Source organism: Coregonus lavaretus (genome assembly GCF_964263955.1).
Source record: "Coregonus lavaretus genome assembly, chromosome: 38".
Lineage (NCBI taxonomy): Eukaryota > Metazoa > Chordata > Actinopteri > Salmoniformes > Salmonidae > Coregonus > Coregonus lavaretus.
The window spans coordinates 27,795,822-27,867,910 of NC_140025.1; the positions used below are offsets into that span (position 1 = coordinate 27,795,822).

The window sequence follows — 72,089 nt, forward strand, 5'->3', positions numbered from 1 at the left end:
GTGTGCTGTCAGGTCGAGAGCATACGCTCATTCCTACAGTTCCTATGTGATAAGCAGCGCTCACCCGCCACCATGTAGGTGCTTGCGGCGCCGATTTAGGCTTGTCATGAGGGTTTGGCAGAGACACTGTTTTCAGCCACCCTCTTGTGAAACGTTTTCTATTGGGAACGCGGCGGCTTAGGCCAATGCCTAGAGCCACGCTTCCTCAGTGGGATTTGATTTTGGTACTCGAAGCGCTCTGCGAGCCACCGTTCGAGCCATTGAATCAAATCCCCCTTAAGATGTTATCTTTGAAGATGACACTGTTGCTCGCTTTGACCACTGCTTAACGTGTCAGTGATTTGTACGCTCTTTCGACGAGACCCGAGTGCCTTGCCATTTATGACGATTGAGCAGGACGGTGTTAAGTCTTAACCCGGCATTTATGCCTGAGGTTATTAAGAGCTCATATAGATTACAGATCGTAGAGCTGTGGGCCTTCTCTCCCTTTCACCATGTTGAGAGGAGAGAGGAACGGCTCCATCGCCTGTGCCCAGTGCGCGCCTTGGCGCGCTACGTGGAGCGCAACGCGGCGATTAGGTCATCGCCTCAGCTGTTTTGTGTGTCACGGTGCGGCTGCACTCGGTAGACCACTTTCTAAACAGCGTCTGTCTCATTGGCTTTGTAAGGCATTGAGACGGCTTATGAGGCTGCAGGGCGGCCATTGCCTCTGGGTAGAAGAGCCCAATCCACTCGTGGAGTAGCGGCTTCTATTACCTTTTTCAGAGGAACAGATGTAGAGGATAATTGCGCAGCGGTGTCTTGATCGTCACCGTCTCCTTTTATCTATTTCTACCTGTTAGATATGTCTTCTAACTCTCTGGTTCAGTCTGTACTCAGTGTAGCTGATGGAAGGACTTGAACTAAGAGAAAAAATATGCAGGACCAGGGGGCAGGGTTCCCATTAGGTCGGCTTTTTTTCTATGAGAGAGCCATGACTCCTGACTGAGGTTATCAGTACAGTAGAGGTAATGTATTGTGACCTGCTCACCAGTGCATAACTGGGTTGGGGCGGAATGATGAGGGAAATAGTGTTTGTAACTTTGTTTACATTACTATTAGACCGGTCATATATATTGACGGAATTGTGACGTCATCTATCTGCTTGTTCAGATTAGTATGACTCATGTTCTGGAGTCTACCCACTAATCTTTGGGTTTCCATAGATTGAGTGTGGCGGATTACCGAAAACACAGTGTAGAGTGACACTTTGTGTCATTCCATTAGTGGTCGGTTTTGTTTTAACAGGATATTGAGGTACCATCTATCTGCTGGTTCAGATTAGTATGGCTCATATTCTGGTTATCTGCCCACTAGACATTGGCAATGCCATTGGACTAGGTGGGGCGGATTTGTACAGAGGACACAGTATTTTGTGACACAGTGTGTCACAGTACTGTGGGACTTGGTCGCAGCCATTGCTAGGCCCGACCTTTTCAAGTGGGAAGTGTTGGGCTCGGCAGGGAGTACATTTTGGAGCGTTGCGCTCCGCCTTAAACCAATAGGAGCAGAGCTCCCCTATGGGGCGGAGCTCCACGATATAGAATGATAGTTACCGGAGTTGTAATTCCAGTTCTATGAGTGGAGCGGAGCCCCATAGGACTTAAGGCCCTTCCGACCCTCCAGTCTGAAGATAATTTCTCGGGAGTCTTATTGAGGGGAAGCGTCACCTCTTATAGTGACACCTGTACTCCTATTGGCTGCAGGTGTGTGCATAATTGTGTCTCAGGCTGTTCGCTGCCTAGGCAGCGGGGTAAACCAATAGGAGCAGAGCTCCCCTATGGGGCTCCGCTCCACTCATAGAACTGGAGTTACAAATCCGGTAACTATAGTTTCTTCTGGCCCATAGACTACTTTCAGAGTGAGGAACCATCTAACACTAAATTGTAAAATACATATCTTGTATTCTTCCAATTTTTTCTGTCATTCTATCTGTGTCTTAATAGTTGTTGCTTGTCCCCCCTTATCTGTCCATCAGTGACAGGTAGTGAACCAGTTCTCTCTGTAGCTGAAGGACGAGGAGGAGGAGGTCAGGTGAACGTTACCTGTTCATCAGTGGGCTGGTCACCACAACCTAAACTCACCTGGAGAAACAAAGATGGGACAGAGATCAGAAATGGACAAGAAGTACTCAACACTTCTGGTAATTACATTTTGGTACTTCCTCACACTGTCTCTGTTCTGCTGACACAAATGTTCTAGTACCTGTGTTTTGGGTAAAAAATGTGACCTGGGTTGTGGTGTACTTTCAGTTGACTACTTTGTGTAAGTCAATGTGAATATTTTGATTCCCCCCCCCCCCCATCTTTCTGTATCAGATCCTCAGGGCTTGGTGAGTGTCAGTAGTTGGCTGCTGTATGCTCCCTCATACTCCAATTGGCTCTCCTGTACAGTCTCTTCGTCTGAGGAGGCGAAGAGAGAGGGAAGAATTCTGCCACATATATACACAGCTCCTACAGCTGTACCTGGTGAGTTAGTCTCCTACACAAACAGCCTACCCACAATCAGATCCCTCTCTCCCCATCCCACACATACACTACTTTAGAGGAGGAGAATGAACATGTTGAAGAGGTGTCTACAGATTGCTTTTGCTAATTAATTTCACTGTGATGGTGTTCTGATGATGTCATGTCTTGAGAGCTTTAGAGGCATTTTATCCATGTTGGGTCTCTGTGCAGGAGTCTCCAAAGAAGCCTTCATTGTGACTCTGGTCCTGTTGGTCCTGTTTCTGTTCATCGGTGCTCTGTGCTCTGTCATTCTGTGCAAACAAAGAGGTATCTGGTATTCAGTCATACTAGTGTTTGTGATGTAATTATAAGAGCAAGATATAACAGTAATAATGACCCTATAGAGAAATGTGTCATAAAATATTTTGTCCATAAAATATATAAACAATAATATTTTTTTATCTTTTAGGGTCCATGTGGTCTTCATCCCAAAAGTCCAGAAACAGTTCAGGTAGTGTATTTCATCTGATAAATAAACTAAGAGTGAAATTTGAGTTAAGACAACATAAACAATGATTGATTTTATTTTGACAATTGTGTCTCTATATTTCAGATCAAACTGAGTGAAAGGCTATCATAAGATGCATGCAACTAACTTATTTTCTAGAAAACATTCCATTGACACGAAGCATGATATGCACATATCTCAATAGGATTTGATTCTCCTTGTTCCACAATTTACCTTTTTACAATAACTTTTACCTACTCCGTTCAACAGAGCCCAAAAAAACAATTGAAGGTTGTTAACTATCATGATGAAATAATATTATAACTTTGATCATCATTTAGATGTCTAGTTTAGTATACATTTAAATATGTAAGGTAATGAATTGCGGGTAATGACCTAAATGTGCTCTGCTAGGGGCAGAAATCACAGAACAGATACCAACTACTGAAGAGATAGCAGCTGGTATAGAAATTAATCTGGAAGGTATTAAGTAATAGGGGGAATACATTTCTTTACCCTCTAAAATGTGTCATGCCAAAAGTGCAGAAACAGTATCTCATCTGATCTGTGTGATAAATAAACTAAGTGTGAGATGAGTTATGACAACATAAACCATGATTGATTTTATGTTGACATGATTGTGTCTATATTTCGAATCAAACTGAGCTAGCACAGGGGCCGGCAGGTAACTGTTTCATTCTGATCTCTGGGTGAAATGCTAATACATGCTAATACATTAACTTATTTTTGAGGAAACATTCCATTGACACCAAGCACATATCTCAATAGGATTTGACTGTACCAGTTCCACATTCACCTTTTTACAATAACTTTAACCTTTTCCATTCAACAGAGACAAAAAACCTAATTGAAGGTAATGTTCACTCATGATATACTGTATATGATATAATATAACTTTGATAATGTAGTAACCTGATTAATTTCAATATGACCTAAATGTTCTCCGTTAGGGGCAGAAAACACAGTGCCGAAACCTACCGAACAGATGGTCACTGGAAAAGAAGATAATCTGGCAGGTAAAGTAATAGGAAAAAAAAAATATTACCCTTTTAATTGTATAATGGATGATAATTTGACATAATCTCAATAGGATTTGACTTTCCCAGTTCCACATTCACCTTTTAACAATATCTTTAACATTTTCCATTCAGCAGAGTCAAAAAACCTAGTTGAAGGTAATGTTCACTCATGATATGCTGTATATGATATAATATATCTTTGATAATGTAGTAACCTGATGAATTTCAATATGACCCAAATGTTCTCTGTTAGGGGCAGAAAACACAGTGCCGAAACATACCGAACAGATGGTCACTGGAAAATAAGTTAATCTGGCAGGTAAAGTAATAGGATAAAAAATATATTACCCTTTTAATTGTATAATGGATGATAATTTGACATAATCTCAATAGGATTTGACTTTCCCAGTTCCACATTCACCTTTTAACAATAACTTTCACCTTTTCCATTCAACAGAGATAAAAAACCTAATTGAAGGTAATGTTCACTCATGATATGCTGTATATGATATAATATATCTTTGATAATGTAGTAACCTGATGAATTTCAATATGACCCAAATGTTCTCCGTTAGGGGCAGAAAACATAGTGCCGAAACCTACCGAACAGATGGTCACTGGAAAAGAAGTTAATCTGGCAGGTAAAGTAATAGGATTACAAATATATTACCCTTTTAATTGTATAATTGGATGATAATTTGACATAATCTCAATAGGATTTGACTGTACCAGTTCCACATTCACCTTTTTACAATAACTTTCACATTTTCCATTCAGCAGAGTCAAAAAACCTAGTTGAAGGTAATGTTCACTCATGATATGCTGTATATGATATAATATAACTTTTATAATGTAGTAACCTGATGAATTTCAATATGACCCAAATGTTCTCCGTTAGGGGCAGAAAACACAGTGCTGAAACCTGCCGAACAGATGGTCACTGGAAAAGAAGTTAATCTGGCAGGTAAAGTAATAGGATTAAAAATATATTACCCTTTTAATTGTATAATTGGATGATAATTTGACATAATCTCAATAGGATTTGACTGTCCCAGTTCCACATTCACCTTTTAACAATAACTTTAACATTTTCCACTCAGCAGAGACAAAAAACCTAGTTGAAGGTAATGTTCACTCATGATATACTGTATATGATATAATATAACTTTGATAATGTAGTAAACTGAATAATTTCAATATTACCTACAGTGGGGGGGAAAAGTATTTAGTCAGCCACCAATTGTGCAAGTTCTCCCACTTAAAAAGATGAGAGAGGCCTGTAATTTTCATCAAAGGTACACGTCAACTATGACAGACAGATTGAGAATTTTTTTCTCCAGAAAATCACATTGTAGGATTTTTAATGAATTTATTTGCAAATTATGGTGGAAAATAAGTATTTGGTCACCTACAAACAAGCCATATTTCTGGCTCTCACAGACCTGTAACTTCTTCTTTAAGAGGCTCCTCTGTCCTCCACTCGTTACCTGTATTAATGGCACCTGTTTGAACTTGTTATCAGTATAAAAGACACCTGTCCACAACCTCAAACAGTCACACTCCAAACTCCACTATGGCCAAGACCAAAGAGCTGTCAAAGGACACCAGAAACAAAATTGTAGACCTACACCAGGCTGGGAAGACTGAATCTGCAATAGGTAAGCAGCTTGGTTTGAAGAAATCAACTGTGGGAGCAATTATTAGGAAATGGAAGACATACAATACCACTGATAATCTCCCTCGATCTGGGGCTCCACGCAAAATCTCACCCCGTGGGGTCAAAATGATCACAAGAACGGTGAGCAAAAATCCTAGAACCACACGGGGGGACCTAGTGAATGACCTGAAGAGAGCTGGGACCAAAGTAACAAAGCCTACCATCAGTAACACACTACGCCGCCAGAGACTCAAATCCTGCAGTGCCAGACGTGTCCCCCTGCTTAAGCCAGTACATGTCCAGGCCTGTCTGAAGTTTGCTAGAGTGCATTTGGATGATCCAGAAGAGGATTGGGAGAACGTCATATGGTCATATGAAACCAAAATAGAACTTTTTGGTAAAAACTCAACTCGTCGTGTTTGGAGGACAAAGAATGCTGAGTTGCATCCAAAGAACACCATACCTACTGTGAAGCATGGGGGTGGAAACATCATGCTTTGGGGCTGTTTTTCTGCAAAGGAACCAGGACGACTGATCCGTGTAAAGGAAAGAATGAATGGGGCCATGTATCGTGAGATTTTGAGTGAAAACCTCCTTCCATCAGCAAGGGCATTGAAGATGAAACGTGGCTGGGTCTTTCAGCATGACAATGATCCCAAACACACCGCCCGGGCAACGAAGGAGTGGCTTCGTAAGAAGCATTTCAAGGTCCTGGAGTGGCCTAGCCAGTCTCCAGATCTCAACCCCATAGAACATCTTTGGAGGGAGTTGAAAGTCTGTGTTGCCCAGCGACAGCCCAAAAACATCACTGCTCTAGAGGAGATCTGCATGGAGGAATGGGCCAAAATACCAGCAACAGTGTGTGAAAACCTTGTGAAGACTTACAGAAAACGTTTGACCTGTGTCATTGCCAACAAAGTGTATATAACAAAGTATTGAGAAACTTTTGTTATTGACCAAATACTTATTTTCCACCATAATTTGCAAATAAATTCATTAAAAATCCTACAATGTGATTTTCTGGATTTTTTTTCCTCATTTTGTCTGTCATAGTTGACATGTACCTATGATGAAAATTACAGGCCTCTCTCATCTTTTTAAGTGGGAGAACTTGCACAATTGGTGGCTGACTAAATACTTTTTTTCCCCACTGTAAATGGTCTCCGTTAGGGGCAGAAAAACAGTGCCCAAACATACCGAACAGATGGTCACTGGAAAAGAAGTTAATCTGGCAGGTAAAGTAATAGGATAAAAAATATATTACCCTTTTAATTGTATAATGGATGATAATTTGACATAATCTCAATAGGATTTGACTGTACCAGTTCCACATTCACCTTTTTACAATAACTTTCACCTTTTCCATTCAACAGAGATAAAAAACCTAATTGAAGGTAATGTTCACTCATGATATGCTGTATATGATATAATATAACTTTTATAATGTAGTAACCTGATGAATTTCAATATGACCCAAATGTTCTCCGTTAGGGGCAGAAAACACAGTGCCGAAACCTACCGAACAGATGGTCACTGGAAAAGAAGTTAATCTGGCAGGTAAAGTAATAGGATTAAAAATATATTACCCTTTTAATTGTATAATGGATGATAATTTGACATAATCTCAATAGGATTTGACTTTCCCAGTTCCACATTCACCTTTTAACAATATCTTTAACATTTTCCATTCAGCAGAGACAAAAAACCTAGTTGAAGTTAATGTTCACTCATGATATACTGTATATGATATAATATATCTTTGATAATGTAGTAACCTGATGAATTTCAATATGACCCAAATGTTCTCCGTTAGGGGCAGAAAACATAGTGCCGAAACCTACCGAACAGATGGTCACTGGAAAAGAAGTTAATCTGGCAGGTAAAGTAATAGGATTACAAATATATTACCCTTTTAATTGTATAATTGGATGATAATTTGACATAATCTCAATAGGATTTGACTGTACCAGTTCCACATTCACCTTTTTACAATAACTTTCACATTTTCCATTCAGCAGAGTCAAAAAACCTAGTTGAAGGTAATGTTCACTCATGATATGCTGTATATGATATAATATAACTTTTATAATGTAGTAACCTGATGAATTTCAATATGACCCAAATGTTCTCCGTTAGGGGCAGAAAACACAGTGCTGAAACCTACCGAACAGATGGTCACTGGAAAAGAAGTTAATCTGGCAGGTAAAGTAATAGGATTAAAAATATATTACCCTTTTAATTGTATAATGGATGATAATTTGACATAATCTCAATAGGATTTGACTTTCCCAGTTCCACATTCACCTTTTTACAATATATTTAACATTTTCCATTCAGCAGAGACAAAAAACCTAGTTGAAGTTAATGTTCACTCATGATATGCTGTATATGATATAATATAACTTTGATAATGTAGTAACCTGATGAATTTCAATATGACCTAAATGTTCTCCGTTAGGGGCAGAAAAACAGTGCCCAAACATACCGAACAGATGGTCACTGGAAAAGAAGTTAATCTGGCAGGTAAAGTAATAGGATAAAAAATATATTACCCTTTTAATTGTATAATGGATGATAATTTGACATAATCTCAATAGGATTTGACTGTACCAGTTCCACATTCACCTTTTTACAATAACTTTCACCTTTTCCATTCAACAGAGATAAAAAACCTAATTGAAGGTAATGTTCACTCATGATATGCTGTATATGATATAATATAACTTTTATAATGTAGTAACCTGATGAATTTCAATATGACCCAAATGTTCTCCGTTAGGGGCAGAAAACACAGTGCCGAAACCTACCGAACAGATGGTCACTGGAAAAGAAGTTAATCTGGCAGGTAAAGTAATAGGATTAAAAATATATTACCCTTTTAATTGTATAATGGATGATAATTTGACATAATCTCAATAGGATTTGACTTTCCCAGTTCCACATTCACCTTTTAACAATATCTTTAACATTTTCCATTCAGCAGAGACAAAAAACCTAGTTGAAGTTAATGTTCACTCATGATATACTGTATATGATATAATATATCTTTGATAATGTAGTAACCTGATGAATTTCAATATGACCCAAATGTTCTCCGTTAGGGGCAGAAAACATAGTGCCGAAACCTACCGAACAGATGGTCACTGGAAAAGAAGTTAATCTGGCAGGTAAAGTAATAGGATTACAAATATATTACCCTTTTAATTGTATAATTGGATGATAATTTGACATAATCTCAATAGGATTTGACTGTACCAGTTCCACATTCACCTTTTTACAATAACTTTCACATTTTCCATTCAGCAGAGTCAAAAAACCTAGTTGAAGGTAATGTTCACTCATGATATGCTGTATATGATATAATATAACTTTTATAATGTAGTAACCTGATGAATTTCAATATGACCCAAATGTTCTCCGTTAGGGGCAGAAAACACAGTGCTGAAACCTACCGAACAGATGGTCACTGGAAAAGAAGTTAATCTGGCAGGTAAAGTAATAGGATTAAAAATATATTACCCTTTTAATTGTATAATGGATGATAATTTGACATAATCTCAATAGGATTTGACTTTCCCAGTTCCACATTCACCTTTTTACAATATATTTAACATTTTCCATTCAGCAGAGACAAAAAACCTAGTTGAAGTTAATGTTCACTCATGATATGCTGTATATGATATAATATAACTTTGATAATGTAGTAACCTGATGAATTTCAATATGACCTAAATGTTCTCCGTTAGGGGCAGAAAACACAGTGCCGAAACCTACCGAACAGATGGTCACTGGAAAAGAAGTTAATCTGGCAGGTAAAGTAATAGGATTAAAAATATATTACCCTTTTAATTGTATAATTGGATGATAATTTGACATAATCTCAATAGGATTTGACTGTACCAGTTCCACATTCACCTTTTAACAATAACGTTCACCTTTTCCATTCAGCAGAGACAAAAAACCTAGTTGAAGGTAATGTTCACTCATGATATGCTGTATATGATATAATATAACTTTGATAATGTAGTAACCTGATGAATTTCAATATGACCTAAATGTTCTCCGTTAGCGGCAGAAAACTCAGTGCCGAAACCTACCGAACAGATGGTCACTGGAAAAGAAGTTAATCTGGCAGGTAAAGTAATAGGATTAAAAATATATTACCCTTTTAATTGTATAATTGGATGATAATTTGACATAATCTCAATAGGATTTGACTGTCCCAGTTCCACATTCACCTTTTAACAATAACTTTAACATTTTCCACTCAGCAGAGACAAAAAACCTAGTTGAAGGTAATGTTCACTCATGATATACTGTATATGATATAATATAACTTTGATAATGTAGTAAACTGAATAATTTCAATATTACCTACAGTGGGGGGGAAAAGTATTTAGTCAGCCACCAATTGTGCAAGTTCTCCCACTTAAAAAGATGAGAGAGGCCTGTAATTTTCATCAAAGGTACACGTCAACTATGACAGACAGATTGAGAATTTTTTTCTCCAGAAAATCACATTGTAGGATTTTTAATGAATTTATTTGCAAATTATGGTGGAAAATAAGTATTTGGTCACCTACAAACAAGCCATATTTCTGGCTCTCACAGACCTGTAACTTCTTCTTTAAGAGGCTCCTCTGTCCTCCACTCGTTACCTGTATTAATGGCACCTGTTTGAACTTGTTATCAGTATAAAAGACACCTGTCCACAACCTCAAACAGTCACACTCCAAACTCCACTATGGCCAAGACCAAAGAGCTGTCAAAGGACACCAGAAACAAAATTGTAGACCTACACCAGGCTGGGAAGACTGAATCTGCAATAGGTAAGCAGCTTGGTTTGAAGAAATCAACTGTGGGAGCAATTATTAGGAAATGGAAGACATACAATACCACTGATAATCTCCCTCGATCTGGGGCTCCACGCAAAATCTCACCCCGTGGGGTCAAAATGATCACAAGAACGGTGAGCAAAAATCCTAGAACCACACGGGGGGACCTAGTGAATGACCTGAAGAGAGCTGGGACCAAAGTAACAAAGCCTACCATCAGTAACACACTACGCCGCCAGAGAGTCAAATCCTGCAGTGCCAGACGTGTCCCCCTGCTTAAGCCAGTACATGTCCAGGCCTGTCTGAAGTTTGCTAGAGTGCATTTGGATGATCCAGAAGAGGATTGGGAGAACGTCATATGGTCATATGAAACCAAAATAGAACTTTTTGGTAAAAACTCAACTCGTCGTGTTTGGAGGACAAAGAATGCTGAGTTGCATCCAAAGAACACCATACCTACTGTGAAGCATGGGGGTGGAAACATCATGCTTTGGGGCTGTTTTTCTGCAAAGGAACCAGGACGACTGATCCGTGTAAAGGAAAGAATGAATGGGGCCATGTATCGTGAGATTTTGAGTGAAAACCTCCTTCCATCAGCAAGGGCATTGAAGATGAAACGTGGCTGGGTCTTTCAGCATGACAATGATCCCAAACACACCGCCCGGGCAACGAAGGAGTGGCTTCGTAAGAAGCATTTCAAGGTCCTGGAGTGGCCTAGCCAGTCTCCAGATCTCAACCCCATAGAACATCTTTGGAGGGAGTTGAAAGTCTGTGTTGCCCAGCGACAGCCCAAAAACATCACTGCTCTAGAGGAGATCTGCATGGAGGAATGGGCCAAAATACCAGCAACAGTGTGTGAAAACCTTGTGAAGACTTACAGAAAACGTTTGACCTGTGTCATTGCCAACAAAGGGTATATAACAAAGTATTGAGAAACTTTTGTTATTGACCAAATACTTATTTTCCACCATAATTTGCAAATAAATTCATTAAAAATCCTACAATGTGATTTTCTGGATTTTTTTTCCTCATTTTGTCTGTCATAGTTGACATGTACCTATGATGAAAATTACAGGCCTCTCTCATCTTTTTAAGTGGGAGAACTTGCACAATTGGTGGCTGACTAAATACTTTTTTTCCCCACTGTAAATGGTCTCCGTTAGGGGCAGAAAAACAGTGCCCAAACATACCGAACAGATGGTCACTGGAAAAGAAGTTAATCTGGCAGGTAAAGTAATAGGATAAAAAATATATTACCCTTTTAATTGTATAATGGATGATAATTTGACATAATCTCAATAGGATTTGACTGTACCAGTTCCACATTCACCTTTTTACAATAACTTTCACCTTTTCCATTCAACAGAGATAAAAAACCTAATTGAAGGTAATGTTCACTCATGATATGCTGTATATGATATAATATATCTTTGATAATGTAGTAACCTGATTAATTTCAATATGACCTAAATGTTCTCCGTTAGGGGCAGAAAACTCAGTGCCGAAACCTACCGAACAGATGGCCGCTGGAAAAGAAGTTAATCTGGCAGGTAAAGTAATAGGATAAAAAATATATTACCCTTTTAATTGTATAATGGATGATAATTTGAAATAATCTCAATCGGATTTGACTGTCCCAGTTCCACAACTCCATTGAAGGTCATGTTCACTATCATGATATACAGTATATTGTGTAATATTATAACTTTGATAATTATGTATTAGCTTAGTTTTGTATCAATAAAATATTTACGATAATGAATTGCAATATAATTACCAAAATTTGCTCTGTTAGGGGCAGAAAACTCAGTTAACACTCCTACCAAACACATAGCATCTGGTAAAGAAGTTAATCTGAAAGGTCAAATTATATAGGTGGAAAAAATGCGTTACCCTCTGAATTGTATAATTTACAGTGAATGCATTGTTTATAAAACTAATTCTGCTGACGTGTTGGAGTGCATTTAACCATTTATAATTTATACATTTATACAACTTTTGGAGCAATTGAAATACAAGACACTCACAATTTACTTTTTTCAATGCAGATTGGCACCAGGTGAAAGGATTCAAAGGTAAAACAAAATCACAATAGGACAGGAAAATTGTATGTTCATTAAATTAATACGATACAGCCAAAATTAAGGAAACCAACAAAGTGTCTTAATAGGGCATTTGGCCACCAAGAGCTGCCAGGACAGCATTGGCATAGATTCTACAAGTGTCTGGAGCTCTTTTGTTGATGGTGGTGGAAAATGCTGTCTAAGGCGCCGCTCCAGAATCACCCATACGTGTTAAATTGAGTTAAGATCTGGTCACTGAGATGTCCATGGCATATAGTTTACATTGTTTTCATGATCATCAAACCATTGTGACCACTCGTACCCTATGGGGGCATTATCATTCTGTAAGAGAACACTCCCATCAGAATAGAAATGATTGATCATAGGTTGAAGGTGATCTCTCAGAATGGCTGTGTATTTATTGGCGTTTACCTTGCCATCTAAGGGGTTGAGTGGACCTAAACCATGCTAGGAAAAGCACCCCACACCATAACAGAGCCGCCAGAAACTTCATTTACTCGAATGTTTCCTTTATTTTGGCAGTTACCTGTAGGTCCACATTATCTGAAATCCTTACCAATCCATCCCAATTTATTGTGTAAATGAAATAAATCTTGTCTTTCCAGTTCCATCAGAGAACATCATTCTGGATATAAAGACTGTGCACCCTGCTATTAGAGTCATTAGAGGAAAGCGGGCTACTTACGTAAAAGAAAAAGATACAGAAAACCCCTCTATGAGAATGCATCTCCATGTATTTTGTGTAGAGAGTTTTAGTTCAGGACAACACTATTGGGAAGTGAAGGTAAAGGTACAAATAGACAAACTGTCATGGTATGTTGGTGTGGCCAGAGAAAATGTTAAGAGAATATCTATTGTTCCTTTAACTCCACAGAATGGATTTTGGATTCTTTCTTATGATAAAGAAGAGGGTTTCCATGTCAATACTGACCCTCAAACACCGATAACTGTGGCAGAGATCACTATAGTGGGAGTGTTTCTAGACTGTGACAGACACACTCTGTCTTTTTATAATGTTGATACAGAGTCACTTCTCTACACATTTACTGATGTGAAGACATCAAACTACTTTCCTGTGTTCAGCCCAGGACAACGTGACAAAATCCCATTGAAAATATTGGAATGACTACCAAAACCCTTAAGCTGTACTGCGTTGGCCGGGTTAAGCATCCACTGTAGTTGCTGGAACCGTGCTGGAAAGGACAATATCAGAGCCAGCACAGTATAGGTTGGGTTAGCACTATAGTGTGAAATGGGTCCGAGATGCAGGTGAAATTCATGTCAAATGAGACATGCGTTATACACATTTTGTGTTATTCAGTGATGCCCAGTTGTAAATGTGTGTGTCTTTTTCCCGAAAAGTTTTCAGACGCCACAAGAAAAAGAGAGCAATATTAATGCCGTCTTTTTGTTGGCAGTAACCCGCCATGGTTCATTGAACAAACCCTATGGGAAAATTAAAGGAGTTTTTGTAGGGTTTTTGGATAAATATAGAAAATAAGGTCTGTGGTAAATGCAGGCTTAGGAGATCATCTTTATCAGCTAACGTCACTTTTTATGTAATCAGAAAAAGCACATAAAGGCTTAATTCATAACGTTCATATTAACTGACTGATATTATCTCCCATCAAAATCTCCTAAGCCTGTGTTAACCTCAGATGCTATTTTCTGCGTTTATCCCAAAACCTAATTATTTCCCCAAAAAAATGGCTGAACGAACCAGAACTAACTTTAGGACTACAAGCTGGCGAGTTCTATAAAATCAACCACAAATCTTTAACTTTTTTTTCTACCTGTAGCTAGATTGTGAATGTATACTGTGAAGCTACTGTAGTACAAATTAGCAATATCCTTTGCATTCTTGAATTCTGTTAAAATGTTGTCCCAATTCATAAATTACTGTAATCTGTTGATAAGGTTTCACTGGTGTTGTTGAATGTTTCAATATACTGAACAAAAATCTAAACGCAACATGCAACAATTTCAAAGATTTTACTGAGTTACAGGTCATATGAGGAAATCAGTCAATTGAAATACATTCATTAGGCCCTAATCTAGGTATTTTACATGACAGGGAATACAGATATGCATCTGTTGGTCACAGATACCTTAAAGAAAAGGTAGGGGCGTGGTCAGAAAACCAGTCAGTATCTGGGGTGACCACCATTTGCCTTATGCAGCGCGACACATCTCCTTCGCATAGAGTTGATCAGGCTGTTGTTTGTGGCCTGTGGAATGTTGTCCCACTCCTCTTCAATGGCAGTGCGAAGTTGCTGGATATTGGCGGGAACTGGAACGCTGTTGTACAAATCAATCCAGAGCATCCCAAACATGCTCAATGGGTGACATGTCTGAGTATGTAGGCCATGGAAGAACTGGGAGAAGATCCTGAGGCGCATTGTCGTGCCATTCATCCGCCGCCATCACCTCATGTTTCAGCATGATAATGCACAGCCCCACGTCGCTAGGATCTGTACACAATTCCTGGAAGCTGAAAATGTCCCAGTTCTTCCATGTCGCTTTGGATAAAAGTGTCTACTAAATGACATATACAGTGCATTTGAAAAGTATTCTGTCCCCTTGACTTTTTCCACATTTTGTTACGTTACAGCCTTATTCTAAAATGGCTTAAATAGTTTTTCCCCCTCATCAATCTACACACAATACCCCATAAGGACAAAGCAAAAACAGTTTTTTTGCAAATGTATAATAAAAGAACCAGGAAATATCACATTTACATAAGTATTCAGACCCTTTACTCAGTACTTTGTTGAAGCACCTTTGGTAGCGATTACAGCATCGAGTCTTCTTGGGTATGACTCTACAAGCTTGGCACACCTGTATTTTGGGAGTTTCTCCCATTCTTCTCTACAGATCCTCTCAAGCGCTGTCAGGTTGGATGGGGAGCGTCGCTGCACAACTATTTTCAGGTCTCTCCAGAGATGTTAGATCGGGTTCAGGTCCGGGCTGTGGCTGGTCCACTCAAGGACATTCAGAGACTTGTCCCGAAGCACTCCCTCGCCCCAGTCTGAGGTCCTGAGCGCTCTGGAGCAGGATTTCATCAAGGATCTCTCTGTACTTTGCTCCGTTCATCTTTCCCTCAATCCTGACCAGTCTCCCAGTCCCTGCCGCTGAAAAACATCCCCACAGCATGATGCTGCCACAACCATGCTTCACCGTAGGGATGGTGCCAGGTTGCCTCCAGACGTGACACTTGGCATTCAGGCCAAATAGTTCAATCTTGGTTTCATCAGACCAGAGAATCTTGTTTCTCATGGCCTGAGAGTCCTTCAGGTGCCTTTTGGCAAACTCCAAGATGGCTGTCATGTGCCTTTTACTGAGGCTTCCATCTGGCCACTCTACCATAAAGGCCTGATTGGTGGAGTGCTGCAGAGATTGTTGTCCTTCTGGAAGGTTCTCCCATCTCCACAGAGGAACTCTGGAGCTCTGTCAGAGTGACCATTGGGTTCTTGGTCACCTCCCTGACCAAGGCCCTTCTCCCCCGATTGCTCAGTTTGGCCGGTCGGCCAGCTCTAGGAAGAGTCTTGGTAGTTCCAAACTTCTTCCATTTAAGAATGATGCAGGCCACTGTGTTCTTGGGGACCTTCAATGCTACAGAAATGTTTTGGTACCCTTCCCCAGATCTCTGCCTCAACACAATCCTGTCTCGGAGCACTATGGATAATTCCTTCGACCTCATGGCTTGGTTTTTGCTCTGACATGCACTGTCAACTGTGGGACCTTATATAGACAGGTGTGTGCCTTTCCAAATCATGTCCAATCAATTGAATTTACCACAGGTGGACTCCAATCAAGTTGTAGAAACATCTCAAGGATGATCAATGGAAACAGGATACACCTGAGCTCATTTTCGAGTCTCATAGCAACGCGTCTGAATACTGAATACTGTAAATAAGTTATTTCTGTTTTCCATTTTTAATACATTTTCAAACATTTCTAAAAACCTGTTTTTGCTTTGTCATTATGGGGTATTGTGTGTAATTTGCTGAGGATTTGTATTTATTTAATTCATTTTAGAATAAGTCTGTAACGTAACAAAATGTGGAAAAAGTCAAGGGGTTTGAATACTTTCCGAAGGCACTGTAGCTAACTATACAAATACGAAATGTAGCTAGATATCAGGCTCAACTAAATAAAAATCCCCCTTGATACAGCCCGGTCTCAGTCATGTCATCAGATTTGTAAATGAAAGAGGAATATAATAACACGAATCGAAAGGAGTTTCCCATCTCTCCATTTAGAGTATTTCTGGTGCAGCACAGGAATGTCCTTACCCAGACGGTGTGACAAAGGCATTTCCTAACTGACCTGCTAGCTTTCTTTTTTTTTTTTTTTTTTGGGGGGGGGGGGGGGGGGGGGTGGATCAGCTTAATATTGCAGATAGATTGTATCTTCTATCAATGTAATTGTCTGCATCACTTCCAATCCCCAATGTTTTTTTATTTTATATATATATATATACTCCCCTTTATTACTTTTCAACCCCACCATCCTTTCCCTACTTGGAGTAAATTAGTGAACAACAATGCCCAGGCCTCTACTTCCGGTCTATACTTACTATCGACACCTTATGGGCAGAGTTAATTTTACAATAATTATATTATATATATTTTTATTTTTATTTTATTTTTATTTTTATTTTATTATAATTTTTTTGCTCCTGAACTTCTTCTACTTTCAACCTCTCCGATCATTTTCATGATGTCCATCCGGTTTGCTTCTATATGCCATATCTTTCTAACTGTGCTCTTTCCCAAAAGCTCCCAACATACAACCCATATACTTATTATGGACACAGTATGCTTACATTATTAGCTATCTTTGTTATTATTTGTTGTTATTTGTTATTAGTCCCATCCTTCAACTCTATTCAATACCTCCCATCTATCTCTTAACACCATCCATATAGGATTTCTATTTGCCATATATATTTCATATATATTTGTGATGTTTTACAAAAGTTCTGAACCTTTCTATTCTCATTGCTTCTACAGATTGTGAATTTAAAATAAACATTTTTGCTAAAAGTATTATTATATTATTGATTGATTGACTATGACTTTTCAGATCACCCAGTAATGCTATCTGCAAGGTTAGTTCTAGGTAAATATTGCAATCCTTTAGCCATTCCTGGACCTGTGTCCAAAAACAAGCTACAAATGGACAGAACCAAAACAAATGATCGAATGATTCTGTCTCTTCACAGCAAAATCTGCAGAGCTGGGAAGATTGTATCCCCCATATAAATAACATTCTATTGGTAGCAAGAATTTTATATAATAATTTAAATTGAAAGATTCAAATTTTTGAATCCGGTGTCGTTTTGCGTGTCAGTTCATAAACACTTTTTTCATAGCTTTCTTTGTTACTTTTAAGGTTGGAACTAACTTGCAGTACCTCCAGTAGGTAGAGAGGCAACCATTTGTTGACCAGCTCAGGGACAAGCTACACTATTCGCAGCCCTCATCAATAATGAAACTGCTGAACATACAATATAAAATGATAGGTGTTGGGCGTAGTGTTATAGTGCACCATGGAGAATGTGAAAGTAAAGAGAACACCTTAAAGCAGTGCTTCTCAATTATTTTCTGTTACGCCCCCCCCCCCTAGGAAGAAGTAAACATTTCGCGCCCCCCAACTCTCCGCCGCGACTGTAAATAGTATCATTTGTCTATAAAATTGTTATACGTACACCTCTGCATAACATTGTATCCTTATTAACATTAAAGAAAATAAAAAAGAAAGAAATATAGATCAACTTACAACAAAGAATAACTTTATTAACATTGTAACAGAAAATACTTAAAGTGCATCAATTTGCCTGACATTTTTTAAAAATGCAACCCTTATTTAAACTGTAATTTTTTTTGACCATTTGATACTGAAAAATAAAATAAAATTTAATTAATAAATAAATAATAATAAATTCTAATTGATCAGCAACATTAACTCAGGAGCACAATATATGAAACACTTTGACCTATAAAACAAAAATGAATAAAACATGTGTGCTGATTCCTCGTCTCCCACCGTAGTCACAGTGAAGCCAAGCGCTACATACGCTTCGTCATATTTCCTCGTCTTAGCTTTCGGGAGACTTTGTCTCATTATCTCCGTCTCTCTCCGCCTTTCTTTTCATCCCTGTTAAATATTTTTCCATGGTGTCTCTTAAGGGTTTGTTATCTGCACCTCATATATCCTGCTCTGTGCTGTGTGCTCTTGTTCGGTGCAAAAAAAACCTACTCCCTGCGGCAAAAAAAAGCATGTTCCCCGGGGTCACACGCGCCCCCCCCGGCATCGCTCCGAGCCCCCCCAGGGGGGCGCGCCCCACTATTTGAGAGGGATAACTTGTTTTATCTCTTCTATTACGATTTTGGGCTCCAAAGCAGAACTTTAATACACTGTGATATGTCAGATGGTCATAAGTTTTACCAGAGCATTCCAATTACCCACAGAAGGTTTTGATGTTACGACAGCTGGAAAAGCAAAGGAGAGGGACCATGCACTCAGGTACAAATAAACTTCACTCTATGATTAACAACTGCCCTCTTCAAAGAATGGGATTCTCACTTTTTACGTCTTCTCTCTCCTCCTGTGTCTATCTTTTTTAAAACTTTTTTTTTACATTTACATTTTAGCAGACGCTTTTATCCAGAGCGACTTACAGTTAGTGAGTGCATACATTATTATTAATTTTTTTCATACTGGCCCCCCGTGGGAATCGAACCCAGAACCCTGGCGTTGCAAACGCCATGCTCTACCAACTGAGCTACGTCCCTGCCGTCCATTCCCTCCCCTACCCTGGACGACGCTTGGCCGATTGTGCGCCGCCCCATGGGTCTCCCGGTCGCAGCCAGCTACGACAGAGCCTGGATTCGAACCAGGATCTCTAGTGGCACAGCTGCTTTAGACCACTGCGCCACTCGGGAGACGGAGACGTAGGCGTAGTGTTATAGTGCACCATAGAGAATGTGAAATGCATATTTTTCTGGATTGTCTCCTTATTACAGATGGGGTGTTGATCAAGATATAGAGCAGGTAATTTATGTTTTATTTATTCACAAAATAAGCATTATACTGTTTGTTATATATGGAGGGTATCAAACAAGCAGGATCAGTCAAGACAAGGTCTAGTTCTCTACAATGGGTCCCCCTTCATGATCAGCAGAAACTGTGGGCAGCTAACTTGTGAATCAGTAACCCTTGATTCCCTTGTATGTGTGCCATGTCAGCAGCGAACATTGGTATGAAAAGGCCAAAGTGTCCCTCACACTGATTGGTAAGGAGCAGAGGACTATGTTTCTTCAATTGATGAACCTGTAAACAAACATAACATGTGATGTAAACTTGTTTAGGGAGAGATACTGTGCTTTTGGGTTGAATCTAGTTCCGAATCTAACTAGTATTACTCATCTTGTTGAATTTATGAACAATTCTTGAAAATAGAACAAACTTTTCTAACAGTGCTATCTAGTTTTGGGGTTGAACTCCCTATATTTCCAATAGTACTAGGTGGTATCCCAGTTGTCTCTATTGCTGAAGCAAGAGGAAGTGGAGGTCAGGTGAACGTTACCTGTTCATCAGTGGGCTGGTCACCACAACCTACAGTCACCTGGAGAAACAAAGAGGGGAAAGAGATCAGAAATGGACAAGAAGTTCTCTACACATCTGGTAAAAACATTACTTGCAATGATAACATACAAATGTATGTAAAATGTTCATTGTGATGATGGGTTCTGACTTCTAAACTTGAAATATGAAATATCCTTATTCATGTTACTGAGGGAGAGAGGGGAAGGCAGAACGTTTACATTCTGTCAGAACATGTTATTGCTAGACATCAGGTATCCTATGGAGAAGAGAAGGGCCACAGTCTGGTTTCAGTTGTTGGGTTGTAATTTGAAATACTTGCTACACCAGAAATTAATGGTTATATGTAGGAGGAATGTGTATGGTGGGGTCAATGGAGGTTGGATATGAGCCAGGGGCTTGGAATGTTACTAAGTAAGGGAAAAGGCAATCACATGGTTGCGGTCACTGATAAGGGTGGATAGCTGTGGATTAGTGAGGAATGGGGGCCGAGGTCAGGTCACATGAAAGGAGAAGGAACAGTTTATTACCCATATCACTTAACTTCCTGTGTAGCAACAGAGATGTATTGGCTGTCCAGATGTGTAAGGAGGATACTCAGCATAGGAGGAAGGTTTAAATACCTGTGATTGTGTAAATATGTCTTTGTCTGATGCAGCTGTGTGACCCTGTGGGTGAATAAACTTGGTTTGAGCTTTACTAGTCGTCAGTGAGTTTCACTCTGTTTATTTAGAACCTAACAGTGAAAATCAAAACCATCCTCTCTCTCTCTTTCTATCTATCTCTGTCTCTCTCTCTCTCTCTTTCTCTGTCTATCTCTCTCTCTCTCTTTCTGTCTCTCTTTGCTGAATCAGATTCTCAGGGCTTGGTGAGTGTAAGTAGTTGGCTGCTGTATTCTCTCTCAGACTCAGATTGGCTCTCCTGTACAGTCTCTCTGTCTGAGGAGAAGAAGAGCGAGAGCAGAATCCTGCCACAGATATGCCAGCCTGGTGAGTGAGTGTCCTACAAACAGCATTCACCCATTCAGATCCCACTTACTTCCCATCCCACATACTCTGCTGTAAGAGGAATGTGAACATGCTGAAGATGTGTCTCTATCTTTCTATCTTATGAGTGCTTGGGTGAATTTGTGAATTTGATTTTCTGTGTGCAGGACCCTGGAGAGAAGCATTTATTGCATATTTGGTCCTGTCTCTGCTCCTCCTCTCGGCTCTTGCATCTGTGGTCATCATGCTGGGCAAACAAAGAAGTATATACTGTAACTTGTTACTATCACTATTTATTACTAACCTTTTATCTAAGAAAGCATTTCAACAATCATTATTTTTTATTTTAGATTCCCTGGCACGGTTGTCATGACAAAAAAGCAAAGGCAGTCCAGGTAATGTACATTGTTATATGATCTGTGTGACATTCAATAAATAGAAATATGATCTGTATCTAATGAGATATCAGATATGTTGTATCATAAAATATGATGCGTGGTCTTTCTCTGCATTTCAGCAGAAACTGAGCTTGAGCAGAGGCCAGGTAACGTTTTCATTCTCAATCCATCTTATTTGGGTGATATAACAGATACTGTACATTTGACTAAGTCAAATGTTTGTGCAAATACACACATATCGCAAGTAAATATCACCTTTTTACACTGCCTTCCACCTTCCCCATTCAACAGAGACAAGACACCTTATTGAAGGTAATCAATGAATAGTCATGATTATGATGTATAACATTCCTAAGTTTGATAACCATGCTTCATATCCAAAAGTCTGTCTTGAGTCACTAATATTTGTATACATTTCAATAAAATTATTTTATGGTATTTTATGTTTATGGTATTTGTGCTCATAGAGCCAGGACACATTCATGAGAAACAAGCTGTTGAAGAAGGAATTAATCTAAAAGGTAAAGTTAATAACCTAAAGTTTAGTAAATTTAACTTGAGTCTAATATTCATAGTAATGTGAATCTAAATTATATAATCTCAGTGTTTTCCATTGACTTCATATTTGCTTTTCTGCAGATTGGCTCCAGGTGAAAGGATTCAAAAGTAGGATATTCTTTGTGGACAAAATTACTAGATGTTTATTAGATGATAACTATTATTGTATGGGCCTAAATTGTAAGACTTATCCATGTCAACATTGTGTCTGAATTAATGAAATCATATTCTCTTCCCTCAGAGAACGTCACTATGGATGCCCAGACTGCTCACCTTGCTTTTAATGCGAATGATGAAGGAAAAAAGGCTCAGTACAGCACAGGAGAAGCTAACAATTCCTCAAACAAGCATCCCCATGTGTTGGGTAAAGAGTGTTTAATCTCTGGACAGCACTACTGGGAAGTGAAGATGGGGGATAATTGTACAGAAAAGCTGTCATGGTATATCGGTGTGGCCAGAGAAAATGCTCCGAGAAAATCTACCATTCCTTTAAATCCTCAGTATGGTTTCTGGATTTTATTTTATGAAAAAGGAAGAGGTTTCCATGTAAAAACAACTAACCCGCCAAAACAAATAACTGTGGCAGAATATCTTTCTATAGTAGGAGTGTTTCTAGACAGTGACAGACAAACTTTGTCTTTTTATAATGTTGAGACAAAGTCACATCTCTACACGTTTAGTGATGTGGTATCAAACTGCTTTCTCCCTGTGTTCAGCCCTGGAAAAAGTGATAAACATGTTATGATAATATGTTGAATAAATACTAAGACATGAAGGTTAAAACACGACAAAGGAGGCATACTGTAGACAATGTATTTTAAATTAGGCCAACACTACAACTACGGTATGTTTAATATGAGGCAGCTGTAGGAACACATGGCTAGGGTATCATTTTGACTGAAATGTTATTCAGGGATGCTCAGTTCAACACACACACACACACACACACACATACATACAGTGTCTTCGGAAAGTATTCAGACCCCTTGACTTTTTCCACATTTTTTTACTTTACAGCCTTATTCTAAAATGGATTTAAAAAAAAATAATCCTCAGCAATCTACACACAATACCCCATAATGACAAAGCGAAAACAGGTTTTTAGAAATGTTTGCAAATGTATTAAAAACTAAAAACAGAAATACCTTATTTACATAAGTAATCAGACCACTTGCTATGAGATTCGAAATGGAGCTCAGCTGTATTGAGTGGAGTCCACCTCTGGTAAATTCAATTGATTGGACATGATTTAGAAAAGGCACACACCTGTCTATATAAGGTCCCACAGTTGACAGTGCATGTCAGAGCATAAACAAAGCAATAAGGTCGAAGGAATTGTATGTAGAGCGCCGAGTCAGGATTGTGTTGAGGCACAGATCAGGGGAAGGGTACTAAAACATTTCTGCAGCATTGAAGGTCCCCAAGAACACAGTGGCATCCATCATTCTTAAATGGAAGAAGTTTGGAACCACCTAGACACTTCCTAGAGCTGGTCCCCCCGTTAAAACCGAGCAATCAGGGGAGAAGGGCCTTCGTCAGGGAGGTGACCAAGAACCCAATGGTTACTCTGACAGAGCTCTAGAGTTCCTCTGTGGAGATTGGAGAACCTTCCAGAAGGACAACCATCTCTGCAGCACTTCACCAATCAGGCCTTTATGGCAGAGTGGCCAGATGGAAGCCACTCCTCATTAAATGGCACATGACAGCCCGCTTGGAGTTTGCCAAAAGGCACCTAAAGACTCTCAGACCATGAGAAACAAGATTCCCTGGTCTGATGAAACCAAGATTTAGCTCTTAGGCCTAAATGGGGTATCATTTTGACTTAAATGTTATTCAGGGATGCTCAGTTCAACACACACACACACACACACACACACACACACACATACACTACCAGTCAAACGTTTGGACACACTGTCAAGGGGTGCTGAAGGTGGGTGTGGTGCATGAATCAAGCGCAGGACGCAGAAGCTCAGTCCAAAAGACTTTAGTGCAATATTCACGTAGAAAATAAGCACAATAAGCCCGAAGGCGAAATAACGGCGCACACAGGCGTCAAACAAACGGCGCACTAACATGTGCGAAAAACTTCTCCAAAACACTGGAGGGAAGTACGTAGCTCCAACACAAAACAGAAGAGCAATCACACACAAAGACAAACACACACAACGAGAACTAAATAGGACACTAACGAGGACTAACAAGACACAGGTGTACAACATCAAGACAAAACCAAACGAACATGAAACATCGATCGGTGGCAGCTAGTACTCCGGGGACGACGACCGCCGAAGCCTGCCCGAACCAGGAGGAGGAGCAGCCTCGGCCGAAACCGTGACAGTACCCCCCCCCTTGACGCGCGGCTCCAGCCGTGCGCCGACCCCGGCCTCGGGGACGACCAGGAGGACGCGGAGCAGGGCGCGCGGGATGGTCCCGGTGGAACTCCGACAGGAGAGATGGGTCTATGATGTCCCTCCGCGGCACCCAGCACCGCTCCTCCGGGCCGTACCCCTCCCACTCCACGAGATACTGGAGACCCCCCATCCGGCGTCTTGAGTCCAAGATGGACCGAACGGTGTACGCCGGAGCCCCCTCGATGTCCAGTGGGGGCGGAGGAGTCTCCCCTATCTCATTGTCCTGGAGTGGACCAGCTACCACCGGCCTGAGAAGAGACACATGGAACGAGGGGTTAATATTCTTATACTCAACAGGTAGATGTAACCTATAACACACCTCGTTCAATCTTCTCAGGACTTTAAAGGGCCCCACAAACCGCCGACCTAGCTTCCGGCAGGGCAGGCGGAGGGGTAGGTTTCTGGTAGAGAGCCAGACTCGATCTCCGGGTGCGTACACCGGCCCCTCACTGCGGTGGAGATCGGCGCTCGCCTTGTGACGAAGGACGGCCCGCTGCAGGTGGACGTGGGCAGCGTTCCACGTCTCTTCCGAGCGCCTCATCCAATCATCCACCGCAGGGGCCTCGATCTGGCTCTGCTGCCAAGGTGCCAGAACCGGCTGGTAACCTAACACACATTGGAAGGGGGTTAGGTTGGTAGAGGAGTGGCGGAGAGAGTTCTGGGCCATCTCGGCCCAGGGAATGTACCGTGCCCACTCCTCCGGCCGGCCCTGGCAATACGACCTCAGAAACATACCCACATCCTGGTTGACACGTTCTACCTGCCCGTTACTTTCCGGGTGGTACCCTGAGGTAAGGCTACCCGAGACCCCCAACCGCTCCATGAACGCTCTCCAAACACGGGAGGTAAACTGGGGGCCTCGATCAGACACTATATCCTCGGGTACCCCGTAATGCCGGAAGACGTGGGTAAATAGGGCCTCAGCGGTCTGTAGGGCAGTAGGAAGACCCGACATTGGGAGAAGACGACAGGCCTTAGAGAACCGGTCCACAACGACCAGGATGGTGGTATTCCCCTGAGAGAGGGGAAGGTCTGTCACAAAATCCACCGAGAGGTGGGACCATGGTCGTTGTGGAACGGGCAGGGGTTGTAACTTACCCCTGGGCAGATGTCGGGGTGCCTTACACTGGGCGCACACCGAGCAGGAGGAGACATAAACCCTCACATCCCTAGCCAAAGTGGGCCACCAGTATTTAGTGCTAAGGCAATGCACTGTCCGGCCAATACCCGGATGTCCAGAGGAGGGTGACGTGTGAGCCCAGTAAATGAGTCGATCCCGAATCTCGAGCGGAACGTACTTCCGACCCTCAGGACACTGTGGAGGGCTGACGTCGGTACGCAACGCTCGCTCGATTTCGGCATCGACCTCCCACACCACCGGTGCCACAAGGCAAGACTCCGGTAGTATGGGAGTAGGCTCAACGGACCTCTCCTCCGTGTCATACCGCCGGGACAGCGCATCTGCCTTACCATTCTGGGACCCAGGAATGTACGTGATTTTAAATACGAACCTGGTGAGAAACATACTCCATCGAGCCTGGCGAGGGTTCAGTCTCCTCGCTGCCCGGATGTACTCCAGGTTCCGATGGTCAGTCAAAATGAGGAAAGGGTGTTGAGCCCCCTCAAGCCAATGCCTCCACACCTTAAGGGCTTGAACTACAGCTAACAGCTCCCTGTCCCCAACGTCATAGTTACGCTCCGCCGGGCTGAGCTTTTTTGAGTAAAAAGCACAGGGGCGGAGTTTAGGTGGCGTGCCGGACCGTTGAGAGAGAACGGCCCCTATACCAGCCTCAGACGCGTCTACCTCAACCTGAAAGGGTAATGCGGGATCCGGATGCGCCAGCACCGGAGCCGACGTAAACAGGTCATTCCGTCTCCTAACGGCCCTGTCCGCATCAGCTGACCACTGCAGGCGCACCGGACCCCCTTTCAGAAGGGACGTGATGGGAGCTGCCACCTGTCCAAAACCCCGGATAAACCTCCGGTAGTAATTCGCAAAGCCCAAGAACTGCTGCACCTCTTTTACAGTGGTTGGAGTTTGCCAATTACGCACAGCGGACACACGATCCACCTCCATTCTCACCCCTGACGCGGACAACCGATAACCCAAAAAGGAGACCGACATCTGGAAAAACAGACATTTCTCTGCCTTGACATATAGGTCGTGCTCCAACAGCCTCCTCAATACACGACGCACCAGGGTTATATGCTCGGCTCGGGTAGACGAGTACACCAGAATGTCATCAATGTACACGACCACCCCTTGTCCCTGCATATCCCGGAAAATGTCATCTACGAAGGATTGGAAGACTGATGGAGCATTCATCAACCCATATGGCATGACGAGATATTCGAAATGACCTGACGTGGTACTAAACGCTGTCTTCCATTCGTCGCCCTCCCTAATGCGCACCAAGTTATACGCGCTCCTGAGATCCAATTTTGTGAAAAAGCGCGCTCCATGCAATGACTCTGTCATGGTCGCAATCAGAGGGAGTGGATAACTGTATTTCACAGTAATCTGATTGAGACCACGGTAATCAATGCACGGGCGCAACCCTCCATCTTTCTTCTTCACAAAAAAGAAGCTCGAGGAGGCGGGAGAAGTGGAGGGCCGAATGTATCCCTGTCTCAAAGATTCGGCTATGTAAGTCTCCATAGCTTTTCTCTCCTCTTGAGACAAAGGATACACGTGGCTCCGTGGGAGCGCTGCTCCTGCCTGGAGATCAATCGCACAATCCCCCTGTCTATGAGGAGGCAACTGCGTCGCCCTAGTTTTACTAAACACGAGAGCTAAATCCCCATATTCAGGCGGAATGTGCAGTGCGGGCACTTGGTTTGGACTTTCCACCGAAGTCGCCCCCACGGAAACACCCAGACATCGCCCCTCGCACTGAGCAGACCACCCATCGAGAGCCCTCTGTTGCCACGAAATAGCAGGGTTATGGGTGCTTAACCAGGGAATTCCCAGCACCACTGGGTACGCAGGAGAGTCGATCAGATACAGCTGTATAGTCTCTTCATGACCCCCCTGCGCACACATCCTAAGTGGTGCTGTGATCTCCCTAATCAACCCCGACCCCAACGGGCGGCTATCTAAGGCATGAACGGGAAAAGGTTTGTCAACAGGTAGGAGAGGGATCCCTAAATCTAAACAAAACTTCCGATCAACAAAATTCCCAGCTGCGCCTGAATCTACTAGCGCCTTATGCTGGGAATGAGGTGCAACCTGTGGAAAATACACAGGTATACAAAAGTGCGCAACAGAAAGCTCTGGGTAAGTGGGACGTCTACTCACCTGGGAGGCCCCCCCAGTGCGTGGCCTGTTGTCTTCTCCCCCGGAGAACCCTCCCCAGCACCTGGCCGCAGTGTGCCCTCCACGACCGCACTTGGTGCAGGAGACAGGCCCCCTCGGGCTCCTCCTCCTCCTTTCTCTAGCGCCGGCACCCCCGAGCTCCATAGGGCTCGGCTCGGAGGTGCCGGAGGGCGGAATGGACGGACCCCCCTCGGGACGTCCACGGGTGGCCAGCAGGGTGTCCAGACGGATGGACATATCGACCAACTGGTCGAAGGTGAGATGGGTATCCCTGCAGGCCAACTCACGTTGAACGTCCTCCCGTAGGCTACATCGAAAATGGTCGATGAGGGCCCGTACATTCCACCCTGCGTCCGCCGCTAGAGTCCGGAACTCTAGAGCAAACGCCTGTGCGCTCCTCCTCCCCTGTCTCAGGTGGACTAGACGCTCCCCCGCCGCTTTGCCCTCAGGTGGATGGTCGAACACGGCCTTGAAGCGGCGGGAGAACTCGGCGTAGGAGATGGTGTTGGCGTCCATCTTCCTCCACTCGGCGTTAGCCCACTCCAACGCCTTGCCCGTGAGACAGGAGATGAGGGCGGAAACGCTCTCGTGTCCCGAGGGCACCGGGTGTACAGTAGCCAGGTAGAGCTCCACCTGCAGGAGGAACCCCTGACACCCGGCAGCTGTTCCGTCATACGCCCTCGGGAGCGAGAGCCGAATCCCCCTGGGTTCCGGACCTGGGACTGGTGGACCGGCCGATGGGGTTGGCAGGGTAGGTGGAGGTGTGGGTACCCCGCTGGCCTCCCATCGGTGCAGGGTGTTGATGACGTCCTGTAGAGCGGTCCCCAGTTGTCGTATCTGGTCATCTTGGCCGCGAACATGCTCCTCGAGCGACTCAGGCGTAACTGCAGATCCTGCTGATTCCATTTTGGTTGTGTGATTCTGTCAAGGGGTGCTGAAGGTGGGTGTGGTGCATGAATCAAGCGCAGGACGCAGAAGCTCAGTCCAAAAGACTTTAGTGCAATATTCACGTAGAAAATAAGCACAATAAGCCCGAAGGCGAAATAACGGCGCACACAGGCGTCAAACAAACGGCGCACTAACATGTGCGAAAAACTTCTCCAAAACACTGGAGGGAAGTACGTAGCTCCAACACAAAACAGAAGAGCAATCACACACAAAGACAAACACACACAACGAGAACTAAATAGGACACTAACGAGGACTAACAAGACACAGGTGTACAACATCAAGACAAAACCAAACGAACATGAAACATAGATCGGTGGCAGCTAGTACTCCGGGGATGACGACCGCCGAAGCCTGCCCGAACCAGGAGGAGGAGCAGCCTCGGCCGAAACCGTGACACACACCTACTCATTCAAGGGTTTTTCTTTATTTTCACAAATTTTTACATTGTACAATAATAGTGAAGGCATCAACACTATGAAATAACACATATGGAATCATGTAGTATCCAAAAAAGTGTTAAACAAATCAAAATATATTTTATATTCGAGATTCTTCAAATAGGCACCCTTTGCCTTGATGACAGCTTTGCACACTCTTGGCATTCTCTCAAGCAACTTCATGAGATTGTCACCTGGAATGCATATAAGTTAAAAGGTTTGCCTTGTTAAAAGTTAATTTGTGGAAATTCTTTCCTTCTTTATGCGTTTGAGCCAATCAGTTGTGTTGTGACAAGGTATTGGGGGTATACAGAAGATAGCCCTATTTGGTAAAATACCAAGTCAATATTATGGCAAGAACAGCTCAAATAAGCAAAGAGAAACAACAGTCGATCATTACTTGAAGACATGAAGGTCAGTCAATACGGAACATTTCAAGAACTTTGAAAGTTTCTTCAAATGCAGTCGCAAAAACCATCAAGCGCTATGATGGAACTGGCTCTCATGAGGACCGCCACAGGAATGGAAGACCCAGAGTTACCTCTGCTGCAGAGGATACGTTCATTAGAGTTACCAGCCTCAGAAATTGCAGCACAAATAAATGCTTCACAGAGTTCAAGTAACAGACACATCTCAACATCAACTGTTCAGAGGAGACTGTGTGAATCAGGCCTTCACGGTCAAATTGCTGCAAAGAAACCACTGTGTTATTTCATAGTTTTGATGTCTTCACTATTGTTCTACAATGTAAAAAATAATAAAAATTAAGAAAAACCCTTGAATGAGTAGGTGTGTCCAAACTTTTGACTGGTACTGTACATACAGTGCCTTCGGAAAGTAGTCAGACCCCTTGTCTTTTTCCACATTTTGTTACGATAATATCCTTATTCTAAAATTGATTAAATTGTTTTTTTTTCCTTCATCGATTTACGCACAATAAACATGCCTAATGACAAAGCAAAAACAGGTTTTTATAAATTTGAGGAAATGTACAGTGGGGAAAAAAATGTATTTAGTCAGCCACCAATTGTGCAAGTTCTCCCACTTAAAAAGATGAGAGAGGCCTGTAATTTTCATCATAGGTACATGTCAACTATGATAGACAAAATGAGAAAAAAAAATCCAGAAAATCACATTGTAGGATTTTTTATGAATTTATTTGCAAATTATGGTGGAAAATAAGTATTTGGTCAATAACAAAAGTTTCTCAATACTTAGTTATGTACCCTTTGTTGGCAATGACACAGGTCAAACGTTTTCTGTAAGTCTTCACAAGGTTTTCACACACTGTTGCTGGTATTTTGGCCCATTCCTCCATGCAGATCTCCTCTAGAGCAGTGATGTTTTGGGGCTGTCGCTGGGCAACACAGACTTTCAACACCCTCCAAAGATTTTCTATGGGGTTGAGATCTGGAGACTGGCTAGGCCACTCCAGGACCTTGAAATGCTTCTTACGAAGCCACTCCTTCGTTGCCCGGGCGGTGTGTTTGGGATCATTGTCATGCTGAAAGACCCAGCCACGTTTAATCTTCAATGCCCTTGATGATGGAAGGAGGTTTTCACTCAAAATCTCACGATACATGGCCCCATTCATTCTTTCCTTTACACGGATCAGTCATCCTGGTCCCTTTGCAGAAAAACAGCCCCAAAGCATGATGTTTCCACACCCATGCTTCACAGTAGGTATGGTGTTCTTTGGATGCAACTCAGCATTCTTTGTCCTCCAAACACGACGAGTTGAGTTTTTACCAAAAAGTTATATTTTGGTTTCATCTGACCATATGACATTCTCCCAATCCTCTTCTGGATCATCCAAATGCACTCTAGCAAAATTCAGACGGGCCTGGACATGTACTGGCTTAAGCAGGGGGACACGTCTGCCACTGCAGGATTTGAGTCCCTGGCGGCGTAATGTGTTACTGATGGTAGGCTTTGTTACTTTGGTCCCAGCTCTCTGCAGGTCATTCACTAGGTCCCCCTGTGTGGTTCTGGGATTTTTGCTCACCGTTCTTGTGATCATTTTGACCCCACGGGGTGAGATCTTGCGTGGAGCCCCAGATCGAGGGAGATTATCAGTGGTCTTGTATGTCTTCCATTTCCTAATAATTGCTCCCACAGTTGATTTCTTCAAACCAAGCTGCTTACCTATTGCAGATTCAGCCTTCCCAGCCTGGTGCAGGTCTACAATTTTGTTTCTGGTGTCCTTTGACAGCTCTTTGGTCTTGGCCATAGTGGAGTTTGGAGTGTGACTGTTTGAGGTTGTGGATAGGTGTCTTTTATACTGATAACAAGTTCAAACAGGTGCCATTAATAAAGGCAACGAGTGGAAGACAGAGGAGCCTCTTAAAGAAGAAGTTACAGGTCTGTGAGAGCCAGAAATCTTGCTAGTTTGTAGGTGACCAAATACTTATTTTCCACTATTATTTGCAAATAAATTCATAAAAAATCCTACAATGTGATTTTCTGGATTTTTTTTCCTCAATTTGTCTGTCATAGTTGACGTGTACCTATGATGAAAATTACAGGCCTCTCATCTTTTTAAGTGGGAGAACTTGCACAATTGGTGGCTGACTAAATACTTTTTCCCCCACTGTATAATAAAAAATAACTGAAATATAACATTTACATAAGTATTCAGACCCTTTACTCAGTACTTTGTTGAAGCACCTTTGGAAGCGATTACAGCATCGAGTCGTCTTGGGTATGACGCTACAAGCTTGGCACACCTGTATTTTGGGACTTTCTCCCATTCTTCTCTACAGATCCTCTCAAGCTCTGTCAGGTTGGATGGGGAGCGTCGCTCCCGATCCTGACTATTCTCCCAGTCAGTCCCTGCCACTGAAAAACATCCCCACAGTATGATGCTGCCACCACCATGCTTCACCGTAGGGATGGTGCCAGGTTTCCTCCAGACGTGACGCTTTGCATTCACGCCAAATAGTTCAATCTTGGTTTCATCAGAATAGAGAGTCATGTTTCTCATGGTCAGAGTCCTTTATCGCGCTGTCATGTGCCTTTTAATGAGGAGTGGCTTCCGTCTGGCCACTCTACCATAAAGGCCTGATTGTTGGAGTGCTACAGAGACTGTTGTCCTTCTGGAAGATTTTCCCATCTCCACAGAGGAACTTTGGAGCTCTGTCAGAGTGACCATCGGGTTCTTGGTCACCTCCCCGACCAAGGCCCTTCTCCCCCGATTGCTCAGTTTGTCTGGGTGGCCAGCTCTAGGAAGAGTCTTGGTGGTTCCAAACTTCTTCCATTTAAGAATGATGGATGCCACTGTGTTCTTGTGGACCTTCAATGCTGCAGAAATGTTTTAGTACCCTTCCCCTGATCTGTGCCTCGACACAATCCTGTCTCGGAGCTCTACGGACAATTCCTTCGACCTCATGGCTTTGTTTATGCTCTGACATGCACTGTCAACTGTGGGACCTTATATAGACAGGTGTGTGCCTTTTCTAAATCATGTCCAATCAATTTAATTTACCACAGGTGGACTCCAATCAAGTTGAAGAAACATCTAAAAGATGATCAATGGAAACAGGATGCACCTGAGCTCATTTTCAAGTCTCATAGCAAAGGGTCTGAATACTTAAGTAAATAAGGTATTTCTGTTTTCCATTTGCAAAAATGTCTAAAAACCTGTTTTTGCTTCGTCTTTATGGGGTATTGTGTGTAGATTGATGAGGAAAAAATATTATTGAATCCATTTTAGAATAAGGCTGTAACATAACAAAATGTGGAAAAAGGGAAGCGGCCTGAATGCTTCCCGAATGCACTGTATGTTGCACTTGAATGGGAAATGATCACTACCTATTATGGATTATATCTTCACATCCCACTCACATAATGTATACCAGCAATGGAGGAAGACACCAATGTAAGATCTGAACATGACAATGTACCTCTAGTCACATTTACCCCGACCATCATTTATACAAACTAGTCCCCTCCACTCCATAAAATCTTCAACAACTAAACCATTGACATCTGTGGTATTGCTGCCCCACAAGCTGTTATGCACATTGAAATCTCCACACCATATCTTCTTATCACCTTTACTGGATTTCGCAACTATATCTAATTCAGATACAGAGATGGGTTTACAAGGATTATAGTAATTAACCAATGTGATATTACCCCCTTCTCTACAAATCTCCACTGCCACACGTTCATGTTCTTTGAAACCATTAATCGCTCTATGTGCTACACCTTCTTTGATAAATGTAGCACACACACCACCCGAACCCTCTATCCTATCACTTCTCACAGAGATAAAACCAGGAATAATATAATCCAATTGAGGTTCAAGCCATGTTTCTTGTATACACACCACGTCTGGTAAAACATCTAAATCATGTATACACTTCTTAAATTCTTGCCCATTGGCTATCAAACTCCTAGCATTCCATTGAACAATAAGGAACACCATAATACTATTTATTATCCTGAAAATCATTAGAATTTTGGTTCAGCATTCAATGTATAATTTCTACCGTAACTTCAGAAATCCCTAGAATGTCTTTGGCTGCCTTCACTGCTTATTTTATTTGTGCAGTCCTGCTCTTATGTGGAGCAATCATATTGATTGCCCTACACATGAAGCCCAATAAGTCTACACGACCTACTACCATGGTTTTCTCTGTAATCGAGCATTTATGCTCGCATATCACATTAACAATCGGCTGAGGTTCCGCTGGCATCCTCGAAGAGGCCACTATCTGCCAATATGTTGTATCATGAGTATTTTGAACACTAGGTTTGTTATTCACTTTCTGAACAGCCTCAGCATAGGATACATTGTTTGTAGTTTTGTACCTCTCCGCTTGGCTTTCTGTTGTACTTCACATCCTCCATATGCTGCACTATGTTCTCCGTCACAGTTACAACATTTAACTTTAGCATCAGGCCCACATTTCCCATACTCGTGATCCCCACCACACTTTGCACATCTCATTTTACATAGCAACATGCCCCATCCGCTGGCAATTAAAGCACCGAAGTGGAGGCGGCACATACTCTCTAACCGGATAACTGAGTGATCCTAGTTGCACCCTATTGGGCAGATTCCACTCAAATCGTAACAATACAGTTGTAGTGTAACAATACAGTTGTAGTGTCCACTCCACTGTCACTCTTCTTGCTTTTCATCCTTTTCGAGTCAATAACTTTTCCTCCTTTAAGGGAAGCCTTCACTTCTTCCATTGTAATTTCCAATGGCATCCCAGCAATTACTCCTCTCAGTTTAAACATAGCACCGGGAATGTGACATTTCACCCGACCCCCATTTAGTGAGTTCAATTTCAATACTTTTTCCTGCTGAATTGTACTATTTGCAAAGATCAGGACCTTCCCATAACCCATCGGTTTGGCATCTTTAATCACCCCAATCTCTTCCCTAATTGCTTTTGTCAAACGCAAAGGATGGAAGTACTTACTTGCTGGTTCTGGAAACACTAACATAACTTTAGAACTTTCTACTCCAACCTCTTTGTCTAGAGGTCCTGCACTTTACAGGTCTACTCTCAACACTACACATTGTTTCTCCAGCAGTATTCATCCCTCCATCACCCTCATTGCGATTTCTCTTACTCCTGTTCCTCCTATTTGCAACAGGTGTAAATAGCTGATCATCACTGTTTTTATCATCATTATCAATATCAATATCAATTACCCTAATGCTACCATCTGAACTATCCGCCATGCCGACCCTAGTCACAGTGCAGTTGTGCCAAATCCGCCAAAAAACAAAGATACAGCTTGTTCGCACTTTCCATTGATCAAAGTCGCTTAACCCTAGGCGCTCATCGGTCGATGTTGTCGCAACCCTCTTTTGCTCAGCTGATGCTGGCTATGTAATAGGGAATTAAATGGGAAGCGCAACATCGGCAGGAGAAGCACTGAGACGGTTCATACAAATTCAGGGCCGTCACAATTTGCCCAATTCCAAATCAACCCCTAGGCTAGCCCCTATCCCTATGTACACTTGGAGATTTGAGCGGTTTCTAGGTCCCCCTTGCTCTCTGGTAGGTGAGCGCTCCGCAAGTTGATAGACTGTACAGGTGCTTGGGTTACATTTGTGATTGGGTATCAATGAGTGAGCTCTTCCATGTGGAATTCCTCAGGTACACTCTTAGAAAAAAGGGTTCCAAAAGGGTTCTTCAGCTGTCCCCATAGGAGAATCCTTTCTGGTTCCAGGTAGACCCCTTTTTGGTTCCAGGTAGAACTATTTTGGGTTCCATGTAAAACCATCTGTGTAAAGGGTTCTACCTGGAACCAAAAGGGTTCTACTTGGGAGCAAAACAGGTTATTCAAAGTGTTCTCCTATGGGCACAGCGGAAGAACCCTTGTAGGTTCTAGATGGCACCTTTTTTTCTAAGAGTGTAGTTCACTATTCCTCATATAAGTACACTTGAAGAACAACCTAAGAAGTAGGTGTTACTTTTTGTTTTTAAAAACAACATAGTGTTTCTATGATCAATTCAAAGTCATAGCCCTGTCACATGACTCTATGTTAAGACAATACAATAAAGAGAGGGAGTGGATAGATGGGAGTGGATAAACTGTTCTATCTTCATTATCTCCTACAAAGTAGAATTCAAATACAGTGTGATATGTCAGCTGGTCATGAATCTATAGGAGTATCAGAGAATTCCAAAGCCGCAGAGGTTTGATGTTGCGACACCTGGAAATGTATGTTACAACAACTTGAAATTGAAGAAGAAGGATGCATTCAGGTAGAAATGAATTTCACCACTACTACCTTTCTCTGAAGCATGTATCTCTGTACTTCACTATCCCTATCCTCCTCTCCTCCCCTTGGTTTAATCTTATTTACAAAGACATGTTTTGATATTCTATTGCTTGACTTATTTTTATTTTTACAAAAAAAGGCTCAACTTCCTACTGTAGTATTAGAATAATTCTTAAGGAGGGTTAATCAGCATTTACTCGAGCATTCATCCAAGCAGGATCAGTCAAGGCTCTATTTATTTCTCTACAATATCTTCCATTGTGTATATCTTTTTTTAATTTCCCTTTACAAGATACAGTAGCAGTAGTACAATTTATTGACACTGTCACAAGGTCTGAACTGAAGGTCTAAAGTTCAGCATCACATGATCTATACTGTATGTTAATTGGTGTCTTTGCTGCACAATGGCTGGATGAATATGATTGTTTGGCTGAACCAACAGTTTTAGCTTTCAGGGTGCAACATGCTAAACATTGCAGATAGAAATTCCATAAATAGAGATGACATGATTCCTTACTCCACTCCTTACTTCAGCATACCCTGTTATGATGATAATGTCATCACACTGATCTCAACACAGGTGTGTCTCTGAGGGTGATGATACTGGCAGCTCTCACCGTTCACATCACAGCCCAAAGTCCTGGTGAGCATATGCTATTAGTTATCTGCAAAAAATCATATTTTCTCTACATAACTGTCTCAAATGTATAAATAAATAATATTATCCTTCAATTTCTTTGAGTAAGAAAACATGTATTAGTCTCTCTCTCTCTCTCTCTCTCTCTCTCGCTCTCCCCCAGCGGTCTTCATCTTGTCGGTCCCACATGGTCCAATCTTGACCTGGTTGAACTCCTCCGTTTCTTTACCTTGTGAACTTTCACCTCTCTTCAATGCGGAGCCATTGGAGGTGCGCTGGTACCGGTCCGGTGATTTCAACAAACCTGCCTTGTTGTACAAAGATCACAAGATCCAGGAGACGTCTGTGGACCCCCGGTACAGGGGCAGGGTGTCTCTAACTGGGGGGCTGGAGAGAGGGAATGTGTCCTTGAGACTGGAGAGGGTCACTCTAGAAGACAGACATGTGTGCTATGTTAGCAGTGAACAGTGGTACAACAAGGCCATTGTACTCCTCACAGTGAATGGTAAGGGACTGGGGACAGTGCTTACTTAATAGATAGTTCACCCAAATTACAAAATTACAGATTGGTTTCCTTCACTTGCATTGGTTAATAGGCCATACTTGCTAAAGAGTTTGCATTTGGTGACAGTGGCCAGGTAAACAAAACCGAAGCATGGATTTCTGTCTTAACTTGTCAATAGACAGATTTCAGGGTAAGGAAACCAATGTATAATTTTGTAATTTGGGTGAACTATCCCTTCAACATGGGATGACATTTTAGGTCCACAAAACTACAACTTCCCCAAAAATACCATAATACCAGGGTTTGGGTCAGTTCCGTTTCAATTCCAGTAAATTCAGATAGTAAACCAAATTCCAATTCCAAATGTTCCTAATTGAAGAGAATTGGAAGTTCAGTGTACTTCCTGAATTGACTGAAATTTTTATGAAATTGACCCCAACCCTGCGTAATACTCACAATATTGTAGCAGAAATACTCTTGTATCTCTTGTTTTATGATGTCCGTATGATAATGAAAATGTGATTTCTTCCAATTTTTGTCTACATAGTCATAGCCTGCCCCCACCCTCTCCCATTTTCTATTTCCATTAGTATTAGGTAGTGACCCAGTGGTTGGGGACAGGTTCACAGAACATATGCCTTGTATAATCTTTTCATGGTTGTAACATGCCCTCAAACTCACCCTTTATATTTTCACTAGTATTAGGTGGTATCCCAGTTCTCTCTGTAGCTGAAGCAAGAGGAGGAGGAAGTCAGGTGAACGTTACCTGTTCATCAGAGGGCTGTTCACCGCAACCTACACTCACGTGGAAAAACAAAGAGGGGACAGAGATCAGAAATGGACAAGAAGTACTCAACACTCCAGGTTATTGCAGACACTAGTCTGGATCATTACTGCAACTATGTACGGCTGTTAGTGTCTGTCTGTGAATAAGTGTGTATATCCCCCCCTTGCTCTCTGTTTCAGATCCTCAGGGCTTGGTGAGTGTGAGTAGTTGGCTGCTGTATTCTCCCTCAGACTCCGATTGGCTCTCCTGTACAGTCTCTCTGTCTGAGGAGGTGAAGAAGGAGAGTAGAATCCTGCCCAGAGCTCCAACGGAGAGTGAGAATCTCAGAAATCTTAATCAGTATCTCATCATTTCGGGTAATTACTTGTAGAATCACTACAAAATCACTACAAAAAAAAAACTACAGGCAAAATCCATCTGAAGAAGGCTATCTACGACTGTATGTTTGTGTTTGTGCACATGTATCTATGAATGTGTATTTCATTCTGTAACAGATCCTCAGGGCTTAGTGAGTGTCAGTGGTTGGCTGCTGTATTCTCCCTCAGACTCCGATTGGCTCTCCTGTACAGTCTCTCTGTCTGAGGAAGAGAAGAGGGAGGGAAGAATAATACCCAGAGCTCCAATGGAGGGTGAGCATTTCAGAAATGGTTATCAATACCTTTAACATTTAATATCTCAATATTGAACTATTTCAGTCAGTTCACTCAGTTACACATGATGTAAGTTCAAGTTCAAGTTTACTTATACCCATAGCAGTATACAAATCAAAACCCATTGGTATGACATATCTAAATACTGTATTTTAATTGATGAAGGGTACGATAGACAAGGGACCTATAATCAGAGAAAATAAGCCGGTCCGGTATGTAATACATTTAAAAAGAAAAAAGAAAAATCTTTACCAATTAGGCCCATAAAAGATGTTGGTGGTCCTGTTCCGGCAAGAAATGACATCTACTTTCACCCCTGCCTAAAATGAAAAGCAAGGTACAGTATCACACATTCAATTTGTCATATGTGTGGTACATCTGTTGTTTGACTTGAGAGTGTACAGGGCACGTATTATTCTATTTAGTGGCAAAAAATATATATGGGGCACCAAAAATGTAGGAGGTGACAGGTTAATATGATGTTATCCCAAGTTTTCAGCATCAGAAATCCCTCTTATTATTACTATGAATTAGGCACTAACTAAGGACTCAATTTATCAGGATTTGAGTGCCTTATTGGTTAAAAAAATATAGTTTACTAAATATCATGGCAATTCATGAACTGATAATCAATGGTAAATGGCTGCTACTCTCAACTACAGAGTAATGTTCTATTAAAGCTTAAGTGGTTTTTCTTCCTTCTACAGGACATTGGAGTCTTGGGGGCTTCATCACATTACTGGTCATCAATATTTTAGTCATCTCTACCCTAATTGGGCTCTTCTTCTGGAACAAAAAAACAGGTATATTAACAAGATTATATTATTAAATTCCATGGCCAAGTCATCACAAACCAACTTCAAATCAAGTCAGACTGATTACTTGGATGATTTGGGCATGAAATTGAAAACATGTTAATGTTGGGTACATTGACCTACATTGGTTTTCTTTGGAGAATGTGTCAGTAAGCAGTGAAAGTGGAAAAATCAAAGCATGGATTTCACTCTGTCCTTGTTCACATGAAACAATATGTAATGTTGTAATTTGGGTGAACTACCTCTTTAACCAACACTATTATCAAATACAGTGAGCTCCAAAGGTATTGGGACAGTGACATATTTTTGTGTGTTTTGGCTCTGTACTCCAGCACTTTGGATTTGAAATGATACAAAGACCATGAGTTTAAAGTGCAGACTGTCAGCTTTAATCTGCCTAGAAAGTGCTATGCAAACTGATATGGAATCAGTTCCAAAAGGTAAAATGAAATTCTATCAATTATCTATTATTATATTATATATGAATATTATTATCTTTAGAAAATGCACTTTTTCACCTCATATGCACAATCATTCAGCATTGCTTATTAGCATATTGAACACCACTCGCAGGAAAACAAGATGGTACATGCCAATTCATTTTTTTATCTGTCGATAAAATCTCAAATCAAATCTGTACTCCAGTACTTTGAATTTGAAATTGCAGACTGTCAGCTTTGATTTGAGGGTATTTTCATCCACATCGGGTAAACCATTTAGAAGTTACAGCACTTCTTGTACATAGTCCCCCCCTTTTAGTGGACCAACAGAATTGGGACAAATTCTCTTATACTGTCTGTGTATTAAAGTAGTAAAAATGTAAGTATTTGGTCCCATATTCATAGCATACAATGACTACATCAAGCTTGTGACTTTACACATTTGCTGGATGCATTTGCTGTTTGTTTTGGTTGTGTTTCAGATTATTTTGTGCACAATTGAAATAAATGGTAAATAATGTTTGTGTCATTTTGGAGTCACTTTTATTGTAAATAAGAATATAATATGTTTCTAAACACTTCTACATTCATGTGGATAATACCATGATTAGGGATAATCCTGAATTAATCATGAATAATAATGAGTGAGAAAGTTACAGACACACACATATCATACCCCCATAAAATGCATGTCTTGGGGGTATGTTATTTGTATCTTTTGTTTTATGATGTCAGAGCCAAAACACCCCAAAAAGTGTCACTGTCCCAATACTTTACATCAGTCTACGCATGTGAGGAAACATTTTGTACTCCCAAGATTTAAAGGTGTGCACATTTGAGATGTGCACATTTGTGTAAATGAACTCCAGCCATGATACAAATTTGTGACATGAGAACTCAGATACTTGGGTGACATTTTATTTGTTGTATGTTTGCTCTTCGCATATAGGCTCTGCTCTTCGGGGTGCTCCTCGCTCCTCGCTCATTTCCCTGATCATAGCCAAGCTATGAGTACAGAGCAGAGTAACTGCCATTATCCAGAAGTACCTGCTGCTTCCTGAGATCACTCAGGATGACCATTCCACTAATAGTATACTGTACATGTTTTCACATTTTCACATCTTGATATTAGTGTCATTGCATTTCAGATAAAACAGAGCCTAATGAAAGGCCAGCAGGTAAGAATTACATTTTTCCCGCAAGTCTATTTGTTGTATTTTTACACATCATATTGACTTGTAATTTTCTTTCATTTTGGTTTCTTTGACCAACTTCATTAAATAGAAGAAGCAGCTCTTCTTGAAGGTAAATAGTGTTGAAACTAATTTCTATTAAACCTTGCAAAGGTAACCCTTTAATAATCAATTATTTAAATGTTTTTATATAATCAATCATATTAATAATCATATGTGTCATTGTACACTGATGATTCATGTTTTATTTTAAATCCACAACTTGAATCCCTCCACAGCCTCATAGAGGATCTAGATAAATTTTCTAACCTCTGGATTACAACCAAATAATGATAAATGTACTGTATTACGTATTGGATCACAAAAAAATGAAAAATTTACATTACCATGTAGTTTACCAATAAAATGGTCTGATGGTGATGTGGATATACTCGGAATACATATCCCAAATTAAATAAATGATCTCACTCCAATAAATTTTAATAGAAAGTGAGCAAAAATAGATAAGATCTTGCTACCATGGAAAGGTAAATATCTGTCTATTTGTGGAAAAATCACCCTGATTAACTCTTTAGTATTATCCCAGTTGACCTATTTGCTTGTGGTCTTGCTTAAGCCTAGAGAACAGTTTTTTTTTATTATATGAGAAAATAATATTCCATTTTATTTGGAACGGCAAGCCAGACAAAATTAAACGGCCCTATTTATATAATGAATATGAATTCGGAGGACATCAATTATTAAATATTAAAGCATTAGACCTATCAGTAAAAGCTTCAGTCATACAAAAGTTACACTTAAATCCAAACTGGTTCTCTAGCAAATTAGTAACATTGTCTCACCCCATGTTCAAGAATGGCCTTTTCCCTTTATTCAGATTACAACCTCTCACTTTAAGTTATTTGAAAAGGAAATAATCTCCCAAATATCACTATTTCTAAAACAAGCTATAGAAAGTTGGTTGCAATTTCAATTTAATCCTCCAGAAATGACAGAACAAATAATGCAACAAATATTGTGGTTAAACTCAAATATACTAATTGATAAAAAAACATTATTATACAAAAAAAAAGGTATAATCTTCGTAAATTATATCGTAGGTAGGACTGGTGGAGTTATGTCGCACATGCAGCTAACAAAAACATATGGAAATATCTGCTCTACCCAAAATTACAACCAAATAATTGCAGCATTACCACAAAAATGGAAGAGGAAAGTGGAAGGGGGAAAAAGTAAGGAACTTGTCTGTCAGCCCTGCATTAAAGAACATAATTGGTTAAATACATTTTTGATAAATAAAAAAGTATACCAGTTTCATTTAAGGACGAAAGGATTGTCAGCCGTCCCACATAGATTGCAAAATAGTTCAGAAGAGATTTTTGACGTACCGATTCCATGGCATAGTGTTTATGAACTGATATGCAAAACGATGCCGGATTCAAAACGTAGAATATTTCAATTTAAATGATTATACAAAATTCTTGCTACCAATAGAATGTTATTTATATGGGGGATACAATCTTCCCAGCTCTGCAGATTTAGCTGCGAAGAGACAGAATCATTAGATCATTTGTTTTGGTACTGTCCATTTTTAGCTTGTTTTTGGTCACAGGTCCAGGAATGGCTGAAGGATTGCAATATTTACCTGGGGCTAACCCTGCAATAGCACTACTGGTTGATCTGAAAAGTCATAGTCAATCGATCAATAATATAATAATACTTTTAGAAAAAATGTTTTTTTCAATTTACAATCTGTAGAAACAATGAGAATAGAAGGGTTCTGAACTTTTGTGAAACATCACAGTACAGTTGAAAAATATATGGCAAATTGAAGAGTTAAGAGATAGATGGGAGGTGTTGAATGGAGCTGAAGGATGGGACTAATAACAACTAACAACAACTAATAACAACAAGATAACTAATGTAAAGCATACTGTATCCATAATAAGTATATAGGTCATAGGTTGAGAGCTTTTGTGAAAGAGCACAGTTAGAAAGATATGGCATATACAAGCAAACCGGATGGACATCATGAAAATGATCGGAGAGGTTGAGGGTAGAGGAAGTTCAGGAGTAAAAACAAACAAAATAGAATCATTGTAAAATTGACTGTGTCCATAAAATGTATATAGTATGTATCAGCTGGAAGTAGAGGCCTAAGCATTGTTGTTCACTAGTTTACTCCAATTAGGGAAAGGGTTGTTGGGGTTGGAAAGTAGTAAATGGAAATATATATATTTTTTAAATGTAAAATAAAAAAGTTCTAACAAAAAATTAATATGTTTCACTCTTGGCAGAAGGTGTCATGCAAACTGACACAGAAAAAGCTACAAAGACAGAATGTGTCCTAAAAGGTAAATTTATTTTTACAAACAATTTTATTTCTCTAGTCTTTTGAAAATGTACTAATTCAACATGCATGCACAATCATTCATATAATTGTTTATGAGCATTAACTGAACACTCCTAGGAAAAACAACTTTGTACATCCTAAAAAAATCAATCATATGTTTCACTCTGTCTAGAAAGTGCTACACAAACTGATATGGAATCAGTCCCAAAAGTTAAAATGAGATTCTATCTATTATTATATTATATATTAATATTATTATCTTTAGAAAATGCACTTTTTCACCTCATATGCACAATCATTCAGAATTGCTTATTTGTATATTGAACAACACTCGCAGGAAAACAAGATTGTGCATGCCAATTCATTTTTTAATCTGTCAATAAAATCTCAAACCATTCAATTGCAGCATGGGGTGAAGTGAAAAGATTGAAAGGTAGGACACAAACACGTATCAAACACAATATCACTACACAACAGTTATAATGCACTGAGTATACAAAACATTGAGAACGCCTGCTCTTTCCATGACATAGACTGACCAGGTGAATCCAGGTGAAAGCTATGATCCCTTATTGATGTCACTTGTTAAATACACTTCAATCAGGGTGGATGAAAGGGAGGAGACAGTTAAATAAGTATTTTTAAGCCTTTAGACAATTGATACATGGATTGTGTATGTGTGCCATTCAGAGGGTGAATGGGCAAGACACAAGATTTATGTGCCTTTGAACGGGGTATGGTAGTAGGTGCACTGGTTTGTGTCAAGAACGGCAACGTTTCTGGGGGTGTGTAACTCAATATTAGAAAGGTGTTCCTAATGTTTGGTAAGCTCAATGTAGCATAACATGAGCAATACATAGAATTTAAGGACAACAATTAAATCCTCTTATTTTCTCTTAGTGGACATCACTCTGGAGCCAAAACCTTCTGACCCGGATCTGCTTGTGTCTCTAGATAGGAAGAAGATCCGTTGTAAGAAACCAAAAGTAGCTGATGTGTCCACAGCTCCTTATGTCATTAGTGAGGACAAATTCAACTGTGGACAGATATACTGGGAATTGATGGTGAGGGATAAAGCGAAAAAAAATAAACTGTCATGGTATGTTGGAGTAGCCACAGACACAGCAGTCAACAAAACTGTAGTTGTCCCCTTAACCCCTGAGAATGGTTTCTGGGTTGTTACATATGAAAAAGGAAAAGGTTATTATGTCCCTGGTGACCCTCAAATGCCAGTATCTGGAAATGAAAGTCCTTTAATATTTTTTCACCTACCAGAATCTGGAAAAGCAATTCTTACAACACTGGGAGTGTTCTTAGATTGTGAAAGACAGATGCTTTCCTTTTATAATGCTGAATCAAAGGCACATCTGTACAGTTTCTTTAACGTTGTGTCATCTAGCACATTCTTAGCTGTATTCAGCCCTGGGTTACGTGACAAATTCCCCTTAACAGTTAAATGACTAGATGAGAAAGGTTAAGACATGCCACAATAATGGATTTTGTTTTAGACGCACAGAGTTGATATAAAAGCCTATTATAACACTCTTAGACACTCTCAGATAATACAAAGACATACATTTTATACTTGAAATGTAGGTTGAACTTGAAATGTTATTCAGTTTCAAAATGGCATGAATATTGAATGTTTTTCTTTCCCTTCTTTAAAAAAAAAATCATTTGAAGTACAAATTTTTTGAAAATGATTTATAGTTCTCTACCTGTAGTGAGATCTCCTGTAATAAATATCCAAAACATTCTGAATTCTGTATTCAATGTTGACATAATATATCCTGATATTAAATAAATGTAATCAGTTTATGGAAACCAGAACTAACTTAATTCACATTGAGGGTAAAAGGCTATAAAATATTGACCATCATGGACTCAAACAGGTCAGCTGTCATATCAGGCTATTTTGTATTCCAGTACACTACCTCTACTCAGTGGTCTTTTAATGCACCGTACAGTGTGGACCATGATGACACACAATATGAAAAGGCTTCCATAGGAGACTGCATCTCTTGGTATTTTTCCACTATTGGAATGCAGGGTTTAAGAATCTCCACCTTCTAGTCTTCACTTTATAAATTAAACATGACAAATTCAGTGTGTGTGTGTGTGTGTGTGTGTGTGTGTGTGTGTGTGTGTGTGTGTGTGTGTGTAATGGACTCTTCTTCTGACTCATTTACATGAAAAGAAGATGGTCGGTGGCCCCATTCCCTTCTGGCTCATGTTCCTGGGCCAATGGCTTGAATCCACCAGCCACTTCAGTAACAAGATAATAATCATACATTCTATGAATAGTTCCAGTTGATGTGCACATCACGTGCTGTACTGTAAAAGCAAACTAACAAGGATATGCAGTTTGTGTTTGGTTAATGAATAAGTCAGAAGTGTAATTTACTAGGACTCCCGAGTGGCGCTGAGGTCTAAGGCACTGCATCGCAGTACTTGAGGCGTCACTACAGCCCCAACTTCGATCCCAGGCTTTGTCACAGCCGGCTGTGACCGGGAGACCCATGAGGCGGCGCACAATTGGCCAAGCGTCGTCCGGGTTTGGCCGGCCGGGATTTCCTTGTCCCATCGCGCTCTAGCAACTCCTTGTGGCGGGCCAGGCGCCTGCAAGCTGACTTCGGTCGCCAGTTGGAAGGGGTGTCCACCGACACATTGGTGCAGCTGGCTTCCGGGTTAAGCGAGCAGTGTGTCAAGAAGCAGTGCGCCTTTGTAGGGTCGTGTTTTGGAGGACGAATGGCTCTCGACCTTTGCCTCTCCCGAATCTGTAGGGGAGTTGCAGCGATGGGACAAGACTGTAACTACCAATTGGATATCACGAAAAAGGGGTAAAAGTACAAACAACCAAAACATTTGTCATTTACTTGAGGGGAGAAAGTGAAATTACTGACAATGAGAAAGAGAGAGGTCGTAGACGAGAGGGAGAAGGCAGTTATCCTTCTCACTATTCTGTTATTATTCGTAAAATACAAATATAGTAAACTGTGATATGTACGATGGTCATGAATCTATAGCATTATCCGAAGATTTCAAACCGAAAGCGGATTTTGAGTTTACAATCGCAGAAAAACTGAAGGAGAGAGACAATGCACTCAGGTACAAATGCTTTTTAGATGACTATCCTTTCCAGTATACAAATACTTTTCTGTGTCTCTCCACTCTTCACCTTGGTTAAATAGTATTTGTAATATGTAGAAATGTTCAAAGGATTGGTGATTTATTTATTATTTACAAAATAAGTTATTGCTTCATACTGCATGAATCATATAATTTATAAACCAGCAACACAGATTTCAATTGTAATTGTATTATATTTTTCTACATTGCTGTCAGAGTGGCTGTCTTTTTTGGAGGAAATATTTTAGTATTAAGTAATCAAACTGCTTCACTGTCTGTAGGTCCAACGTTCACTTTTAATTAATTGCTGTCTTTCTTTAATTGCCCATTGTATATTGGCTGCATGGATGAACATGATGGGAGAATCAGGTGTATCGCGTTATTGGAAAGTCCCGCTATTCAGCGGGCAGGCCTACCAGTTTGATCTAGATGGAGTGCCACAGAAGTGACTTTTCGTAGCAGGTTAGGAGAACTTACACAGCAGGTCAGGATAATTAACATGGCAGGTTACGAGAATTAGGTCAAGGTTAGAAAAAGGGTTAGGGTTAGCTAAAACGCTAACATTTTCCAAGACGCGACTCAAACATCTAGCCACAATCATGCATGCCCTCAGAACAGCATTTGTTTCCAATAACACCAATCTGCTGAAAATGACCCATTAGATGCAGCAACCAATAGCAGGATTCGACTTTATAGAATATTTATTTATGAAAATTCCTATTTTGACATCAATTTGTTAAACTGCAGTGGGTTACAAATGCACTGAATGGAGGTAGCAAGTGTTACAGGTCATAGCTAGACAGTACACTACCACATCCTGTTCATAGGGTGCAGCTGCCTGGGGCGAGTTGCTTGAAGCGCCAGCAAGGGTTGATAAGTGAGTAATGATTTACAGGTGTTGATTGGCAATTGATTGCAAAGTAAGAAGTGTCATCTCGGACTGGGCTGTCTTCCCACGTTTGTTTGATACATGTTTAGTATGGCATGCCCTTTTCTTTATTTTTGGGATATATTATTATTTAGAGTCAACCTGAACACGAATGACCTGCTTGGGCTGGTTACGCTATTTAAGACAGGAACAACAGTAGGTAGGTAGGTTTGTCGGGGAGGATGGGTGGGTGTATAGCAATCCGAAGGTTGCGTGTACGAGTCGCATCAGGGACAACTGTAGCATTCTAGATAATCCTTCCCCTAGGCTAAATATTCAGACCTTAAGGTCGCTGTAATTACATCTTCCCTGTAAGGTCTTAACGGCAGGATGCTGTGATCAGGACACCGTGGAGCCGACGCGAGATATGTGATACAGCTACGAAACCTATTCTCCTGCTGCGCTACAATGGCATTAGTGGCTGTGATGTATTGGTCAACCAGGAGTTGATGGACAGTCGGAAGAGTGAATGAAATGGTAGGAGGGACATCCCAGCTTCAAGTGTTTCAGATTTCACGAAAACGGCAGTTTTAATTAACTAGTAGTATTCCAATCTCCTATCCCTTCATAATTTCTGGATAATTCGGAGTACAGTGACATATTCTATCCCTGGATTGAGGTACGCTTTCCCAGCCATATACCGAGCCACCGGGCTCTGGCTGTCCACATTCTGGCATTGTACCGTTCTGACTAGAGAGAATAAATAAGAAAGTGTAGTGTATTAAAGATTATGACTTTCTTAATGGAACCAGAGGATGTTTATCTTAGTTCCAAAGTAGCCGTTTGTAGGGTGTCGCCCCAGGGGAGACCGGTGATTGGACGAAAGAGGGAGCAACCCATTTTTGCCATTATTTATAAGTATGAGCTAGACAAAGGCAGAAGCATTCAGATTAATTTGGGACGGTGCTTCTCCAGACACCGCGGGTCTGTAACTTATGCTGTAAACTTGTGATATTAATAAAAGCTTCTAATCAAGGTGCAGCCTAAGCGGACTCTTTGTTTGACAGCAATAGCCACCAACAGCCGACGGGACACGATAAAAGTCAGATTCTGTCTAACCTTCCCCGTAATCCTATTCCCAGCCTTCTATGTACATTATTTTAACAATTGTCGTTAGTTCTCTTAATCTGCATTCAGGGATGCCGGAAAACGTATGACGTGGCGGCATTTGCCACAGCACTTTTCAATCACTTTTGATTTAAAATATCGACGTGTGTTAGAGGGGCAAATAGTTTTTTTCCCTTCAGATTTGCCTCATGATTTGTCAACTCGTGCACAATTTCTGTCCTTCATATCAGAGTGCAGCTGCATCCTCTTTGCGTGTCAGATTGACGGAAATCGAAGGTTGGGTTAACCACGCACAAAGCTCAAGGCGCGCTCTCCACTTCCTCCAGTATTTATTTAGCAAGTGTTTTATTTATTTTATTTTATTTCACGTTTATTTAACCAGGTAAGCCAGTTGAGAACAAGTTCTCATTTACAACTGCGACCTGGCCAAGATAAAGCAAATCAGTGCGATAAAAACAACAACACAGTGTTACATATGGGATAAACACAACGTACAGTCAATAACACAATATAAAATATATATACAGTGTGTGCAAATGTAGTAAATTATGGAAGTAAGGAATTAAATAGGCCATAGTGCAAAATAATTACAATTTAGTATGAACACTGGAATGATAGATGTGCAGAAGATGATGTGCAAATAGAGATACTGGGGTGCAAATGAGCAAAAATAAATAACAATATGGGGATGAGGTAGATGGGTGGGCTAATTACAGATGTGCTGTGTACAGGTGCAGTGATCGGTAAGCTGCTCTGACAACTGATGCTTGTGTGATAACACATCACTCTCGACAAACACAAGCAAAAACATTACATAAAACGTAGCAGCCTACACACCTACAACATTAGCGATCTGATCTGCTGTATTGCATGGAAACGACACATTTTCAGTCTAATCAACTGTAGGCTACTAACAGCAGCTGCATAGTCTAGTTTACTATGCCCCTGTCCTACTGGCCATGGTAAACGAAGCAGTAACGTTGTGTAGTGTTAACCTATTTGTTTGTGAGAAAATGTGAATTGGATAACATTTGGTTTATATTCAAACATATATTCAAACATGGGCTGACTAGGCTACCATAATTATTAACTGGAATTAATCAATAAACACAAGATGACATAGACTGTGAGTAAATGTTTTATTAGACCTACAATTGCATAGGGCAAGACTACACAATGCAAACCTGCATGAAGCAAATTCAGCCCTGTGAGTTTTATTGTCCAATCATGTTGCTGTGTCTGTGTATAGGAAACACCCCTAGTCCTTCTTTAAAATATAATTAATATGAACAAGTACAAGGTTTCTGCAGTTTGACAGGGTTTTTCCAATAGTTTTTTTAAAAACCATGTGACCTGATTAGAAAAACTCTGGTCCCACCATAGCCTATATTAAACCTTTTTACAACATAATCACATTATACAGTATAACATTGTTTCCCAAACTCGGTCATGGGGTCCCCAAGGGGTGCACGTTTTGGTTTTTGCCCTAGCACTACACAGTTGATTTCAAATAATCAAAGCTTGATAAGTTGCTTATTTGAATCAGCTTCGTAGGGCTACGACAAAAACCAAAAGGTCCCTTGGGGTCCCCAGGACCGAGTTTTGAAAACCCTGCCATATAAGTTCCGGCGTTTTACCTGGTTAGGTTACCAAATCAGGAAAACAACTGTGGTGCCACTCCTGCCTGCAATGTAAATTATCCTAACCTTTGTCGTGAGTTGTCCTAACTTGCAATGTAAATGATCATAACCTTTGTAATTACATTGTAACAAGCAACCTGGTCTCACACCTTTTGTAGAATTTGACTTGTCATTTTTCTCCACTGATTACTTGCCATATATACTGTTGAACTCATTCGATCAGCTGTCCTGATGGTTGTGGTTTCTCCTCCATTAGTATTAGGTGATATCCCAGTTTTCTCTGTTGATGAAGCAAGAGGAGGTGTAGGTCAGGTGAACGTTACCTGTTCATCAGTGGGCTGATCACCACGACCTACTCTCACGTGGAGAAACAAAGAAGGGACAGAGATCAGACATGGACAAGAAGTACTCTACACATCTGGTAATTACATTACTTGCAATGATAAAATACAAATTGATGTAAAATGTTCATTGTGTGATGATGGGTTCTAACTTCTAAACTTGAAATATGAAATATCCTTATTCATGTTACTGAGGGAGAGAGGGGAAGGCAGAACGTTTACATTCTGTCAGAACATGTTATTGCTAGACATCAGGTATCCTATGGAGAAGAGAAGGGCCACAGTCTGGTTTCAGTTGTTGGGTTGTAATTTGAAATACTTGCTACACCAGAAGTTAATGGTTATATGTAGGAGGAATGTGTATGGTGGTGTCAATGGAGGTTGTATACATATACAAGCAACAGTACACCCAACATTATCAGTACTTTTAATAAAAAATAAACAATCTTCAGTTCTATTAACTGAAAATGTACAATTATTTGTGTAAAACTAACAGTGAAATACGAGTGACTCCTCCTCTGGCTTCAAAATATAACTCCAAACTCTCTCAGTAGTTCCATGGTAACTTGTTGGTCGCATTAGAATAGTTAGTATAGACCTAGGGGCAATTTCAGTGAAGACATAAACGCTAAGGCTCATGAAAAGTGTTGTTTTTTGTGCTCTTTGAAACCAGAAACTGATGGTAAAAACACAACTTCTCAACAGAGGTTGAAACATTCATAACCGATGGGCACTACATCAACATACAAATTGTTTTGCAATCTCAGCAGACAATAGAACATCTACGTTGCACAGTAATAACGCTATCGCTAATATTTAATATCACCACTTGTTACGAGGATTGAGAATCCACTTCCGGAACCCCTTGTTGGAGTCCTACAGTATGTGTAGACTCTTGAGCAGGAGTGATGACTAGCCTACTTTAGTTAACTAGTATGTGTTTGTACTTGCCTTTAACCCGTAAGGGGGGGTACTACTAAGCTATATGGAATTGTTTTAAGAAAGTCATACCAAGGATCATTTTGCTATTTGATTTTGAATTTTAAGACCCCATGAAGTATATCTTTTTTGAAATAAAAATGTATTTGACAAAAAAATATTTTTGTCCTTACTGCTAATGCCCATTCAAATGCATTAAATAACAGATTCAGTACATGTAACAACAGATAGTCCCCCCCAAAAAATCTAAAGGAAGTTTGTTTTGAAGTGTCTGTCCTATATCTGAGAGATATAAGAAAGATCAGGAAACAGTTGTTTTAACACCATCCTGTTCGTGAGAGTCAAACCGTAGGCCAAACCGTTCGGACGCTACAGAGGATTTTGTGAGAAGACCGATTTTCAGGATGTCTCATGGTCTGACAAACACTGCTCTGTCTCCTTTCACACAGATGCAGAAGTGCAACATAGGCAGATGCGGTGGATTGAGATGATTCCAATGCAAAAAAACATATTGTTAGCTTAAACTGACAGATTTTTATGGTGATTGACGTGGACATCGACCAAAGCCAAAGTGTCAAAATGTTACAGCTCTGAAGGCTAGATATTTCAACTCTGTATGGCAGGGGGTCTCCAACTTCTCTAGCATGAAAGCTACTGTTTTTTAAATGAAAGGTCGCGAGCTACTTTTTTTTCTAGCTTTCAAAAAGGCACATTCTTCTCCTCTCCCCTGCAACTCTTCCCCAGGTCCTTAGTGGACAAGAGAAAGTAGTGCACTATATTTTCTGTCAACATACCTGGTAAAATAATGGATAATAAAACAACTCTAAGGGGGGCCCAATAAAATCAGAGATTTTTTATCCAAATTCTGTTTTATATTTTCCCAAATGTTTTATTTCTCCTAGTTTTAGATTATTTATTTTTTTACTCTCAAAATTACAATTGTTCATGGAGAAACATTGAAAGTACATGTTCTGAGTCCATATCAATGCTTAAATCACATCTGAAGACAATTTTGTAAAGTTTTTTGTTGTTGTTGTAATTCCTCTTTAATTGTGCATCTAGTCTAGCCAGTGAGGAATGTGCCATCTAGTGTGCTGTTCTAGAGATGGTTCTGTACACTGCAGCTCATTTCATTGAAAATAATAGATACAAATGATATACTTACTCATTGTATACTTCTGCCAGTTAAGCCTATTTGCAGTTAACATTTAATTGAACCCACAAGATGGGTATCACATCAACTGGCTACACAAGGAGTGATGGACCAATGTGCGCACCACATAGACAGACAAGGAGCAATATTGCTGGAAATTAAGTGGCAGATATTGTGTTAGGTTTGATTATAGTCGCTGGGAGCTTGCAGTGTCTGATGCTTGTGAGATTTGTTTATGACAGTTTTGCGGTGGAACATGTGAAAATTGTATGTACATTCAGAATTGTTTGGGGAGTTACTCATTGGTGGGCTGTGGATTGGGCTGCGGTAGTGCGTATGGCCCAGTACATCACTGGGGCCAAGCTTCCTGCCATCCAGGACCTCTATACCAGGCTGTGTCAGAGGAAGGCCCTAAAAAATACATATATTTTCCACACAATTTAAATTGTAGGCTCTGTGTTTTCTATTTACTTGGTATTTGTTTTATGCAGATTGGCAGGTGAAATAATTCAAAGGTAGGAAAAACAATCCATGGCAAGATTATTGCATGTTTATGTTGTGTTTAACATAATTATTGTATAGGCCTAGATTACTTTACTTATATTAAACTACTACTACAATTACTACTACTACTACTACTACTACTAATAGATTGGATTTATATTGCACTTTTCCACCTAGGTGCTCAATGCTCTTTACATATTAATGGGGGAAACGGACATCTAAATCTCAACATGTGTGCCGTTTTTTTAAATGTATGTACAGTTGAAGTCGGAAGTTTACATACACGTAGGTTGGAGTCATTAAAACTCATTTTTCAACCACTCCACAAATTTCTTGTTAACAAACTATAGTTTTGGCAAGTTGGTTAGGACATCTACTTTCTGCATGACACAAGTAATTTTTCCAACAATTGTTTACAGGCAGATTATTTCACTTATAATTCACTGTATCACAATTCCAGTTCGTCAAAAGTTTACATACACTAAGTTGACTGTGCCTTTAAACAGCTTGAAATATTCCAGAAAATTATGTCATGGCTTTAGAAGCTTCTGATAGGCTAATTGACATCATTTGAGTCAATTGGAGGTGTACCTGTGGATGTATTTCAAGGCCTACCTTCAAACTCAGTGCCTCTTTGCTTGACATCATGGGAAAATCAAAAGAAATCAGCCAAGACCGCAGAAAAAAAATTGTACACCTACACAAGTCTGGTTCATCCTTGGGAGCAATTTCCAAATGCCTGAAGGTACCACGTTCATCTGTACAAACAATAGTACGCAAGTATAAACACCATGGGAACACGCAGCCGTCATACCGCTCAGGAAGGAGACGCTGTCTCCTAGAGATGAACGTACTTTGGTGCGAAAAGTGCAAATCAATCCCAGAACAACAGCAAAGGACCTTGTGAAGATGCTGGAGGAAACAGGTACAAAAGTATCTATATCCACAGTAAAACGAGTCCTATATCAACATAACCTGAAAGGCCGCTCAGCAAGGAAGAAGACACTGCTCCAAAACCACCATAAAAAAGCCACTGCACATGGGGACAAAGATTGTACTTTTTGGAGAAATGTCCTCTGGTCTGATTAAACAAATAATGACCATCGTTATGTTTGGAGGAAAAAGGGGGTACTTGCAAGCCTAAGCACACCATCCCAACCGTGAAGCACGGGGGTGACAGCATCATGCTGTGGGGGTGCTTTGCTGCAGGAGGGACTGGTGCACTTCACAAAATAGATGGCATCATGAGGAAGGAGTGGCCATCACAAAGCCCTGACCTCAATCCTATAGAAAATGTGTGGGCAGAACTGAAAAAGCGTGTGCGAGCAAGGAGGCCTACAAACCTGACTCAGTTACACCAGCTCTGTCAGGAAGAATGGGCCAAAATTCACCCAACTTATTGTTGGAAGCTTGTGGAAGGCTACCTGAAACGTTTGACACAAGTTAAACAATTTAAAGGCAATGCTACCAAATACTAATTGAGTGTATGTAAACTTCTGACCCACTGGGAATGTGATGGAATAAATAAAAGCTGAAATAAATAATTCTCTCTTATTATTATTACATTTCACATTCTTAAAATAAAGTGGTGATCCTAACTGACCTAAGACAGGGAATTTTTACTAGGATTAAATGTCAGGAATTGTGAAAAACTGAGTCTAAATGTATTTGGCTAAGGTGTATGTAAACTTCTGACTTCAACTGTAGTTCTGTCCTTGAGCTGTTCTTGTCTATTAATGTTCTGTATTGTGTCGTGTTTCATGTGGTCCTCTGTAGGTCAGCTGGTAGGGCACGGCGCTCGTAATGCCAAGGTAGTGGGTTCGATCCCTGGGACCACCCATACACAAAAATGTATGCACGCATGACTGTAAGTCGCTTTGGATAAAAGCATCTGCTAAATGGCATATTAATTAATTAATTAATGTTCTGTGTGGACCCCAGGAATAGTAGCTGTGGCTTTCACAACTGCTAATGGTGATCCTAATAAAATACCCCCCCAAAAAATATATTTGTAAGTCGCTTTGGATAAAAGCGTCTGCTAAATGGCATATTATTATTATATTTGGAGTGTTTCTAGACTGTGCCAGACACACTATGTATTTTTATAATGTTGATACAGTGTCACAGCTCTACACTTTTACTGATGTGAAAGCATCAAACTTTCTTCCTGTGTTCAGTCCTGGACAACGTGACTCATAGCAAATAAGAATATATTGAACGAGTACTAGGAGATGAAGGTGAAAACTTGTCAAATTAGACATACTTTACATTATACACATATGTATTTTAATTAGGCCAATACTACAGCTATGACTCTATGTTTTTTTGTATTTTCTAAAGGGGGTTCCGACCACCTTTCATATTTTTTTATGGCTTTAGTCAGTACACCCGGAAGGTAGAGATGGGAGACGGACAGTAGGGGCATTAGCCTTTGCAGAGTTGCCAACAACTGGACGTTTAATTTTCAGGGGAAATAAGAGAGCCTGTGACAGGACTTCTGCTTTTGGACGTTAAAGGGGAATTTCACTCAAAAACGATCCTTTGGTATTTATTTCATTAGTCCAGTGTTGATACCGTCCCAAAATGTTTTGTCTGTCAGCAGTCAAGTTGTTAAGATATTGGACTTTTAAGAAGAAATGTTTATCCAGCCACATCATCATGATGATGCGTTTTGCATCATATGATGCATTTTGTATCAACTGTGGACTAATTAAATATATATATATACAGTGTAGGAAAAAAGTATTTGAGCCCCTGCTGATTTTGTACGTTTGCCCACTGACAAAAAAATTATCAGTCTATAATTTTAATGGTAGGTTTATTTGAACAGTGAGAGACAGAATAACAACAACAAAATCCAGAAAAACGCATGTCAAAAATGTTATAAATGTATTTGCATATTAATGAGGGAAATAAGTATTTGACCCCCTCTCAATCAGAAAGATTTCTGTCTCCCAGGTGTCTTTTATGCAGGTAACGAGCTGAGATTAGGGGCACACTCTTAAAGGGACTGCTCCTAATCTCAGCTTGTTACCTGTATAAAAGACACCTGTCCAGAGAAGCAATCAATCAATCAGATTCCAAACTCTCCACCATGGCCAAGACCAAAGAGCTCTCCAAGGATGTCAGGGACAAGATTGTAGACCTACACAAGGCAGGAATGGGCTACAAGACCATCGCCAAGCAGCTTAGTGAGAAGGTGACAACAGTTAGTGCGATTATTCGCAAATGTAAGAAACACAAAATAACTGTCAATCTCCCTCGGCCTGGGGCTCCATGCAGGATCTCACCTCGTGAAGTTGCAATGATCGGTGAGGAATCAGCCCAGAACTACACGGGAGGATCTTGTCAATGATCTCAAGGCAAATGGGACCATAGTCACCAAGAAAACAATTGGTAACACACTGAAGGACTGAAATCCTGCAGCACCCGCAAGGTCCCCCTGCTCAAGAAAGCACATATACAGACCTGTCTGAAGTTTGCCAATGAACATCTGAATGATTCAGAGGAGAACTGGGTGAAAGTGCTGTGGTCAGATGAGACCAAAATCGAGCTCTTTGGCATCAACTCAACTTGCCGTGTTTGAAGGAGGAGGAATGCTGCCTATGACCCCAAGAACACCATCCCCACCGTCAAACATGGAGGTGGAAACATTATGCTTTGGGGGTGTTTTTCTGCTAAGGGGACAGGACAACTTCACTGCATCAAAGGGACGACGGACGGGGCCATGTACCGTCAAATCTTGGGTGAAAACCTCCTTCCCTCAGCCAGGGCATTGAAAATGGGTTGTGGATGGGTATTGCAGCATGACAATGACCCAAAACACACGGCCAAGGCAACAAAGGAGTGGCTCAAGAAGAAGGACATTAAGGTCCTGGAGTGGCCTAGCCAGTCTCCAGACCTTAATCCCATAGAAAATCTGTGGAGGGAGCTGAAGGTTCGAGTTGCCAAACATCAGGCTCTAAACCTTAATGACTTGGAGAAGATCTGCAAAGAGGAGTGGGACAAAATCCCTCCTGAGATGTGTGCAAACCTGGTGGCCAACTACAAGAAACGTCTGTGTCACGATCGTCTACTAAGTGAGTGGACCAAAGCGCAGCGTTGGTAGCGAAGATATTGTCTTTAATGCAATACACGAGAATACAAAACAAAACACGATCATGAAGTCCTCAGTGACAACGACTGAACATAGAACAAAAACCCACAAACACAAGGTGAAAACACACAGTATAAATATGGCTCCCAATCAGAGATAACGAGCCGACAGCTGACACTCGTTACCTCCGATTGGGAGTCATTGACCAAACAAATAAGGAAACACAACCACATGACAACCAACCAAAACACAACAAAACGAACACACCCTGGCTCAAAATACAAAGTCCCGGAGCCAGAGCGTGACAGTACCCCCCCCTAAAGGCGCGGACTGCGACCGCGCCTCAAAAACCCCAAACAGGGGAGGGCTGGGTGGGTATTACTTCTCGGAGGCGGCTCCGGCTCCGGGCTTGACCACCACCTTTCTTCAATCCCCCCGTAGCGCCCCCGGTCCGATCTGACCCAGCTGGTAGGATCTGGACTGACGACGCGCACCCCTGGCTTGGCACGTGAGGCAGGAACGGACCGGACCTGGCTGACGTTACGCACCCTAGGCTTGATGCGTGGAGCCGGAACGGGCCTCACCAGGCTGACGACTCGCATCCCTGGCTTGGTGCGAGTAGCAGGAATGGGCTGGATCAGGCTGACGGCTCGCACCCTTGGCTTGGTGCGAGTAGCAGGGACGAGCTGAACTAGCCTGACGACTCGCACCCTTGGCTTGGTGCGAGTAGCAGGGACGAGCTGAACCAGGCTGACGACTCGCACCCTTGGCTTGGTGCGAGTGGCAGGAACAGGCCGGGCCGGGCTGGCGACGCGCACCGTAGGTTTGGTGCGAGTGGCAGGAACAGGCCGGGCCGGGCTGGCGACGCGCACCGTAGGTTTGGTGCGAGTGGCAGGAACGGGCAGAGCCGGGCTGACGAGACGCACCATAGGTTTGGTGCGAGTGGCAGGAACAGGCCGGGCCGGGCTGGCGACGCGCACCGTAGGTTTGGTGCGAGTGGCAGGAACAGGCCGGGCCGGGCTGGCGACGCGCACCGTAGGTTTGGTGCGAGTGGCAGGAACAGGCCGGGCCGGGCTGGCGACGCGCACCGTAGGTTTGGTGCGAGTGGCAGGAACGGGCAGAGCCGGGCTGACGAGACGCACCACAGACTTGACGCGGGGAGCAGGAATGGGCCGGACCGGGCTGGCGACGCGCACCACAGACCTGGTGCGGAGAGCAGGAACGGGCAGAGCCGGGCTGACGAGACGCACCACAGGCTTGATGCGGGGAGCAGGATTGGGCCGGACTGGGCTGGCGACGCGCACCACAGACCTGGTGCGGGGAGCAGGAATGGGCCGGACTGGGCTGGCGACGCGCACCGCAGGTTCGGTGCGGGGAGCAGGAATAGACCGGACCGTACTGGGGACACACACCACTGGCTCTACACCGGGATCTGGAACGGGCCGGACCGGACTGGCAACACACGCCAGTACCTCTCGCCGTGCCTCTACTTCCTCCATCCCCTCTTCGACCAGTGGCCCCCGTAACCCGGCGGCCTTCTCCGGCAACCCACTGGGCCGCTCTATCGCGGCCTCCTGCTGGTCCGACGTCGTGAGCCCCCCCCCTAAAAATTTTCGGGGCGTCTCTCCTACCCGTGGACCAGGTCTCCATATCCCTCGCCAGCCTCTCGCCCTTCTGCCATAATGTCAAGCCCTTGTCTTCCTCCCTCGGCTTGACCCAGTCCAGGAGGCGAAGGAGATCTGTGAGGGATCTCCCTGGCGATGGCTCCTGGACACGCTGCTTGGTCCCATCTTGGTGGGTTTTTCTGTCACGATCGTCTACTAAGTGAGTGGACCAAAGCGCAGCGTTGGTAGCGAACATATTGTCTTTAATGCAATACACGAGAATACAAAACAAAACACGATCATGAAGTCCTCAGTGACAACGACTGAACATAGAACAAAAACCCACAAACACAAGGTGAAAACACACAGTATAAATATGGCTCCCAATCAGAGATAACGAGCCGACAGCTGACACTCGTTACCTCCGATTGGGAGTAATTGACCAAACAAATAAGGAAACACAACCACATGACAACCAACCAAAACACAACAAAACGAACACACCCTGGCTCAAAATACAAAGTCCCGGAGCCAGAGCGTGACAGTCTGACCTCTGTGATTGCCAACAAGGGTTTTGCCACCAAGTACTAAGTCATGTTTTGCAGAGGGGTCAAATAGTTATTTCCCTCATTAAAATGCAAATCAATTTATAACATTTCTGACATGCGTTTTTCTGTATTTTTGTTGTTGTTATTCTGTCTCTCACTGTTCAAATAAACCTACCATTAAAATTATAGACTGATCATGTCTTTGTCAGTGGGTAAACGTACAAAATCAGCAGGGGATCAAATACTTTTTTCCCTCACTGTATATACACTGCTCAAAAAAATAAAGGGAACACTTAAACAACACAATGTAACTCCAAGTCAATCACACTTCTGTGAAATCAAACTGTCCACTTAGGAAGCAACACTGATTGACAATGCATTTCACATGCTGTTGTGCAAATGGAATAGACAACAGGTGGAAATTATAGGCAATTAGCAAGACACCCCCAATAAAGAAGTGGTTCTGCAGGTGGTGACCACAGACCACTTCTCAGTTCCTATGCTTCCTGGCTGATGTTTTGGTCACTTTTGAATGCTGGCGGTGCTTTCACTCTAGTGGTAGCATGAGATGGAGTCTACAACCCACACAAGTGGCTCAGGTAGTGCAGCTCATCCAGGATGGCACATCAATGCGAACAGTGGCAAGAAGGTTTGCTGTGTCTGTCAGCGTAGTGTCCAGAGCATGGAGGCGCTACCAGGAGACAGGCCAGTACATCAGGAGACGTGGAGGAGGCCGTAGGAGGGCAACAACCCAGCAGCAGGACCACTACCTCCGCCTTTGTGCAAAGAGGAGCAGGAGGAGCACTGCCAGAGCCCTGCAAAATGACCTCCAGCAGGCCACAAATGTGCATGTGTCTGCTCAAAGGGTCAGAAACAGAGAGTGGTTTGAGGGCCCGATGTCCACAGGTGGGGGTTGTGCTTACAGCCCAACACTGTGCAGGACGTTTGGCATTTGCCAGAGAACACCAAGATTGGCAAATTCGCCACTGGCGCCCTGTGCTCTTCACAGATGAAAGCAGGTTCACACTGATCACGTGACAGACGTGACAGAGTCTGGAGACGCCGTGGAGAACGTTCTGCTGCCTGCAACATCCTCCAGCATGACCGGTTTGGCAGTGGGTCAGTCATGGTGTGGGGTGGCATTTCTTTGGGGGGCCGCACAGCCCTCCATGTGCATGCCAGAGGTAGCCTGACTGCCATTAGGTACCGAGATGAGATCCTCAGACCCCTTGTGAGACCATATGCTGGTGCGGTTGGCCCTGGGTTCCTCCTAATGCAAGACAATGCTAGACCTCATGTGGCTGGAGTGTGTCAGCAGTTCCTGCAAGAGGAAGGCATTGATGCTATGGACCGCCCGTTCCCCAGACCTGAATCCAATTGAGCACATCTGGGACATCATGTCTCGCTCCATCCACCAACGCCACGTTGCACCACAGACTGTCCAGGAGTTGGCGGATGCTTTAGTCCAGATCTGGGAGGAGATCCCTCAGGAGACCATCCGCCACCTCATCAGGAGCATGCCCAGGCTTTGTAGGGAGGTCATACAGGCACGTGGAGACAACACACACTACTGAGCTTCATTTTGACTTGTTTTAAGGACATTACATCAAAGTTGGATCAGCCTGTAGTGTGGTTTTCCACTTAAATTTTGAGGGTGACTCCAAATCCAGACCATTTCCATTGATAATTTTTGTGTGATTTTGTTTTCAGCACATTCAACTATGTAAAGAAAAAAGTATTTAATAAGATTATTTAATTCATTCAGATCTAGGATGTGTTGTTTAAGTGTTCCCTTTATTTTTTTGAGCAGTATATATATATATATATATATATATATATATATATATATATATATATATAGTTTTTGAGTGATATTTCCCTTTAACAAGGAGACACTCCATCTTAACTCCTCCTTCACATTTACTGGATTGGTTGAACAGTGCAGAAGAGAACTTCTCCTGACAGTTTTTTTAAACTCTCATCAAGACCAGAATGTGGTTTATCTCGTTTCAGGTGTTTATTTTACGCCTGGCTACCTTAGGTTAGTAGGGGCATAGATGAGAAATGGCTGAGACTGGTGTACAAAACCAAAAGTAAAAGACGCAAAAACAAATCTTAAGAACGGGAAGCCTAGAAATAGCGCACATAGAACAGATCTACTGTTTCTAGGCCGTGTCTAGACTTGACAGTTCATGCAGCTTTAGTATTCTGATCATAGAGTTCTGTTCATGGAATTCTAAATGCGTCATGCATCTGTGTAGTAAATATTTCCGTTTTTATTTTCATTGTTTTTATTCGTTTTTTCCTGTGAAGCACATTGCATTGCATTCCATGTCTGAAATGTGCTGTATAAATAAAGCTTGATCTTATTTTATTTTTGCGACATGTGGAAGTGTAACCGGTGTGAAATGGCTAGCTAGTTAGCGGTGCGCGCTAGTAGCATTTCAATCGGTGACATCACTCGCTCTGAGACCTTGAAGTAGTTGTTTCCCTTGCTCTGCAAGGGCCGCGGCTTTTGTGGAGCGACGGGTAACGGTGCTTCGAGGGTGACTGTTGTCGATGTGTGCAGAGGGTCCCTGGTTCAAGCTCAGGTAGGGGCGAGGAGAGGGACGGAAGCAACACTGTTACAGAAGCTATACCATCCACTAGGTGCAATGTGAGCGCCTATTACCTTCTAGCAGCTGACGGCTCGCTAGGGCTCCGAGGCGCATGTGTTCAATCCCAGTCCTATACAATTGTTTTTGTGTGTGTTTTTTAAGCCTTTCCCAAACCTTAACATAACCATTTGGAATGAATGCCTAAACCTACATTTGACTAAGAGCCAAGATAAAGCACCACATGATGTAATTATGTTACTGCAGTTACGCCAGGGTTGGCGTTTTATTAGGAGATTGAGCTGTGCAGTTTTCAAAAACATAGCCCTGTCACATGACTACACGGAAATAGGGAAATATAATGAGATGAGGATGAGGTAGAGGGGAGGGGAGAAGCTGTTCTATCTTCATTCTCGCTTACAAAGTAGAATTAACATACACTGTGGATATGTCAACTGGTCTTGAATCCATAGTGTCATCTGAGGATTCCAAAGCCGAAGATAACTTTGTTACAACAGCTGGAAATTGAAGGAGAGGGATCATGCATTCAGGTAGAAATGAATTTCACCAGATAAACTACTATAATTATTTTAAGAATCTTGTATCTCCCTTCACTTTCTCTCATCTCCTCCCCTTGTTTAATTGTATTTAGAAAGACATGCTGCTTTATTGTTTTAAAGGCACTATGAAGAAATCACTCCGCCATTTCCTGGTTGCTAAAATTCTAATAGCTTGTCCAATTTCAATTTATGTGACAAACAAGCAATTATAGTGTAGATAATCATTGTACCATCTTAAACCGCTATAAATAATATTTTCCGTAACCAAAAATATTGTATTTTCAAATGTTTGAGACTGGTGTACAAAACCAAAAGTCAAAGATGCAAAAACAAATCTTAAGAACGAGAAGCAGCAGAAGTCCTGTCACAGGCACTCTCATGTCCCCTGAAAACCGGAATTTCCGGTTTTTGGCAACTCTGCAAAAACTAATGCCCCTACTATCCGTATTCCACCTCTACCTTCCCGCTGTACTGACTAAAGCAATGTAATCCAGGCCTATACAACAATTGTGTTAAACATAACATAAACATGCACTAATCTTGCCATGGATTGTTTTCCTACCTTTGAATTCTTTCACCTGCCAATCTGCATAAAACAAATACCAAGTAAATAGAAAACACAGAGCCTACAATTTAAATTGTGTGGAAAATATATGTAAAGCTTTTTTTTTTACCTCAAAGATTAATGCACATTTGTAATAAACATACTTAGGTAAATATATTGCAAACCAAATTGTAAGAAATGAAGCATGATTGTCAGTGTTATGTCATAATACATGGTGATGAATGTTCATTAATTACCTTTAATTCGTTTTTTTGTCTCTGTTGGATGGAAAACATTTAAGTTAGTGTAAAAAGGTGAATAAATTGATTAACACAAAGTAATACCCTAATGCACAGTTGACACTACATGACTTTCAAAATCGTAACATCGTTGATTCTCTCACATTTAACGACCATCTTTCCTGTAGTTTTTTGTCTTGCCAACGTAGTGGTGCGCACATTATGTGGCACAGACGACGTGTGTGTCGTGAACAACATTAGCGTGAGCAACAATAGTGGAATCGGTGGTTTGCTTCAAAATAAAAGTCCCCCATTAAAACTTACAAAGATTGTGATATCATGTCACAATTGGACTAGAGAAGGCTAAACACTGTTGGAATGTTGTTATATAAATGAAACAAAAGGCTGTACATGTCAATATGCACAATAGGTAGGATAGTGTGGTGATTTCCCAACAGTTAAAGTTCCGCAATATTTTTAAAAACTGTTCACAATTGTGTTCTGTGGGTGTCACTGAGTAGACTGATCAAATCACATCAAATCAAATTGTATTTGTCACATGCGCCAAATACAACAGGTGTAGACCTTACAGTGAAATGCTTACTTCCAAGCCCTTAACCAACAAAGAGTCTGGGTAGCCATTTGATTAGCTGTTCAGGAGTCTTATGGCTTGGGGGTAGAAGCCGTTAAGAAGCCTTTTTGGACCTAGTCTTGGTGCTCCGGTACCGCTTGCCGTGCGGTAGCAGAGAGAACAGTCTATGACTAGGGTGGCTGGAGTATTTTACAATTTTTAGGGCCTTCCTCTGACACCGCCTGGTATAGAGGTCCTGGATGGCAGGAAGCTTGGCCCCAGTGATGTACTGGGCCATACGCACTACCCTCTGTAGTGCCTTGCGGTCGGAGGCCGAGCAGTTGCCATATCAGGTAGGGATGCAACCAGTCAGGATGCTCTTGTTGGTGCAGCTGTAGAACTTTTTGAGGATCTGAGGACCCATGCCACATTTTTTTAGTCTCCTGAGGGTGAATAGGCGTTGTCGTGCCCTCTTCACGACTGTCTTGGTGTGTTTGGACCATGATAGTTTGTTGGTGATGTGGACACCAATGAGCTTGAAGCTCTCAACCTGCTCCACTACAGCCCCGTCGATGAGAATGGGGGCGTGCTCTGTCCTCCTTTTCCTGTAGTCCACATTCATATCCATTGTCTTGATCACATTGAGGGAGAGGTTGTTATTCTGGCACCACACGGCCAGGTCTCTGACCTCCTCCCTATAGGCTGTCTCATCATTGTCGGTGATCAGACCTACCACTGTTGTGTTGTCGGCAAACTTAATGATGGTGTTGGAGTCGTGCCTGGCCATGCAGTCATGGGTGAACAGGGAGTACAGGAGGGGACTGAGCACGCACCCCCTGAGGGGCCCCCGTGTTGAGTATCAGTGTGGCAGATGTGTTGTTACCTACCCTTACCACCTGGGGGCGGCCCGTCAGGAAGTCCAGGATCCAGTTGCAGAGGGAGGTGTTTAGCCCCAGGGTCCTTAGCTTAGTGATGAGCTTTGAGGCCACTATGGTGTTGAAAGCTGAGCTGTAGTCAATGAATAGCATTCTCACGTAGGTGTTCCTTTTGTCCAGGTGGGAAAGGGCAGTGTGGATCAGTTTGGGCGGTATGCAAATTGGAGTGGGTCTATGGTTTCTGGGATAATGGTGTTTATGTGAGCCATGACCAGCCTTTCAAAGCACTTCATAGCTACATACATGAGAGCTACGGGTCTGTAGTCATTTAGGGAGGTTACCTTAGTGTTCTTGGGCACAGGGACAATGGTGGTCTGCTTGAAACATGTTGGTATTACAGACTCAGTCAGGGACAGGTTGAAAATGTCAGTGAAGACACTTGCCAGTTGGTCAGCGCATGTTCGGAGTACACATCCTGGTAATCTGTCTGGCCCTGCGGCCTTGTAAATGTTGACCTGTTTAAAGGTCTTACTCACATCGGCTACGGAGAGCGTGATCACACAGTCGTCCGGAACAGCTGCTGCTCTCATGCATGCTTCAGTGTTGCTTGTCTCGAAGCGATCATATAAATAATTTAGCTCATCTGGTAGGCTCGTGTCACTGGGAAGCTCGCGGCTGTGCTTCACTTTGTAGTCTATAATAGTTTGTAGGCCCTGCCACATCCGACGAGCGTTGGAGCCGGTGTAGTATGGTTCAATCTTAGTCCAGAATTATATGATACCCTATATAATGGATCAACAATCCATAGGTAAGGCTGTACAGTGGAATATGAATGTCAAAACGCAGAATAGGCTGACTGGGGAGGTGATATCCAACGTTATTTAGCATCATCTAGTCCAAATAGGGCATGATTTCACTATTTGTATCCGTTTGCATTACTTTCAATTAGGGACTTTTATTTTGAAGAGGAACAGCATATTCCACTATTGTTACACCAACACACCATGACAGTTTTTCAGAGACAACCATTATCCTCTACCTCCACTTGCCAGTAGTGTTGTCCTTTGACAAAACCCTTATTACCTAATACATAGAGACGCTCCCCATCCAACCTGACAAACCTTTAGAGCAGGGGTGTCAAACTCATTTTAGCTCAGGGGCCACATGGAGGAAAATCTATTCCCAAGTGGGCCGGACCGGAAAAATCATGGTATATATAACTTAAAAACAACAACTTCAGATAGTTTTCTTTGTTTTAATACGATCAACATACAACATAAAGCTGGAGCCTGAGGACAGTGTGTCCAAAATAGTACAAGCACAACATCACTATTAATCATAAAACACGTCAAGTTTATTTGAAAATTCTAAAGAAAAAGAACACAAACACACAATGCCTCAGTGATTAACAGAACTGTTTCACAGATCACAGAACTATGTCAGGGTGTCATTTCTCAGGCAGAAATGTAGATAAAAATAATGAAATCCTGTTCCCCAAACAAGTGCAAGAACCACAGAGTCAAGAATAGGTTAAATATACAAATAAAATAAAATCAATTAAAAACAATAGCACATCAACATAAAAACATATAAACATAAAGCTGGAGCCTGAGGACAGTGTCCAAAATCACAACATCACTATTAATCATAAAACACCTCAAGTTATTTGAAAGTTCTGAGGACAAAGAACACACAAACACACAATGCCTCAGTGATTAACAGAACTGTTTCACAGATCACAGAACTATATCAGGGTGTCATTTCTCAGGCAGAAATGTAGATAAAAATTATGAAATCCTGTTCCCCAAACAAGTGCAAGAACCACAGAGTCAAGAATAGGTTAAATATACAAATAAAATAAAATCAATTAAAAACAATAGCACATCAACATAAAAACATATAAACATAAATTTGAAAGCGTTGCTCAAACTCCCGTAACAGTCCCGTTATTTTATCTTTGAACCGCTTCATGTCTGCCACATGTTGGGTCGCGCACACATTTTTCAGACAGGGGAAGTGAGCTGCATCACCACCGGCAAGTTGCGTCTCCCAATAATGACAGCTTCAACTTGAAAGAACGTATGCTGTCATAATACTGCGTGACAACTTTGTTGCGCCCTTGCACCTGTTTGTTCAAGTTATTCAGGTGCTCTGTAACATCCACCATAAATGCAAGGTCCGGCATCCATCCATGCGGAATGAAATTCTAACACTGGTTTGCCCTTTTCTTCCATGAACTGTTCAATTTCTTCTCGTAAATCAAAGAAACGCCTCAGCACAGCACCTCGGCTTAACCATCTTACCTCAGTGTGGTATGGCAGGCCATAGATGTGGTCTTTCTCTCTGAGAAGGCTGTCAAACTGACGGTGATTCAGGCTTCTGGATCGGATGAAAATAACAGTTTGGATGACCACCTTCATGACGTTATCCATCTTTAATGACTTGCAACACAAAGCCTCCTGGTGCAAAATACAGTGAAAAGTCAAAAAATCACGTCCTCCATTTGCAGATTGCACTTTCTCTCTGAACTTTGTCACAACGCCTGCTTTTTTCCCGATCATTGAGGGCGCACCATCTGTAGCCAGGCTGACAGCGCGGGACCAGTCCACTCCGACCCTGTCCAGCGCACCGACGAGTGCGGTAAAAATATCAGCTGCTGTCGTATCTGTCGTCGGCACCAACTCCACGAACTCCTCGGTGACGGTCAATGTGTCATCAACTCCGCGGATGAAAATGGCCAGTTGTGCAACATCTGTAATGTCCGTGTTTTCATCAATTGCAACCGAAAACGCAATAAATGACTTTACTTTTTGCTTCAACTGGCTGTCCAAATCCACTGAAAGATCGGAAATCCTGTCTGCAACTGTGTTTCTTGTCAGGCTGATATTTGCAAAAGCCTGCCGCTTTTCAGGGCACACAATCTCCGCTGCCTTCATCATGCATGTTTTTACAAATTCACCCTCACTAAATGGTTTTGAAGCCACTGCGATTTCATTAGCAATGAGGTAGCTAGCTTTCACTGCATCGTCACTGATGTCTCGGCTGTGAGTAAACACAGACTGCTGTTTCTTCAGACCCGCCAACAGTTCATTCACCTTCTCTCATCTCCGCTGTCCTTGAAAGTTGTCATATTTGTCGGCATGAAGACTCACATAGTGGCGACAAAGGTTATATTCTTTCAGCACTGCAACATGCTCTGAACACAACAAACATACAGCTTTCCCAGTCAATTCCGTGAATAAATAGGATGACCATTTTTCTTGGAACACTCTGCACTCTGCGCCATCCAGTGGACGCAATTGGAACAGCAGTTTATTTTATAGAAAAATTGCAGCGCATTTTTATACTTTCCCAAAATATTTTAAATTTTTAAATTTTAAATTTTCAAAATCATCTCGCGGGCCGGATTAAACCCGTTTGCGGGCCTGATCCGGCCCGCGGGCCGGACGTTTGACACCCCTGGTGTAAAGGAAAGAATGAATGCGGCCATGTATCGTGAGATTTTGAGTGAAAACCTCCTTCCATCAGCAAGGGCATTGAAGATGAAATGTGGCTGGGTCTTTCAGCATGACAATGATCCCAAACACACCGCCCGGGCAACGAAGGAGTGGCTTCGTAAGAAGCATTTCAAGGTCCTGGAGTGGCCTAGCCAGTCTCCAGATCTCAACCCCATAGAAAATCTTTGGAGGGAGTTGAAAGTCCGTGTTGCCCAGCGACAGCCCAAAAACATCACTGCTCTAGAGGAGATCTGCATGGAGGAATGGGCCAAAATACCAGCAACAGTGTGTGAAAACCTTGTGAAGACTTACAGAAAACGTTTGACCTGTGTCATTGCCAACAAAGGGTATATAACAAAGTATTGAGAAACTTTTGTTATTGACCAAATACTTATTTTCCACCATAATTTGCAAATAAATTAATTAAAGATCCTACAATGTGATTTTCTGGATTTTTTTTCCTCATTATGTCTGTCATAGTTGACGTGTACCTATGATGAAAATTACAGGCCTCTCTCATCTTTTTAAGTGGGAGAACTTGCACAATTGGTGGCTGACAAAATACTTTTTTCCCCACTGTAAATGGTCTCCGTTAGGGGCAGAAAACACAGTGCCGAAACCTACCGAAAAGATGGAAGCTGGAAAAGAAGTTAATCTGGCAGGTAAAGTAATAGGGGAAAAATATATTACCCTTTTAATTGTATAATTGGATGATAATTTGACATAATCTCAATAGGATTTGACTGTCCCAGTTCCACATTCACCTTTTAACAATAACTTTCACCTTTTCCATTCAGCAGAGACAAAAAACCTAATTGAAAGTAATGTTCACTCATGAAATACTGTATATGATATAATATAACTTTGATAATGTAGTAACTTGATGAATTTCAATATTACCTAAATGTTCTCCGTTAAGGGGCAGAAAACACAGTGCTGAAACCTACCGAACAGATGGTCACTGGAAAAGAAGTTAATCTGGCAGGTAAAGTAATAGGATAAAAAATATATTAACCCTTTTAATTGTATAATTGGATGATAATTTGACATAATCTCAATAGGATTTGACTGTCCCAGTTCCACATTCACCTTTTAACAATAACTTTAACATTTTCCATTCAGCAGAGACAAAAAAACTAATTGAAAGTAATGTTCACTCATGATATACTGTATATGATATAATATAACTTTGATAATGTAGTAACCTAATGAATTTCAATATGACCTAAATGGTGTCCGTTAGGGGCAGAAAACTCAGTGCCGAAACCTACCGAACAGATGGCCGCTGGAAAAGAAGTTAATCTGGCAGGTAAAGTAATAGGATAAAAAATATATTACCCTTTTAATTGTATAATGGAAGATAATTTGACATAATCTCAATAGGGTTTAACATTCCCAGTTCCACATTCATCTTTAAAAAATAACTTTCACCTTTTCCATTCAACAGAGACAAAAAACCTAGTTGAAGGTAATGTTCACTCATGATATGCTGTATATGATATAATATAACTTTGATAATGTAGTAACCTGATGAATTTCAATATGACCTAAATGTTCTCCGTTAGGGCCAGAAAACTCAGTGCCGAAACCTACTGAACAGATGGCCGCTGGAAAAGAAGTTAATCTGGCAGGTAAAGTAATAGGATAAAAAATATATTACACTTTTAATTGTATAATGGATGATAATTTGACATAATCTCAATAGGGTTTGACATTCCCAGTTCCACATTCATCTTTAAAAAATAACTTTCACCTTTTCCATTCAACAGAGTCAAAAAAACTAATTGAAAGTAATGTTCACTCATGATATACTGTATATGATATAATATAACTTTGATAATGTAGTAACCTAATGAATTTCAATATGACCTAAATGGTGTCCGTTAGGGGCAGAAAACACAGTGCCGAAACCTACCGAACAGATGGCCGCTGGAAAAGAAGTTAATCTGGCAGGTAAAGTAATAGGATAAAAAATATATTACCCTTTTAATTGTATAATGGAAGATAATTTGACATAATCTCAATAGGGTTTAACATTCCCAGTTCCACATTCATCTTTTAAAAATAACTTTCACCTTTTCCATTCAACAGAGACAAAAAACCTAGTTGAAGGTAATGTTCACTCATGATATGCTGTATATGATATAATATAACTTTGATAATGTAGTAACCTAATGAATTTCAATATTACCTAAATGTTCTCCGTTAGGGGCAGAAAACACAGTGCCGAAACCTACCGAACAGATGGCCGCTGGAAAAGAAGTTAATCTGGCAGGTAAAGTAATAGGATAAAAAATATATTACCCTTTTAATTGTATAATGGATGATAATTTGACATCATCTCAATAGGATTTGACTGTCCCAGTTCCACATTCACCTTTTAACAATAACTTTAACATTTTCCATTCAGCAGAGACAAAAAACCTAGTTGAAGTTAATGTTCACTCATGATATGCTGTATTTGATATAATATAACTTTGATAATGTAGTAACCTGATGAATTTCAATATGACCTAAATGTTCTCCGTTAGGGCCAGAAAACTCAGTGCCGAAACCTACTGAACAGATGGCCGCTGGAAAAGAAGTTAATCTGGCAGGTAAAGTAATAGGATAAAACATATATTACCCTTTTAATTGTATAATGGATGATAATTTGACATAATCTCAATAGGGTTTGACATTCCCAGTTCCACATTCATCTTTAAAAAATAACTTTCACCTTTTCCATTTTACAGAGTCAAAAAAACTAATTGAAAGTAATGTTCACTCATGATATACTGTATATGATATAATATAACTTTGATAATGTAGTAACCTAATGAATTTCAATATGACCTAAATGGTGTCCGTTAGGGGCAGAAAACTCAGTGCCGAAACCTACCGAACAGATGGCCGCTGGAAAAGAAGTTAATCTGGCAGGTAAAGTAATAGGATAAAAAATATATTACCCTTTTAATTGTATAATGGAAGATAATTTGACATAATCTCAATAGGGTTTAACATTCCCAGTTCCACATTCATCTTTTAAAAATAACTTTCACCTTTTCCATTCAACAGAGACAAAAAACCTAGTTGAAGGTATTGTTCACTCATGATATGCTGTATATGATATAATATAACTTTGATAATGTAGTAACCTGATGAATTTCAATATTACCTAAATGTTCTCCGTTAGGGGCAGAAAACACAGTGCCGAAACCTACCGAACAGATGGCCGCTGGAAAAGAAGTTAATCTGGCAGGTAAAGTAATAGGATAAAAAATATATTACCCTTTTAATTGTATAATGGATGATAATTTGACATCATCTCAATAGGATTTGACTGTCCCAGTTCCACATTCACCTTTTAACAATAACTTTAACATTTTCCATTCAGCAGAGACAAAAAACCTAGTTGAAGTTAATGTTCACTCATGATATGCTGTATTTGATATAATATAACTTTGATAATGTAGTAACCTGATGAATTTCAATATGACCTAAATGTTCTCCGTTAGGGCCAGAAAACTCAGTGCCGAAACCTACTGAACAGATGGCCGCTGGAAAAGAAGTTAATCTGGCAGGTAAAGTAATAGGATAAAACATATATTACCCTTTTAATTGTATAATGGATGATAATTTGACATAATCTCAATAGGGTTTGACATTCCCAGTTCCACATTCATCTTTAAAAAATAACTTTCACCTTTTCCATTTTACAGAGTCAAAAAAACTAATTGAAAGTAATGTTCACTCATGATATACTGTATATGATATAATATAACTTTGATAATGTAGTAACCTAATGAATTTCAATATGACCTAAATGGTGTCCGTTAGGGGCAGAAAACTCAGTGCCGAAACCTAC

The 72,089-nt window shown here is 41.2% G+C and overlaps 1 protein-coding gene and 1 long non-coding RNA gene across 2 annotated transcripts in view; both read left to right on the forward strand.

Annotated features, from left to right (window-relative positions):
* Positions 1–4,852, forward strand: part of LOC311112112 (butyrophilin-like protein 2) — a gene marked incomplete at its 3' end in the record, with an annotated part of 23,587 nt that extends 18,735 nt beyond the window's left edge. Inside the window, exons 12-19 of the mRNA XM_084155089.1 lie at positions 2,018–2,182; positions 2,358–2,507; positions 2,718–2,813; positions 2,956–2,997; positions 3,966–4,031; positions 4,167–4,190; positions 4,610–4,675; positions 4,812–4,852. Coding sequence (XP_084011215.1) covers positions 2,018–2,182; positions 2,358–2,507; positions 2,718–2,813; positions 2,956–2,997; positions 3,966–4,031; positions 4,167–4,190; positions 4,610–4,675; positions 4,812–4,852 — 650 coding nt within the window. The remainder of the gene's footprint in view (positions 1–2,017; positions 2,183–2,357; positions 2,508–2,717; positions 2,814–2,955; positions 2,998–3,965; positions 4,032–4,166; positions 4,191–4,609; positions 4,676–4,811) is intronic.
* Positions 4,853–19,675: 14,823 nt separating this feature from the next.
* On the forward strand, positions 19,676–21,445 carry LOC311112074. The gene is made up of 4 exons (XR_014610833.1): positions 19,676–19,910; positions 20,138–20,302; positions 21,076–21,210; positions 21,375–21,445. It is a non-coding gene; the product is annotated as an uncharacterized lncRNA (long non-coding RNA).
* Positions 21,446–72,089: the final 50,644 nt, after the last annotated feature.